Consider the following 71,980-nt stretch of genomic DNA (forward strand, 5'->3'; position numbering starts at 1 on the left):
TGGGTTCCCTCTTATCTAACAACCTTGAGATGATCTTCAAAGCGTTATTGCAGCCGAGCATGTGAGGTCACACTGTCTCCAGTCTCTCTTCTCCTCTTTTCTCATCTACCTGCGCCTCTCGTTCCACTCCTCTCTCCTCTCGTCTCCACTTCACTTCTCTTATTTTTTTGCTCTTCTTCTATCTAATCTTCCCTCCTCCTCCTCCTCCTCCTCCTCCTCCTCCTCCTCCTCCTCCTCCACACTTTCTCTCTCTCTGCATCTTTTCTCTTTGTTTCATCTCACACTCTATTTCTCTCCTGTTCTCTTAACATCTATACCTCATCTGGTGTCTCCTCTCCTCTCCTCTCCATTTTCCTCTAGCCTTTTTCTCTCTTTCCCATCCCCCTCCTACTCCCACTGCTGTCTCCCCCTCTTTTTGCCCAACTGATTTACTTCCCTCCTTGCTCTTTTCATCCCCGTTTCTTCACCCTCTCCTGATCTAAAAAGCTGTGAAAAGAGTTGATACAAGGTTCCTTTGCTGTGTGTGCGTACATGCCTGTTTCCGCACGTGTCTGGGTTTTTGAGTGTGGGTGTGTTGTTGTGGGGATGTTACACGCATAACTGTCTTCCAAGCAGCCGAGAGCCCCGCAGTGTTTTCGCTCTCTAATTAATTAAGCGTGGGATGCTTTAGTCTGTTTATTGCTTGTCTGTCTGGCTTGCATTATGTCTGTTGACCATCTCTCACCTCTCCATTGCAATGTTTATACGTCTGTTACATCTGTCCCCTGTCTACCTCCCCTTTTATCTTTCCCTCTCAGTCTCTGATTGTATGCTCTGTCAGACTTCTCTCTGTTGGAGAATTGCTACATAATTCAGTCTGCTCTGATGCCCGCTGCTTTTCATAAAGGAGCGTAAACAACAGCAGTAACACACTTGGTCCAGCTGAGGTCAGCATTGTTCCTGATAAATTAACTGCAGGAAAGGATGCCTTATTAACAAAATCTAGGGCAGATATTCACCCTAATGTGCTGTTGTTGTTTTTTTTCAAAGGGGTGAAAAAAATATTATTTTTATGTGAGCTGCTTCATTACAGCTTGCTTACTCTTACAGGAGAATCATACCACACATATTGGGCCAGATGTGCATTTGAGTGAGCCATGACTTCCTCTGCTTTGTGTCATTTTTACAGAATAGCACAATGTGTCACATGTTTAGTGAAGCAGTCTCATCTGCTGGTAAAAATAGTGAGATAGAATACTGTAATAGGAATACTACTAAAAACATAATCAACTTAAAAACATACAATTATAGGAGACAGGAGAATCAAAAACATTATCATTTTTAGCATATGCTGTTCTGCACAGAGGGTTAATGGTTAAAGAATGTTGTCCATGTTTCATGTTTACAGACTCTCTGCTGAGATATAAAATATTTCTACTGTCATTTGCTATTCTTTCTTTTCTTAAGGAAGGATGGAGGAGAGTGTGTGTACCATTCCCAGGCTGTCCTGCTGCTAGACAGGATTGTGTGTGTGTGTGTGTGTGTGTGTGTGTGTGTGTGTGTGTATACCATTCACATGGACCATCCCTGTCTGCTCTGTGTGCACTGCCCTCAGGTAGAGAGAGAGAGAGATGAAAATACAGTGTGTGTGCATATATGTGTGTGTGTTGTTGTTGGCCTGTGATATCGCTCAGACAGGAAGGAAGTTTGGCTTTCAGCATGGACTTAACTCACTGCAAAAACGTACCAAACACACACACACACACACACACACACACACACACACACACACACACACACACACACACACACACACACACACACACACACACACACACACAGGCTGTAAACTGTCTGTGACTCTATGAAGATAGAATCCGATCATCTCACACCCTGCAGGCTACAGCCTTTCCTTTGCATGCAGAAAATAACTAACGTTATTTTGTTTACTTTCTGCTAGTTAAATCCCTCACAAGTTCTCATGCTGCTGCTTTAAGCCATGATGTCGCCCCAAAATAGCCTAGAAAGCAACCTAATTGGTTTTGTAATGTGACCTCCTGTGTCACACTGAAGCCCACTGTGCTCTAAGTTTGGCTGCTTGTGTTTGTTTAAGAATGCAGCGCTCTCTGTATTCCCACTGGGTCTCATTTATAAATTTTTCAGTGTGTTTGCTATATTAAAATGAGCAGAATTACTGGGTGTAGAAAATTAATGCAGAGAACACCTCATTGTTTTTGCTCATTGCCACGTTTTGCTGCCTCAGCCATGGGATGTGTGACTACCTCTATTCAAGGTTCCTGCATTTTTTATCTGCTGTGTTCTTCCTTGTCATCTCAGCTACACTGGTGGTGTTTGGGTTATGCTTAGTTGGTCTGTTATGTCTTGTTTGCTTAGCTTAAATAACTTTTCTGATTTAGGGGATACATACGTAAGTTTTACTTGACTTTGCTGACCACCATGCAGCCTGATATATTTTTAAAGACTACTGTGCAGTATTACACCTCACCTTGGTACTTATTTGTTCCTCCATAGCACGGTAACCACACTTAACTGAGGTGGCATGAAACACATTCACAGCACACAGTAAAACGTGTAGGTTGTTATATTGACTTTACTGCCAGTTATTGTCTAGGTAGCTACCAGCATTTTCTATGTGATTGTTTACTAAATTAAAGCTCAAACCATCAAATCGACGTCTGTAGGCTTAGTATCATTGTTTCATCGTTGTTTCTTCCACAATTAGATGCAGCTACAGAGCACCTGTAGCCTTGTGCTCATACCCTGACATACTGTACTTCACAGAGAAATGCTTGCCAACTGCCTGTGTACGCCCCATCAGTCCTTACCTTAGAAAAATAAGAGATTTCAAAAGCGTTCCAGCCTAAACTGACGTAATGCTTTGCTTTGGATGATTTTTTTAGTTTGATCAAATTCACTATTCTTGATTGAAGCTTTGATGCCTTCATGGAAATGCATTACATATATGTCTAACTATCTAGCTCACACTAGGGAGATTTTAATTTTATAGTATGAGTATTACATTGCTTTCAGCAAGCTAGTATTTTTACTACCAGGAACTAAATGTTGTTAACCAGCAACGCTAACCATTTTCTTACTTTTGCAGTACTGATACTTACATACTCGCTGGAGCTTTTTTTGTAACCTAACAGCATTCGCTCATTATCCATCCAGGATGTGAAGCTGCTCTGGCCTCAGTGGTTTCACTGACAGGTCTCTTTTAGACAAATGGCTCTGCTTATCCAGTCTGGTCATGTAGAGACAGATGAGACAAACAGAATCACTTAGCCGGCCAGCCAGGTACCGTACTGTCTGAGTGCTGATTCACTCGACAGATGCACAGCCACAGTCCACAGAGACTCATGTATTCCTAATTTTATCTAGCCTGCTCCAGACCTGCACACAGCCATCTACATTGTTGTGTATGGTATGTGCATGGAGCTGTGTGCACACAATTCTTTAGTTTTTGTGTGCATATGCCTGTGCACGCTTGTGTGTGTTTCTCTTTTTTGATTGTGTGTTTGTATGTGTGTTATGTAAAGTACACCCAGGTGTCTCTCTGAGCTGTGATGTAACTCAGGTTGGTAGGCTCACAGCTGGGAGGTATAGATAACTACAGTACTGTGTGTGTTTGTGTGTGTGTGTTTGTGTTTGTGTGTATAATTTATCTAAATATTCTCTGCACTCTTGATTTGTTCTTAGATAGCTGATTATAACTGGACAGGATTCTCATTTGACCTTGTGATGATGCAAAGTTTTCTCAGGGAAACTGGCCAAATAGCCCTCAGCTGCTAGAGGCCTTGAGTATACTTGACAGTGTTCACATCTTTAGCTGTCTGATCACAGGCATGTCTACAAAATGCTCCAGAACCAAAGCTAAACTGGCTTCAGTATATCCAGCTATAAATTATATAGCATTTCCAAGGAGCAGAACACCACAAAGTGCTTCACAGTTAAAATAAACAAGGCTACAAACTAAAACTGTTGTAGAGACAGTGAATATGGTCAAAAAGCCTTGACTTTTTGTGTTAGGAGGGTTCCTGACTGAACGAATTGAAGTATATATGTTGCAATCATGATAACAACTGATAAATTCTTACTCTTAATAATAATAAACCTCTCCAATCCCACTCCCACTGGTACCACAGTCAGTACAAACTCATGCTGTGCACCCAAACATTTTTCAAACCCCCATAGGTTTGTTTTAAATTCTACTGGAGATCACAGCATATCAGAATATTGAATTTTGGTGGTGGAAGTGCGTATGAAGTGATGCACAAGACATCCAGAATATTAACATTTTCAGATAGTGGTGCAGCCATAAAAACATTGAATCTAAGATTTTAATATTTCATACTGTGCAAACATCATACAACTTCAATGAACAACAGGAACAAGCTAATAAAAAGGAAAGGAACCTGGATATTAAGGGGTTAAATGTGTACCATTGCTTCCTTTCATATCTCATATCTTCACATCATATGCTGAGGTATATTATTCACTTACAAATTCCCTTTTTATGTTTGCGTGACCTCATGATGTTTTCAATTGAGGTCAAGTTGGTTAGAAAAGGAAAAAAAATGTTTAGACTAATAAGATACAGCCAGTGTTTCTTGATGCAATGTTTTATGTTTGTGGCAGCTCCAAAAAGCAGCAATGGTTTGAATCTGGTCAACTCGATTTTCAGAAATTGTAAAACACCATGTCAGTATGCTGTTCACTTCTCAGACTTTAATATCTCCTTTCTTGGTGGCTGCAGGAAATGAGAAATGTTTTTCCAATAGCTTCAGCCACTGTTAGTGAATACAGCTTTGTTGATCCTGTTAGGAGCAATTTTGTATTCTGCTCTTCAGTTTTGATGGTTATGCTGATATGACTTCCTACCACAGTGCACGTGTTCGGCACCAGAATACTAATAATCTGAACAAACAGGGTGAATCTGCGGTTTCTCAATTAGAGAGAAGGTGACACTTGTCTCTAGTGTAGCTCCGCTCTGTGATTTCGGCTGATGAGCCAAGTGTGTAGTGCGTAGAAGAGTTGTTCTAAAGCTCTACAATATTTAAATCTTATTCGTAGCACACCCACGCTTATCTGTGACTTTGTGGGTGTGTGTGTGTGTGTGTGTGTGTATGTGTGTATCAGGGTGAAAAAGCTTTTATTGTATTTACTCTATTGGCATTTGGGTCAGACATAAGAGAGATAAAGATACAAAGTAAGCCATGCAGAACAGAAAGAAAAGAGGCAGAGAAGTGAAAATGGCAGATAATGACTATGTTTGTTCCACTAGGTACAGTTTGCAAGTGTGTGTGTGTGCGTTTATTAGAGCTGTTTCAGGGAGTAACTGTATCTTTACAATAGTCAGGGGTCAAACTCATATTCTTCTTTGATGTTAGGGTACCCTCCACCCCCTCCTTCACCTCCTGTTACCTCTGCCGCAGCACACATAAGAGCACAGCAATCTTTCATCTGCCATCTTGCTGCCTTTCCTCACTCCCTGTGACTGTTTTCTTTCTTCTCCATTCTCTCTGTCTGGCTTGCTTGCTTTATTGCCTCCCCCTCCTCTCTCTTTAACCAGGCAGTTTCACAGACGCAATATTTCAGCTTCGACTGTGCATCTGCCCTAGTCCAGGTTTGCTCATAAAGGAATGTCGGTCTGTTTCTCCGTCTCCCTGCCTCTCTGTCTGTCTCTCTGAGTATTGAATGGAGCTAATAGCTACTTTTGTACAACTTGTAGAAAACTCAGATCTTTGCTGTACAGTATACACAGTTTGCTGGAGTTCAATATCTGCTGGCTGCCCAACAACAAATCCACTTGTCTGTTTCTCTCAGAAGACGCAGATTGTTTCACCATTGCACAGCAGAGGTCATTTCCCCATAGCCAATTGTTTTACAAATTCACAGACTCAAATTCACTTCAAACAACTTCCTTGCTGCTCTCTTATCTTCTTTCATCTCTCTCTCTCTTTCTCTCTCTCTCTCGCTCTCTCTCACACACACACACACACACACACGCACACACACACACACACACACACACACACACACACACACACACACACACACACACACACACACACACACACACACACACACACACACAAACACACATGGACCCATGCTGCCAAACCTGATGGATTCCCACTTAAAGTTCTTTCTTAGCAGACAGATACAGGTGTGTCAAGGCGTCAAACAAGTGTGTGTTTTCAAGAAAGTGTGTTTGTAAGAGCGTAACTCTGGGTGCATATATATATGTGTGTGTGTGTGTGTGTGTGTGTGTGTGTGTGTGTGTGTGTGCGCGTGTGTGTTTTACAGGCAGTCTAGGGGCGTGTTTCACTAGAGGCTGTGTTTTAGTTTTAGCTCTGACATTAGTGACTCTCAAATTGCCTCTCAAAGTACAAACCACTATCTCTATTCCCAATAAATCCCTGACTATGCTTCTGTGTGTGCAGCTTGTGCGTCCCTGCATGCATGAGGCTTTTGTCATGGTTTTGGTTTTGAGTTTCTGTTCTTGTTTCTGTTTTGTTGTGTATTTGTTCTGTTTTCTGTTGTAGCCCATGTTTCCTCCCTTGTCTTGTCTTATTGTAGTTCCTGTCTTGTTTTCCCGTGTGTGCCTGTATGTTCTGTTTCCTGTTTTATTTTGATAGTCTGGTTTTCTGTCTTGTCTATTTTACTTCCTGTGTTTCCCTCCCTGGTGATTACCCTTATGTGTTTCACCTGTTTGCCCAGCCTAGTGTCACCTGTCCCTTGTTAGTCCTCGTTACCTGGTTTATTTAGTCTCTGTGTTTTCTTTGTCTGTTGTCGGATCATTGTTTTTCTGTTGCTGTGTGTTCGTGTCTGGAGTTACCGGTCGTCTCTGATTTCCTGTTTTGCTATCCCGTTCTGTGTTTCTGGAATTTGTTTTTGCCTGTTAATTTCTGGAATTTTGGTATGTACTTCATTTTCATTTATTAAACCTTCTAAACTGCACTTGGGTCCAAACCTTTCCTGACCAATCGTGACAGCTTTGTGTAACAGTATACATGTGTGTGTTTTGCATGAAAGATTGTCTTGCAGCGTGTTTCACTTTAGCGTTACCAGTGATACTTTCTATCTAAACTAATACAAAAAGATGTTTAATTTGTATGTGTGTGTATGTGTGCGTGCAATGGAATAGCCATGAGTCTGGGAATGTAGCTCTTCCTTCAGCCAAAGAACTTCATCGGTATTCTACTTTTCAGACAGACAGTTTATGTTGTATGTAACTCTGCATTCAGACTCATGGGTGGTTTGATATCCTCTGGCTGGAGAAACACTTAGACAAACAACACTCTGCAGGGAAGGTTTGTCTCTTACTGGAATCAATGGCCTGCTTAGAATAACCATCTGTCATCTGAGTTTCATCCTCACCGTTGCAGCATTTAAACCCAAGTTGCAATCTGCTCTGTCAGGAGAAATGTAACTGCAATATTATAGCTCAAATACAAATTGCTTTTGCACACACACACACACACACACGATCAAAATGAAACACTTTGTTACATAGTATGCACTTCTGCAGACAGGCTTCTCTTCCTCCTCCATAAGCTGCACTCAGCACCACAGGTATAAATTATGGAAGGGATCAATAACTTTTAGTAATATTAAAGATCAAGCAATGGGGGGGGGGGGTGGCGCAGTGGATATGACACATGCCTTTGGTGCGGGAGATCCAGGTTCAATTCCCACTGCGACACATCAACCAATGTGTACCTGAGCAAGACACTTAACCCCTAGTTGCTCCAGAGGCGTGTGACCTCTGACATATATAGCAATTGTAAGTCGCTTTGGATAAAAGCATCAGCTAAATGACATGTAATGTATTGATGTAGAATTATGTCTGTAAACATTGTTGACATCAGTTTAAAGTCATTACAATTAGATAAGATGCATTACTGTAACATCATACCCCAGAATCTCTTGCTAAAAAAGGCTTGCCAAAAAATTATTATATATTATTTCCACTCTTAGGGCAGAACTCTCTGACTTATGATTTATGGATTCATGATGACTGTAACCTTGGCCTGGTTTATTCTACATCAACTTTTCTTTCAGATGGCTTCCTCCACCATCCAGTCCTTCAGGAACATAGAAAACCTATAAAACCTTACAGGTTGTAGCCCTCGGTTTGGAGTTTTCAGAAACAACCATTGTCTCTGTTACTTCTGGTTCACAGTGGAATTGCAGCCAGATAACGGCCCTTTGGAGGCACGCAGGTAGTTTGGTTTAGTGTGTTTGGTTCTGCTAGCTTTTGCCATGATGGACCTTTTGCTTCAGAAACACTGTACACCTGTAGGGAAACAAAATCACTTTTGAAATACTTCAAATAAATAGTTTTATGCAATTAATTTAATTTTATGTTGCTGTTCCATCTATTTTATTGGTTTTATTAGGTGGTATGTACGGTGGCCGACAGGGGCAAACGCCCTGCTACTTAAGAAAACACACGCAAATAGACAAAACACAAGCAAATTAAGAAAACAACTTCATTAATTTGACAACACATGCGCAGCATTCAGCAAACGCGCTGCAAATACACACAACACAACCAAATACACAAACGCACTGCAAATACACACAACACAACCAAATACATAAACGCAGTGCAAATACACACAACACAACCAAATACATAAACGCACTGCAAATACACACAACACAACCAAATAGATAAACGCGCTGCAAATATGAAACGATGCAAAAATAAAGGCACACAAACCCAGAAAACAAATGCAACAAAAAAACGCTGCATCCAGATTACACGACGGAAGTTCTCCAGACCTCTAGAGGGAGCAGCTAAGTGGAACAGCTTGATTTTCGACCCCACGGGGATAGAGCGCTCTGCCTTTTTATTAGAGTCAGGTATGGCTGCAGCCTGGAGAACTCCATAGACTATATTAAATTCATATTATTATTATTAATAACATATTAATAATATACAGTCTATGCTCCCGTCTCATGCCCTCCCGGCTGGTGCTATCCCCGAGTTTCGGCTTTTCAAAATAAAAGCTGGCGTCTGGTCCACTATGTCTTCGTACTTTGGTGTTTTGGATGTTTTTGAACTAAACAGTACGGCAATCATGCTAATGAATACAATAACTTTTTCAGCAGATGTCTTACTTACAACACGATGGAGTTAGAAAAGCAGTTTTGTGTTTATATGTGCGGGCGGGATTTATTCAGTTTGATAAATCCCACGGTAAATTGGCTGGTTTACTAACAGGGAGGGACTATGAATCCTGTCTGTTTTTTGTATTTCAAGAGTGAATTGCTCCACAGTATGAATACAGATTGATCACTTATTTTGTTGGTAACCACTGTTGTATAATCACAATATTACACTTGAGGAGGCCTACACTTCAGTGATGCGCCTTTCGGACCTCGAAATTAAACCCTCTCATGTAATATGGCTTAAACAAACGTCAACGTTAAACGCTGATGTAGTTTTAAATGTTTTATCACCATGAGTTTACAGACGTCTCTGCTGATTGAGTATCACCTGTGACCTGAGCCGAGACACACCCACCAAACAAGAGAGAACCTATCTCAAACATAGACTTAATACATTACATTTACAGTCTATGATCTCACCGTTCTGAGCTCTCTCTCTCTCTCTCTCTCTCTCTCTCTCTCTCTCTCTCTCTCTCTCTCTCTCTCTCCCCGTGGGGTCGAAAATCAAGCTGTTCCACTTAGCTGCTCCCTCTAGAGGTCTGGAAAACTTCCGTTGTGTAATCTGGATGCTGCGTTTTTTTTGTTGCATTTTTCTCTGGGTTTGTGTGCTTTTCTTTTTGCATCGTTTCATATTTGCAGTGCGTTTATATTTTTGCATAGAAGTGTTGGCTTTTCAAAAACAAATTGCATGTAAAGGTGCTGTAGGTAGGATTGCGAAGATCCAGGACTTGGCCAAAGAATTTGAACATCGACAACTTCTCAGTCCCTTCCCCCTTTCTGCTAAAGCCCAAAACGATCTCCTAAGCCCCTCCCCCCACAAGGGAGAATGAATGCGTGTGCATGAGCAATGATTGACACGCAGTTAGACAACCAGGGGGCCCTGATTGGTGCATCTGATTTTTGCAAATCGCACTACAGGCTGCCAGATTTTTTTTTTAATTACCTGCTTCATGTAGTTCTACCCGAACATATGGTCAGTTTCAGCATAAATGACAGAAAGTTAGTTTTATAAGGCTTACCTACTGCACCTTTAATACAAGTAATGTTTTTGGAGGTGCACCAGATAAACAGTAGATGGTTCAGACTCAAACATCATAGCTTTTTACCTGCTGTCCACTGAAATGTGAATTACCTAAGGTGTGATGGACCGCCTCTATGTCAGTTGCTGTGGATCAGAGGTAGAGAGGGTTGGCCCTCAACCACAAGATTGGTGGGTTGATCCCGGCCTCCTCCGGCTACATGTCAGTGTCCTTGAGCAAGACACTGAACCCCAAGTGGCTCCCTGGATGCTATGTGGCAGTCCACTGTTCCTAATGCTTAGGATGGGTTAAATGGAGACATCGTACTGTACGATTGTATGTTTCTTCTTCTTCAGTGTACGGCTGCTTTAGGTCAAGGTTCAGATGTAAGAGTGAAAGGTGATGCCAAAGGAAAGGCTGACTGTGGAAGTGAACTCTCTTTCCTTGACCTTCTATCAATCAATCTACTCTCCACCTGATTGATTCCATGTCTCTGCAGTGTAGTGTGTATGCAAGTGTGTGAATGTGAGGCTGTGTGTGTATGCACCACAGGCCATGTCTGTTGAAGTGGGCCTCCAGCAAAACTGATGGGTGGTATCATAATTCACCCATATTTTGTTGAGTGTTACTGATAATTCAAAATAAATTGGCCAGTTTGCTCTGGCCCTGGATTTAGTGTGACAAGGAAGTGTGCATTGGATCAGATTTGGCTTTAGACAGTAGTCCCTCATGAGATGTTTTTTCTTTAATTATTTTCACACATTACAATGCATGAAACCTTTAAACTTCATCACAAATTAAAGAAAGCAACATAGAGGAGAAATAATTACATTTGAATTTGGTATCAGTTTCTGGACGCACCCTGCGCCCGGGTGTTAATGTGAACTGGATACTTGGCTCTGTCTCTCCCTGCAGCTCAGGCTACAATCCAAAACAACGTGGAGTCCAAAATACACACAAATCTGTGCTGAGATTTTATTCACCAACACATGGCACTGGGTGTGTCTGGTATTCTCCATTGTGAGACGCAAACAGTGACATTTGATCTAATTTTTCTTTATTTATTTTTTTTATGTAAAATAAATATCCACAACGGCAGTATTATTTGGAATATATACTCAATCAGCTCGTAACATTTAATCAATAATTATACTATAGTATAGTATTTTGATAACACAAATGTCAATGAAATAGTGCATAGTTTCTGTCGCCCCCCATGAGGAATTCAACACCACTGTTGTTGCATCCACATGATATAAGCCTTCCGTAATCGCGCATGTGCCCCCACCCTTCCTCCACACAGTTGCTAGTAGCCAAGGAGGACACGGAGGATTTAAAAAACATGGACTCTTTAGAAGAGGTAATTATAGTCACTCGAGTTTCTGGGCGTGAAAGTCGCCGGACGACACCAGTTTCTGAACATAGCCATACTGAGAAATACAGAGAGAATTGTGTGAAACTGATAGTCTTAATTCGCTTTGTAGGAACTAATTTGGCAATGGCTTGAATGTAACGGATGTTCATTAATATAAAAAAGTTACGCACTAAAGCTTTAATTACAGGAATATAGTTGGTGAGCCTCAACTAGATTAATCATTTTTCATGGTACTTAATTCAATAGATCAGGTTGAAGAAAAAAAGAAAAGGAATATTTTTCTCTCGACTGCATGCAAAGACACAACCAAACCAAATATGATATAAGCCAGTCCACACCAGGAGAAAGCAAACATACTGGATTAAGCAGTACAGTTGGTTTGTGGGGCAATGTGTCTGTGTGTGTTTGTGTGTGTGTTTGTATGTGCATCTATGTGTGCAGAAATTGCTTAAAGATTAGTATGTGTGACGAGTCTCTTTGTACACAAAAGTGTTTGCATATGTATTGTTTTATGCATTTGCCCTGTCAGTATACATGGTAGTGTGTGTGTGTGTGTGTGTGTGTGTGCGCATTAGTACCTGGCTCTTTCAGTCTGAAAGTGTTTCCGTGTGTCAGTAATTATTATTCTGTAGGTGCTCACACAGAGGCCAAAATGGATGTTTAAAGTAATACCTGTACGACTGTCTGTGTGTGTGTGTGTGTGTGTATGTATGTGTTGGAATGGGGGATGTGGGGTCAGTTGGTCGTGGTTGTGTGTGTTCGGTGTTACTTGATTATAGTTTTGTATTTCTCTTGAGTGTGTGCTTCAATATTAGTCAGCTTTGTGTTTGTGTATGAGTTTATATAGTGTGTGTGTTTCCAGGGCAGGGAATGTACTATTGGTACCTGGGGATCAGTGATCAGTGTTATTGCTACCAGCAGCTTTGGACAAACAGCTGAAACACTGGATCTATTCATACTGAACAAGAGCTGCATGCGTAAATGAGGTGTGATTTCACATACTAACATGCAGCATTCCTGCATATGCAATAATGCAGACACTGGACACACATCAAGATCACTAAAGCATTTTATTTTAACAGCTTTTGGATTAGGGCGCTTTTTGGAATTGGGCTGTTGTCTGTTATTAAACTAATTTTTTTGTCCTCACCTAAAGTTTCCCTATTTTATGCTCTCCTTTTTGTTTTGCTCTCTTTTCTCCCCACAGGCCCAGCAACAGACCTCATGTCCGTTTTAGGACTCGAGCAGCACAGATCTGATTCTATATTTAGCAGTCTACATAGGCACAAAGTGGTTTCTTCCACTTCAAAAAGCCAAAAGATTATCAGATCTGTGTCACATCTTAACTTTGAGTTGATCCAGGCGAAACAGAAGTGCTGCTTTTATCAGCTGATCCTTTCATGGTGGTAAATGAAAGCTGGTCAGACCCTGAATACGTTGAGTGACTGATGTTAGTTACATCACCTCGGCCAAAGTCAAGTGTTTTTACACATCCTCTCCTTGGTGGTCGTCATATTAACATGGATTTAGATAGTGAGAAGCCCTTACATTTTCAATGATTTTACCATCCTGGGACCTCGATGCAAGTGTGTGTGTGAGTTTGTGAGTGTGTGCGTGTGTCAGTAGGATTGATGATCCCCTGGTTTTCTTTCATGCGGAAAGCAGCTTAAACTCACTCTACAGCTGGAAATCTCCACTCTTCACTTGTTGATGAATGTTTCATGTGTATTTAATGTTTATTTAATCAACGAGAAGCTGTCATGTATTTCTGTTTACCATTTTTCTTTCTTTTTCCCAATGTGTTAGTGGTATTTAGTCACCAAAACAGCTACATAATTCACATTTACCATTGGTGTTCATCGTAGCAACCTTTAAGGGTTTCTGAAACCAAGTGTTTTGCGGCATTACAAAAGGAACGCTGATTTTTCATGACTGTTATAAAAAACAGAACATTTTGAAAGAACCAGTCCTAAATCTGCTCTAAAAGTAATCCCAGTTTTTGATGGTGTGGTCATTAATCTGCTGCTTGTTTGTCAGAGTGGACGTTCCTATCAGAGGCATTAGTGAGATCTAAACATGCTCTCGCCACAGGGAGTTTTCCACTGCTTTCTGAAAGGTCATTCTTTGAGAACAGATTGGAGGGAAGTGTGCTCTTTATCAGAGGGGCAGGAGACTGTGACTCAGTGGACGCAAAACTTTGATGATCTCATAAAACCGAGAGCAAAATCTGTTAAAGATTACTCAGATGGATTAGGTTTAATTAATCTCTTTGGGTCACGTCTGAGAGTTGGCACAAACACATTGCTAAGGCTAAGGGTCCAAAATCCACCGGCCACCTACAGTGAATGACTGCACCATTAGCGACAAATGTATCACCTATCACTATAGCATTTAGAGTGTCGCATTAGAGATCAGAAGAAATGTGTTTTTGCATCTGTCTTACAATGTAGTAATATGTTGAGCTAATGCAGGAAATGGACAACTTTTCTAGAGGTTTCAGGAGTATGTGGTCCTGCCCTAACATTTTAGCGTGTACTTGCTAGTGCTAAGAATGATAAAAAAAAAATGGAGCGATGGATCCTCTTTCCTGTTTTTTAGAACCGGTCAATCTTCTCATCTAATCCTGGGCAAGAAAGCCAATAAGTGTATTTCCCAAAATGTCAAACTATTCTTCTTGCTATAATTCTCTTAATAATCTAGCCTCTCTCTGTGTTTTATCACCAAGCTTGCCATGATGTTTACCGTGCTATTCAGCCGGATAGTCCTGGATTCCTCCGCTCTGTCCTGGAAGCCACAGTTCAGTTTTAAAGTGCTCATATTATGCTTTTTGGCTTTTCCCTTTCCTTCATTGTGTTATATATCTTTTTGCGCATGTTATAGGTTTAAAAAGTGAAAAAGCCCAAAGTCCACCCCAAAGGGAGTTACCATCTTCCAGAGAAAACACTGTTCACAAACTGCTCCAAACAGCTCTATTGTAGTTCAGCTTTTACTTCCGTGACGAACGTGCGTCACTTTGTAACACACGTTATAATGCTTGCCTAGCTGCTAGCGTGGCACTCCCTCATACTCTGCAACTGATTAGCTAGCAGCGCTTGCCTAGGTACTGCGCATTTACGACGCGTTATTATGGATCCCACGTAACTTCTAGGCTCGATTGGTTGGGGTTAGGCATTGACCTTGAGTGGTTAAGGTTAGGATAGCCGATTGGTCAGGGGATAGGACCTGAACAAATCGGGTTACGTTACCTTGCGTAAGCATGAAAAATATGGTGTTTTTTGAAACACCTCTAAATACAATTATGAACCTGAAAATTAGCATAATATGAGCACTTAAAACTAGCTATTTCAACAACTTTTTAAATAGCTTCAACTTCCTCAATTATCTTGTCAATCTTAAATTCAAGGTTACAATTCAGTTTACGGATGTAGCACAGGTATCCTCATCTCTGTAGCTGCTCAGGTCCATCATAGCATGGTTAGTAGTGTTCTTTGCACAGAGTCCAGCTTTTGTCTTGCCACAGGAAGTTTTAAAGAATGCAAGTCATCTACTTAACCCTCCTGTTGTCCTCGGGTCAAATTTGACCCATTTTCAAAAGGTTTCTATATCAGAAATTTGGGTTTCTTTCAACCAAATTTTCAAAATAAATAACGTGGATGGCTCCCTACAACGCTCTTCACAAGTTTTATTCAATTTCATAGCATTTTAATTTTTTTTTATAAAAGAACGTTGAAAAATGTGACAAAGATGTCCGATCCAGATCCTGTAGTCCTCCAACAAAACAGCTTCTCTCTGTCTATTTACGTTTTTGCGGTCAAGCCTGTGCTACCAGCTTTCCACCACATAAAGAGAGAGGGCATCTGTGGGAAATCCTGGAGAATTTCCTGTTTGTGGCATTTCCTTTGCATTACCAACACATCAGCAGCCCGGGCGTCTGTCTTGTGAAATCCATTCAGCGTGGGCTTGATGTGTGTCTTACATGTGCACACTCTCTTTGTATGTATTTGCATGCTTGTGGATATGTGAGTGCTTGTGTGTATTTTATGGAGGTTTCTGGGTTTACTCTGCCTTTCATTTAGTGTTTGGCCTAGTTATCTCCTGTTGTAAAATCTATACAGTAACTGGATACACATGTTCTCGCAACTTTCTATAGAGAATAGGAGAGAGGGTGGCACCCAGCCCCAGCACAGCCTTTACACAATCTAGACCAATCCAATTACAGCCAAAGAAAAATAAAAGTACACTAATCATTGGACATCTAGGCCTACAACAAAAACATTTAAAAATTGTCACTGCCAAGTCTCAGATTATAGGGCAGAGCAACCCTTTCTGCCACACTGCTGGCTGTCTGAAGACATTTCAATCAGGAGAAACTTAATTTTAAGAGTGAAATAAGTTTAATGAACATAATAGGTTGATATGTTAGAGTCTTTGGCGATTAGACTCCATCACAATAAGAGGTATAGAGGCCATGGATATATAGGAATATCCCCCCCAATGGAGTCTAGACACTGGTGGACGTGATGAAGGGATAAAGGAAGCCTGAAGATCTGGATGGATGTGATGTGAAGCGGGGCTTTGGAGGGAGGAACCTTGGGTGCTGGGAATGATGAGAACTGGAGGTGAATGGGGTGGAGGAGGGTTGCATTGATTTTGCCTGAAATGACAACTGACAGCAGCAAAGTGTAGAACAGAGTTAAAGTTTGAATGCAATAACTCGATAGCTCACAGATATTGGTAAGAAAAATCTGGTTGGTTTAAGTGAAAAAGTAAACGCCCACATTCAGCTGATGATAATGCAGCTGATTAGGTCGGGAGAGAGGGAAATGTGAAGCATAGTAGTCTTCCTGAATGAACTTAAGCTGAGCTTCATACAAACCAATTTTTTTGCCAAAATAAATCAAGGAATTTAACTCTTAGACCAAAACTAAATTCCATATTTACTTAGGGGAAAATTGATATTGTAATAGAAGCAGCAAAATATCAGAGCATGTCACAGCCTGAGAGAAAACCACCGGAACAACACATGAAATTGTATTCAGGTCTATCAAAATCTGACCCCTCTTTCTGTTTTTGGTTTTTAAAATGTCACTATTGCCATTATGATTACATTCAACTGTTAAACAATACCATCTTATATCGTTTATGTCAGTCAGAGACTTCTACAGTACATCAAGAAATTCATGAATAGCATATGGTTATAAAGTAAGATTTTAAATCATCTGTTTGTAACAACTTGTTTTCCAACTAGTATTATAATATACGTTGTATAGTGTTTAGTGTATATAGTATGATATTCTAAAAAAAAAGAAATGGTTTTCTTTTTCTCATTCTGAATTATTGTACTGTAAACCTTATACAACATGATACATATGGACAAAGATAGATACAAAATAGATATTAAAATTAGAGTCGAGATATAACCTGGGAGTGACATTTTTTTTCTTGCTAAATCTCCTCTCTTTGTTCTTAATCTCTTCATCTCTGTCCCTTAATCTACCCATTTGTTTCTACATTTCCTCAACTCCCTCTTACTAGACTAGAGGAGCATTACATTGTCCTTTAATGACATGAAAAAGAGAGAGGGGTGAAAGGATGAAAGAGAGGTGTTCCATTCCTTTAGGATTAGGCTGCTTTATTTTACAGCACACACGCATGCATGTACGCACGCACGCACCCCCACACACACACACACACACACACACACACACACACACACACACACACACACACACAGACAGGGTCAGCCAGTATGCATGTTGTCAGAAGTCATGAACAGAGCATCAAATGTGACATGATTATTACTGGATAAGGATAATCCTGCGTATGTGTGCGTGCATGCTGATACGTATTTATAAGTCTGTGTGTGTGTGTGCTAAACCATGTGTAAATGTCCAAAACCCTCTGGAAGATAGCGCTATAATCCCTCTAAAGAATTACATCAACCTTACTTTTCATCCTTCTTTTCAAGCTCCTCATCCTTTCAACTCTAGTATGCTGTCTTTCTTCACTAAACCTCTTTCGTGTCTTCCTTCATGTTCTTGGTCATTCTCTTGCATGTCATCCAAATCCACTTCCCTTCCCTCTCCATGGCTTGCCAGCATCAGACGATCTCAGGATCGCTGTGGGCTCTGCCTGCAAAGTCTCCTGTCACATTTGATGATTTCAAACAGTATATCACCCTCTCCAGAATACCACAGAGCAACAGAAGCCCCTCCAAAATGGTTCCAAGACACTCATGTGAACTCTGACTTGGATATATCTATGTATTACAGTAATGGATGCTATCTATCTCTGTTCTTCTCTCGCTGGTTGGTTGTCCGATTGTTGTCTGAAGCACCCTGCCTAGATGTCGGTTATTATCTTTAGCCCAAAGAAGTATAATAATGTTTAACTTTACTCAAATTGAATTTAATTTGTTTCTCTACAGCAGTGATTCACTGTTGTCGTGCCAGTTGTACATGCTCAGCTGTCCCTTGGGATTTTAGCTAAAATAAATATCTAACAAAATGTTTGCACTCACTTGAACAGGATTTAATGGCAACATTTTCAGTGTTTCTTCTCCCAGTTAGGCCAAGTACACTGAATTAGCTGGTTCGCGTTCATGAAAACATTTATTTGTGCCTTTAGCTGTGGAATTTTGTTCTTTTGCCAAAAATGTGCCTCAGCACCAAAACACAATTTGAACCACTGGTTTGGATAGTTTTGTTTTTGTATGGTTTGCATTTAAATTTCTCATCAACACCTCATCAATCTCTATATTTACTTTGTGGGTCTGTTTGCTTCCTGTTTTGGCGAGTTGGTCATACAGAGACTGTTCAGCGTAAATTATTGTATGTGTGTATATGTGTGTGTGTGTGTGTGTGTGTATTTGTTGTCACACCATAATGCTGAAACACTCTTCACTACAGCTGGTCAAAGGATACAGAACATGCCCTCCACCAAAACACGCACACACACACACACACACACACACACACACACACACACACACACACACACACTGTGCCCACTGACATTGGACACACACACTCACTTCACACTTTTCTTTAGAATGCAGCATGTTGAGTGAAGTCTTTATAATTTAGCTTGCAGGAAAGAGCTGAGGACAGAAAGGTAGAAACAATCAGCGATGATCAAAGATTATGGGACTGCAGGCAGGATGTTTATACAGAGCCAATGAATAATTCATTTTTGCAAGGTTGAACTACAAAGCAATGATTCTCCCTCTCGACTTCTTCAGATATGCTCTTTGTTATATTACTACCATGATATATGTCTGACTAAAATACTGTCAGCCAGACCATCCACATGCTGCGGAGCGGAGGAGGGTCTGGCTACTCGACACAGCATTCCGGGATGGGAGAAAAACGTGCTCTGGTTTATTGGCATTTCTTTAAACCAATCAGAATCGTCATGGCCGTCGCAAAGCTCCGCACGGAGCCACTGTAAAATAGTCGTGCGAGAGAAAACTCAGATTTGACAGATAGTCTAGCAAGCTGTCTCAATTACACTGCAGAGATCTGAGGAGTAGTTAACCATATTAATCCACCGGAGTTTAAAATTCCAACACAAAGAAAGCAGAAGGAAACGGACATACATGCATCTGACGAAATTTCCTGCGGCTCTGGAGCAATCCCGAAAGTGGAACGTCAAGGATATAGACTAGGTAGAGAATAATGTCCACACGTGATCGGATCACCCAGGACGCATGATAATACCAGGTCTGAATGGGGCCTATAAGGTTACTTCGGAGAGGCTGTGGGGCAGGATACTGAGTAAGACCACGTACACATAAATATGGATAAATCTAGAAGTGCTGTTTAGGTGTTGAGAAAACCCCAACATTTTTCTCCAGATCTTTCTTTAAATTTTGCCACCCATACTGACAATGATTAGAGAGAGCTCAAGGCATTGCAACTTACGCAAAGGTTACGCTTAAAAAGAACAAGTTTGTATTACACACTGTCCGACCACGTCAAGACACGGAAATTCGCGATGTTGCGATCACGACAATTCACGCAAATTCAACCAATCACTGTGAATTTGGCCAATAACCGCAACTTTACTGCAAATTTGACCAATATCCGGAGTTTCCCGTGACTTCAACCAATCACAGCAGTCCCACGTGCCAGACTTTGCGTCAGTATGTGACTCTGAGAGCCACTGACCAAGAGGGAGTGAGAACGGGTTGATTTTAATTTGCTGCTGTTTCAATACTGTCAGGCTCTCTGCAGCGGGTGGGGCCGCTCGTTATTGTAAGTGCAATGATAAGTTAAAGTCCAATAAGACTACTTTATCAAACCGTATGAATGTGACAGGATAGGAAATTATCTAACAATGTAAAGATCAACAAGCCACTGACAGATATGTTTAAATTTAATTCATTCAATAAATTATTATTTTTTGTCTTAAATCCACGAGCCATTTTCATATCATACCAATGTTTGCAGCATCCTGAGCCTTTTTGGTAAGGTTACGAGGAAAACTCAGCCCAGAGTAGTTTTATTCTCCCCGAAACAAGTTTCCTTTTTAGTTTTAAAGAATACCACAAGTTTCACAGTTGCTCGCAACAAAAATACAAAAGACATCGCAATTTTTTACAAAAGCTCCCGCAAAATCAGGCATTTTTGGCAGCAACAGGTATTCAACACAGTGTTGCGCTCTGTGTACACAGAAAAGTGACAGAAATAGTTGCAGAAAGAATTTAAAAAATAAGGGCTTGAGAGAGATGTTTAAACTCTGCTTACTTTCTCATTACCGCATAGCTGGCCAATTGTGGCATGAAGTATGGCCGTTTTTTAAAGTTACAGAAATTTAACATCAGAAAGATGACCATCTGACATACTGGTCCTATTAGAGCCTACAGCTATGCTAGCAGCTCTGTTAGGCGGTACTTAGTCACAGCGGTGCTTTGAGCAAGATGGTAAAATCAGCATGCTAACAGTGACAATGCTAACATTCTGAATTACCACCACTGAGGTGCCCTTGAGCAAGGCCCTTAACCTCCAACCGCTCCAGTGGAGCTGCTCAGTGGCCAGCAGATCAGACTGTGGTTGTACTGGGCAGCTTCCAGGTATGAATGTATAACTGTGTGAATGTGATCAGGGCATTCCTGCAAAAGAGAGGCTGCCTCTCACTGAACCTTCCCTGAATAAATAAAGGTTAAATAAAAAAGAAAAAAAAAAATGTTTAGCAGGTATGTTTTTCTTACCATATTCAAGTACAGCTGAGGCTGATGGGAATGTCATAAGTACATGCATCAGATTTTTTTTAAATGCAACAAAGGAATGAAACACAAGGAAATTAAAAAAACACATTCGCCAATTTGATACCTCATATGCAGCATAAAGAAACATGCTGCAAATACAGAAACACAACACCATTCAGAACAGTAGAAAAACACTTGAAATCCACCACCTTCACATCATTTGTCTTCATTTCCAGCCAGTGGCATCTTTTTGTCCACTTTGAGAACAGTGTTTTCAAATGTATCTCCTCAGGAGGCTATTTTCAAAAATATAACGTTACAGTTAAAATAGATTGTTCTCAATCAAAATCAAACACCCCACTGGGTCCAAGTGCGGTAAATAACTGCAGTAAGCCAAACCAACAGCACTTTGAAATGTAACCTCTTCTTTATTTGTGACGTTTCATCCAGGCAGCAGGCTTTGGGAAGTGCATGAATGCTTTCTATGCCATTGCTTTGTCATGTTTTGTTTGTATGCTGGTTCTCATTTTACAATTTTGTCTTGCTACTCTGTTGTGAGTATTGAAGTGTGTTAACAATACAGCCTGCCTGTGTTGTTGGCCTGTTGATAAGCTAAGCTATAGGTTAACAGCTTTTCCTGTGGTTTTATCATGGTTTTTAAGATGTGTGTGTGTGTGCGTGTGTGTGTGTGTGTGTGTGTGTGTGTGTGTGTGTGTGTGTATGTGTGTGTGCATTTGTATGTATGTCTGGAGCCAAAGAAAGTTTCCCCAGGGCGTCAGACTCCTCATTAACCTTCTATTCATCTTTCCATTCCTCTCTTTCCTCTTTCTGCCCAATCCAATATTCCTTAGTGCCTCCTCCTCTCCAAATGGCAACATTCACATCAAAGACGGTAATTTACTTATTCAAGAAAGCTTTCTGTGTGTTATAGTGTGTCTGTGCTGAAGGACATTTCTCCCATTTGAAAAAAAGCATATGCAGATATTCATGTTCATCCCTTACACCTACCTGTAGATAGCATGAGCATTCATAGAAAGATAGATAGATACATACATATTTTTATGTGCAAATATCATTGTCCTTGGGAAAAAAAATCAACATTACCCTGATCTAATTTTTTCTTTTCACAGGGAAAAATAAATACTTTTTAGGTCATACAGGGTTAAGAATCAGATTTTCTGTTTCTGAATCCAGCTTAAGAATCCCTTTTGATGGCCTGCCATCTTTAGAATGAAAAGTCAAATACCACATACTCACTGTGTGAAAAAAATTTACATCTGTCGAATACTTTTACTTTGCATGTAGGCTTACCAATTATTTTTTCCAAAGGTATCATCTTGAAAAGTGCAAAATAAGTGCAAATGTTAAAAATAATTAACATGTGGCTTCAGTAGAAATAAGAATGTAAGTTCTGCTCGTGAGAAAAGCAGCATTAAAAGTGTAAAGAACAACTTTCTGATGTTTTCACTCCATCAGTTTCCTTGTACAGAACCTCCCCTCAAGCAGAGTGGAATGTTTGCAATATTGCCACTGTTGGGACAAGAGAGCCTATTTACTGTCTTTTCTCTCTCTCTCTCTCTCTCTCTCTCTCTCTCTCTCTCTCTCTCTCTCTCTCTCTCTCTCTCTCTCTCTCTCTCTCTCTCTCTCTCTCTCTCTCTCTGCTTCTCTCTCAATCTCTCTCTTCCTGACTCGCTGTCAGAGGGGAATGACGACCATCTGCAGCCCTTCTGCCCCCTGACATCTGGAGGCGGGCTGAGACACAACGACAAGAGCACACACACACACACACACACACACACAGTCTTTACTGTAGTAAAATATGTGCAGCAGAAAGGAGAAAAGACAAGGAACGAGGTACTGGGTAAAGTCAAAGGGGCTCAGGGATATAGGCAAGGTCTAATGGCAGTAACACATCATGCTACTGTTGGACTGTCATCATTCAGAATACATAATATTCTCCCCAGGACAGAGAATAATGTGAGCTATTACTGTAAGGCAGAGGTAGCTGTTTTACAGTAATGAGATGAGGACTCTATGGTGCTCAGGATCTTATTTGCAGAGCTACCTGTACATCTGTCAAAGAAGCTATACATTTGTTTTCAATAATTACATTTTGTACTGTATATTAAATAATCTCTCCTTATTTATTTACAGTATTGGCTAATGAAACAGGGAGCATAGTAGTTAAATGTGCCAAATGGCTATTTTCCATCTGGACAGATGTTACACAGTCACCCTATGATCTAAAATTAAAATGGTTGTCAAAAGCAATAAGGATGCAGAGCAAAGGAGGTCTTAGTTGAACACTGTGTTCTGAAGCCAAATTGTATGTTGTAGTCTTATCCGAATCATGTTCTCTGCTGCTGCAGAGATGTTAGATATTTTATTTTGCTACTGGGGTCATTACAGTTGCATCTATTTAAAATCTATTTTGACATGTTAACCTTTAACTTTAAAGGTGCTTTTCAGAAGTGTGTGTGAACTCTTTTCTGTAAAAAGTTAAACCTTTGTTTCTTTTTCAGGGATGACGTCATGTTTAAAACCTTATTCACATAATCACGTGTGTCACTGAATCCTTCCAGGATACTCCAACAGTGTGTATCTATTTACCAGAGCTGGTCTTTTGGCTCTGCTGTTAAAGGGATACTTCACAGATTTAGCACAAGCTCTGTATCAGCAGAAACACGGTAGTAGTTTTGAATGACCGTGCTTTCCTCCCTCATGTCCCCCTGAGATATTGAGTTTTGAGTTGATATTGTGAGTCTGGAAAAAATCTTCCGATGACGTAAAACGACGATTTTTGCGTCATCGGAAGATTTTTTGCCCAGAGGCAATGGACTACAGCCAGTAGTAGGAGCTACTTCCGCCTGTTTTCAACCAGCCCACAGGGGGTTGGACTGTCTTCTTTCTCCGAAGATTGCCGAGGCAAAACGAACGTCAGCCATCTTGAATCCTCGCTTACTGGCTTCTCAGCAGAAAACTTTTAGATAGATAAATAGATAGATTTATTCATCCCAAAGGAAATTTTAGAACAATTATGTGCATTCAAACTACCGCACACGTGTACCACTGGGATACATTGGTACAGATCGGAGAATATGCAGGACACTTTATTACAGATGGAATACTCAACACACTACGCGAGTTTCGCCCATCAGCTATGGAGACCTGCGGTGTTGCTCGATGCATCTGGCCGGTAAAGGGACATCATCAGCGGGGAACATTGAATGAGTGTGCCGATGGAAAGCTAACGCTAGCCAGCCACCTTGCAAGTGTCCGCTCATTAGACAACAAACTGGACTACATCCAACTTCAACGAAACTCCCAACACGAGTTCAGAGACTGCTGTGTTTTTGTTGTTGTGGAAACATTGCTGTATCGGACTATCCAGCTACCAGGCTGGCTGCTGTGTCGCCGGGTAAGACTAGCTAGTCGAGGTGGGCTGTGCTAACACAGACTGCCTGGTGCAGAAATGGGGTGCTTGTATCCAACTGCTGGTGGACTTTGTGACTGTAAAATGCTGACCATTCTGCATTCCACGCAAATTTACGGCTGTGTTTATACTCGGTGTTTACAGCCCACAAGCGCTAATGCTAGTATACGTGTTAGCTGAACTTTACGGAGCATATAAAGTATGTGTGGTGCACTAAATGTAGCCTGTTTCGTATGTCGTTTTTATATAATGTCGTTTTTATTTATTTTTAATTGTGTAACCACTTGAGCCACGGTGAAACGTTGTTTCGTGTATATGGTTGAAATGACAATAAAACACACTTAAGTTGAGTTGACTGTCTCACTGTCTGTCTGTCTGTAAACGGTAGGCGTGGCTTGGGACACTAAAGCAGCGAAGCAAGTGCATTCTGGGATTTGGTGTCTTTCATCCACATGAGCCAAAAACACATTTTCTGGCTTTTCTCGGCATAGAAGCCATCAATATTCTAAAGAAATTTCACATTTCTACTACATAAGTGACCCAATTTAAAGATACATTCATCTTTCCAACGGTGAAATATCCCTTTAACTGTGTGGCTGCAAAGAAGTGTGCATAGTAACTATTGTTGTGGACAGCTACAGACTGCGTTTATTGTGTTGCCTGAGACAGCTGAGACAGCAGGATTACTAGTGTCTTACATATACAGGCTCAAATGGTGTATTTTGTATTTGAGGAACATAGGTAATTTTATTTGATCAGTGGCAATCAAGTTAACAGGCTCAACTCATTGCTCCATTGCCTCTGACACAGACGGTACTATCAATCAAGCTGTCCGATGAGAAGTATAAGAGTGAAACCTGCCTTTTCTATCCAGGACCCGTGTGTGAAATATAAGCTCTTGTTTTGCAAAACTAAGACTCCAGAAAGCTTTTTCTACCTTTTCATGCATGAAACCACCACCAGAACACTACCACTTTAATTCACTGTAGCTCCTTGTCTGCAAACCTGGCCCCTTTCGGGGCAGCAGCAACAATGTGAACACAACAGTGACACATAATCACCTTTTAAAAAGTACTTATTTACACATCCTACAAATACAGATGAACATCATAATCTCTTTCTAGCCACCTGTTATTCACTCTATTAGCTCTGTTTTTGGTCTCCAACTATTGAGGAGAATATCTGGCTCATAAGCTGTGAACTGATCCACTATGTTAATTAGCTTGTTAACTATGTCTGTCTGACCTTTGGTGCTGAGCAGCAGGTAGCGTACCGCTGCCTGCTGGAAACAACACCGATGAGAGCGCTGAGATTGAACCAAACAGTAAAGCTACAGGCCAAAAAATGCTCTGTAGAGCTGAGGGGAACGCAGAGTCAGGCGATAACTTTCTGTGGGTTCATCAGAACGAGGGACACGTTTCACATACAGGTAGTATGTTTGATCCATTGTTAGTATAAAAAATATTGGTTATAGCAGCTTTAATCCCCCACAATTGGGTCTAAACTAACTAACAAGAAGAGCATTAGACAAACCTATAATCTTTTTTATATTTGTTTGTGTATTTAGAAACAATTATTTAGTAATTAAGTTACTGGTTGTAACTTACTCAAAGCATGAGTCACTTTCCTGCCTTGAACTTAGCCCAAGTGCAGTGCCCGCCAGAATGATAGATGACAAACTTATCGTCTGAACTAATTAGAAATACAAGTTCTTGAAGTGTATGAAGGATAGTATTTCCACCAGAGTGGTTTTAATCAGCTTCCTTCATCTCAGTCACACTTAGAGCTAATTCAAAGGACAAGCTCTTGTAGGAGATGAAGGATCATATTTTAACCAGAACAGAATTAAGTCGACTTTGTCAGCTCCCTAATGGCAGAAACGCCCTAGCAGCATTTCAAACAAATGATTTGTTTACAAACCCTCAATGTGCAAGAGAAGAACAAAGTCAAACCACCTTGATGTGTCTCCTAAAAACTTAGTTAGTTACATTTAGATGATCAATGGAGAAATGAAAAACATGATATTTTTAGCTATGCTAGTGCGTGGCTTGTGTCGGTTGACCGGTTCACCACTTTGGTTCACCAGTTTGGTCCACACTGAAATACTGTATCGCAACGTTATTCGATTTCCAAAAAAATGTGTGCAGACACAACACGATGCCCAGAGGATGGATCCTACTTACGTTTCCCTTAGCGCCACCATGAGGTCAACATTTGTGGTTTTGAATGAAATGTCTCAGCAACTATTTGATGGGTTGCGATGGAATTTGGTACACATATTGCCCCCCTCAGGATTGTTATATTGTAATAGCTTTGGGGATCCACTTCATGAGAGGCCAGAGACCGGCAACTACTTGTATCTGTGTTATTCTTGTTATGATTCAAAGTCTGTGAATGAACTAAGCAGTTGTTCTCAATTCTTTGCCTAAACGCTGCTCTAATCCTGGTTATAGTAGTTACAGTACAACAAGTGCAAATATCAACAAGTCATCAAAACCATCCAACCATATAGGTAGTTTTGAAAAAGATCCTGGTTTGAGTTAAAATCATCACATTTGTTACATTATTTCACTTCCAGTTACGCACGTGACACAATTCCGTTTGTTCCGTAAAGTTGTAAAAACCTCTGCGTTTACTTTTATTTCGAAACACAAACCCTGGTCTCCTGGGTGAAAGTAGCCATTTACATAGCATATAATTGTCTTGATGTTTGAAAAAATATGAGCACTACATGATGCAGATGGTGAGCTGTAACATTTTCAAAAGATGACAGAACGAAGACCAACCCACGGAGCAGAATACATGTTGTAACACAGCGTGGCATTGCATTTGCCTCTTTACAGGATATACTGTACAGAATACTGTAGTGTGATTGCAATGCCAGCCGTGTATTATAGAGCAATAAACCTCGTCAGGAGACTTAGAAGTGAGCTATACATCTGTCTGACACTCAGAAATTAGTTTAATTAGCGTTTCCAACACATTTCTGAGCAAGGCTAGCCATTATATAAGATGGTGTAGATTCTTGTATGAAGGTTCAATGTAAAAGTCAGAGTATTCCACTGAGAATTACAGATTCTCTGTCTGTCTGACCTGCAGGGCAGCAACTGTGTGTGCTCCGGTGCCTTTGTGCACGTGAGTCCATTTCTAAGAAAAAACTGTGTCCCAAAAGGAAAAGTGTGTGTCTCAGTTCTAGCTGGTGTTGTGTGTATTTGTGTGTAAATGTGAACTTGTGGCAACCAGTTACTTTCATAAAACCATTTGTGACACTGAAAAACCACTCCTTTGGTAGATGGTCTGCCTATGGTCTGGGTCCAAATTAGAGTCCCTGTCATTCTCCAGAGGACATGTTTTGTCATCCTGCAGTCCTTAGTCCTACAGTATACTTTTCCTGATTAATCTAGTATTCAATTATTATGCTATTTGTGATGTTATCTTTCTATTCCAACTGTATGTGTCTGGGACAATGGGACAGCTCTGAGATACTGTACTCATATGTAACATAGCTGAGCCTAAATCTAAATCCTTTCTGTGAGCTGGTCGGCTGGCTGCCACTTTTAGCACTCTTAAGTAAACCAGCTAAATTACTGTGGCAAGCTGTGAAATGCCACTTCTTTTCTATTTAAGAGAGGTGGCAGCTCAGCCTTAAATTGTGTTTGTGTTTCAAGGCAGAATCAGTTTATTGGACAAGCTGTGACCTATAACTTATATTCTCATATTCTTACAACTATATAAGAATTTAGAGTCTGGTTAGAGAACTGTTTAAGAAGACTGCACTGAAACCAGATGACCTAGGTTTATTCCCCATGTTAGCAAACACCCACCCTGGTGTTAATATTCAGCACTGCACTGAACACTCCACTGGCTGCACTTGAAAGATTGCAGTACAGAAAACATTTCCTCCGAGCATCAATAAAGTAGAACATTTCTCCTTTTTTAGCAATTAAAAATGAGATGTTTTACTTTTATGGAGCAAAAATAATTGGACAGCAAAACAGACAACACACGTCTGCACGTTTATATTTTTATTTTAACCAGATTAGGGCCAATAATGCCATGCCAGTGCCAATCACAGTCAAAGTAACATTTCTGCATTATAGTTTTTCCCCAGATGTTTTTCCTGAATCTTAAATGTCAAAAATGGCAACTTTGTTGCTAAATAGTTCAGAGAATTTTACATTTCCAGTTTAGCTTCAGGCTATGAGTACTGTGGGAAACAAGACCAGAGGGAATCAAGGGAGCCGAGAAAGCCTCTTAAATGCCTCAAGTGTTTGAGCTAGTTAGCCCGACAGCTTACTCACACCTCCATGTGAATGGACTTTATGGACCCAAACGCTGAACTGCACCAGTTGGAGTAATTGACTGTCTAAATGACTGCAGCTATAGAGCCACTACAAAGTATTAGATAATTAAAAATACTTACTTTTCTTGTTTAGACTGGGGGTTCCTCAACTGTTTCAAGGCAAACTGGGACGATTTGTAGTCTTACCCTGGCATCCAGATTCAATGAATCCTAAAAACTGAGATGGGCAACATAATTGGTTGATGCTTTTTGTATGTCATATTATATGACAATAAATACAAAGACAATTCTGCTCTCTATGTATGGAAACTACAGCGTGGAATTAAATCCTCTTTCATAAGTAATTCATGGGCCTAATTAGAGCAAGTTAACACAGTATTGAGTCATTTATATTGTTTGTGTCACACACAGTAAAATGGAATCATGTATAACCCTGCTAATAAGCTGTCGTTACAGAAACAGTAATGGAGGACAAGCAAGAGGAGCAGAGCAACAGAAAACCAGAGAAAGGGGTGAAAGAGAGGTGTGATGGAAAAGAGAAAAGGAATGTCCCACCTGAGCCTTTGGTTATTGACATTTGCTATGTGGCACTTTGTGTGTTGGTGTTTCATGCTGATTTAAAGCCCCTGTTATGAGGCGCATATGTAAAGGACCACAGGCCACCAGACGTCATGCCTCCAGGATCACCACACATCAGCCCCCACCTCTCTTGACCACACTTCCTTATTAACTTCTTTAGCCCTTGTCAACCCCCTCTGACCCCCTCTGTCTCTGCTCTTCATCAGCTCTCTCCTTCCTTTACTCGAACCCAGGGGGGAACCGACCCTCCAGGCCTGGATCCCCTTTTTAACCCCCTTGCCATTTCCATATTTCTACCAATGTCCATATCTCTCTTTTTACCCCATTTACTCTCTCATCTTCTTAATTTTCTCTCAATCAATGAGCCCTCTATTCTCCCTGAAGTCAGAGCCTATCTCCAAGGACATGAAGACATGACCGCAAACCATAAAGCCCGTAAAGAGTCTCAATTTATAACATTTGAAGGACATTCTTTGCTTATCTGCATCATAAGTGCTGTGATTGATTTTTTTTCCAGTATGGGTGGTCTATTGGGAAATCAAACCCTTTTATTTATACTTGCACAAATTGCAAGGGCAAGTGTAACAAAAACCTGAAAACAACTGGTTGCCAGTTCTGTCCTCATGTTAAATGTCAATATAATGGCTACATGTGTAGATAATAGACCCCCAACTGAATGATGGACCATTCTTAACCTTCTACCCTCCATTTTCTCAAACCGCTCAATCTTTTTTCCTCCTCTCTCTCCTCTGGCCCGGGGGTCAAAAGCTCAGGGGCTTTCTCTGCTGTGCATGTGTGAGATTTACTCTTACATGCTCTGCACAGTATATCATTCAAGAAAACACAAGGGGAGCTTGTTGGCTGTTCGTACATCTCTTGAGGGAACACTTTCTCTTTCAAGCTCTCAGATCAAATTTTCACTGCTGCTTCCTTTTTTAGTGATGACATGAATAACTGCCCTGTATACCATAGTAATGATTCCTGCTTCCAGTCTTACATATACTAAATCTCTGGCAGAGATCCATGCTAACTGGCAATTCTGTAGGATGTATTTTTGCACTCTTTAATCTTCTAGATTGTCTCTGTAACTGCTAAGCCACCCTGCCAGCTAGCATGTACACAGCAGCTCAGGATGGTTCATTGCATTAGTTACGGGTAATAACACTATCATTTTTAATTAAGCTGTTTTATGTTTCTCCAGAAAATAAATCACCTGCTGTTGTTTGTGAATGCCCTCTACATGCTTAGCTTCTACTGGAGTCAGCACTGCAAGCTATATCTTAAGTCATTTAGTCTCATATATTTAGATTATCTTAATATTGTTATCTTAATAAAATGTGTATTCAATGAAAGCATATCTTGCTACATATACTGTACACAAGATGACTATACAGTACAGTGAGGATCAAACCTCTCGCTGTTTACTGATTACAAAATGACTTCAACTATTCCATCTCAAAAAAATTTACTCAATATAGGGCCAGTATCCTGTATGCAACACAATATAACATAACAGATCATAACATATAGTACACATTTTTCCACATGTATCTATCCAAATCTCATCTTTTTTTCCCCTGAGAATTGTTCACCACAGATTCCCCCAAGTGACCCCCAGACCATGACCAGTGACCACAGATGTATCTCCTTGTATGGCTGCAGTGCAGTATGAAGACTGCACACTGCTTACAAGTGTACAGACACAACTGAGAACCCAATACTCAAATGAAAACTGAATTCACTGTGTAGTGAATTTTGACCTACTGACAGTTGTTTTACCCTCATATATGTTCTGTTTATGGTCTTGCATTTTAATCATGTTTTCTTATTTTTTTATAGCCACAAAAAATATCTTAGAACGTACTAATCAAGCATAAATAACTTTATTATTTTATTTACAATTTTATCATTTATCATCACAGAGCTGGGCAGAGGTAAGGCCAAAAGTGAGGTTCTGTTTGCTTAGCATAATTGCTACAATGACGCTTTGACCACATAGCACTCCTCTAGATAGTCATCTCAAATAACTAGTTTCCAACTGAGAGTAAAGCTAACACATTGTTAAAAAAATGTCCTTGTGACCGTCCAACCATCAGCCCAGTGGATCCCTGCAGTGGCTGCCTATTCGGCTGCTATGCTCCAGGCTCTCACTCGGCCAGAAAAGCGTTGAACTCATGGTGTGCTGGAGCCTCAAATCAATAATAGCCCACAAGGTCCTGGGCCTGGTGCCCTCGGGAGACTTCAAGAAGGTTAGCAGTCATGAAAACCATGAATCGAGCAGATCATGAACAGAGTTAGCCCGATTTCAATTATGCAATATAATCAACATTTAAAACCATTCATTGAAGCATAATTATTGCCTGGTAATATACAATGTGTAGAGAAAGATTGTGGTAAAAGCTAATAAAGTAAACATGCTGCCAGTCACTGTTGACTTTTTAAATATTTGAATGCCATGAGCTTTCCCTAACCTGCCCAAGTGCCTAAACATGACAATAAACTTGCTTCAGTTACCATCAGCTATTGCAAGAGTGGACATTGAACATTTGAACATTTTTTCAAAATAATACACAATAATGTACCATAACTTTCACAAAGAGTTTAGCATACAGTAAATGAACTGCATTTATATAGCAATTTTCTAGTCTTAGCAACCCCTCAAAGCACTGTACAGGCATCATGCACCCCGTTAATACAATGGTGGCCGAGGCTACCATACAAGGTGCCTTACAAGGGACCTGCTCAACAGATTAACATTCTGGTGACCTCAGATAATTACGTTTTTAATGACCTGAGGTCATTAAAAACGTAATTAAAAGTCTTGGTTTTTCTAAGAACAGCTCTTGGCTTCCTGCCCTTTCTTATCCCTTTATTCCTGTTTTGACTTTTTGGTATAACCTTGACAGAGAGGGGGGGCATTTGTAAGGTTTACCATGTGAACTCCAACTAAGTAAGACATTGATGACAAAATGATTGTTTTAATGCAGTTAAATGTACCCAGAGATTATGTAGCACCTCTGTAAAAACCCCTCTGTACCTTTCTTGTTCTCTCTCCACTACTTGGTATTGCTCTTAGCTTTTCTGACACAATGAGAACAAATACAAAATGTTCAATAAGTTCAATAAAGCAAATATCAGAACTTGTAGATGACCATAACTTAATAGAATGCAATGCTTTTTTTAGCCAGGACTTTAGGGAAAGAGTTTATTCACACATCAAAGCCAGATCAAAAAGAATACATAATGCGCATGATTTGAAATTACATATCATCAAGATGGTCTCATCTCGGCACTGTGTTGTTTGTCCTGAAATCATGACTCAGCACTTCATTGGTTGACCTAGATAGCTCCAAACCCCAGGGACAAAAAGATAGAGAGCACTGATGACCAGTGTACTTTTTAAAGTCTCAGTGGGAGAGGCTGGCTGGCGGGCATAAAGAACCAGACTGGTACTTTACTTGTTGTGGACTGTAGGTTGTACAGTAAGTCACAAGTGTAAGTGAGACTAAGTGGCAGTAAGCCATCAACTCGACTTATTGATTCATTGATTGACCGATTCATTCAATGTTCATTTAGCTAGTCTATCCATAAGTCAACAACATGCAGTAATGTCTTTATTCACTTTCCTTTCTCCCTTCATTCATTAGTTCAGTCGTTCACCTCCCCCAAAGTGCCATTGATATTACATTATGTCTTGATTTGTTCCTTCCTTCCAGTCAGACAGACACTGATTAATTTATTATGGTCCAACACATTCCAATACAGTGATGAGTATTTGAATGAAGTGAGTTGGGATTGAGCCTAATGCTTTTCACAGCCATATCACAGCTACAGGGAATCAGTGCAGCATGAGAACTGTTAAGCCCTCATACACCAACATTGCCTGCAGTGACAAGGGTTATAAGGTGCTGGAGATTGGGTCATCTGTTGAAAATCATCAGAGAGGAATTTGCTGGTGAATGTGAGGCATCAAATCACATTTTCAAATAAAGTTATGGATGTTCGCTTGTCGACTGTCAAGCTGAGGGGATAAACAGTCATTCAAGATTAATTTAACAATCCATTATTCAGGCAGCTGATGTGAGAATTCAGTGGTGACCCTGACACACACACACACACACACACACACACACACACACACACACACACACACACACACACACACACACACACACACACATAAAGGATGGTGTTGGGGGTTACTGTGCTTACAGGAGACAACAGCTGAGGAGCATCAGTCTATTTTTGTTCTTCCTTCATTGAAGTCTCTCAGAAGGAGGTGTGATCATTATGGGGTGCCTGAGAACCTGAGACAATCCCTTATTTAGTTCCTATTACCCACATTTCTGGAGAACTGACTAGAACTATATTTTATTACCTGGGATATAGCTACCATTGATGACACAGAGGTCATGTACTCTGTTATTTCAGGGGATTTGAGGGTTTTAACAATCTGGGGAAGATAATATAAAGCTATTTCTGATATTTTTTAAACTAAACATCAAGGATGTATTTTAATCTGACAGGGTGAAATATTCACTGAAATGTTAATGACATTACAGTAATGTAGGGACATACACTTTACAGAAAATATATAATGGAACAGTTACATGAATTAATACATGAGAAAAACTTCATTACAAAGTTTCATTAGCTTTTTAATTTCAAAGCTAGTCAAAAGAAATTCTGTTTTTGAAAAGAAAACGTTTAATTAGCTACAGTTAGTGTGAGGTGAATCTAGCTAGAAGCCATAACAATTCCCCTAATTAAATCACAAACTATATAAAGATAGAGTGAGCAGATGATAATGATATGTAATGATATAATGGTGATGTAAAATGAGCTGCAGGTCTTCGGGAAGATGTCCTCTTCTATGGCCTATACATGCAGAGTGTAAAGATTTGAGAAAAGCAGCTGAAGCGCAGTTACTTGTTACCTCTGTGTTCTCAGAAAGCCCCTCCTTGGACAAACCCCTCTGCCTGAGCGTCACTCAAAGTTCACTTCAGTCCTTTCCTAAACTCAAATACATCACACACATTCACTGTCATCTACACAAACGCACACACACGCAGCGCCAGACGCCTTTGTGTAGTCCGCCTACCGCTTCCAGCGCTACTTTGCTTTTCAGGAGGCGCGCAAGAAGACCTGTTGGATGTTATTAAAAGCATTTGGTTGACGTGCGGAGTTGACAAAAGTGTGGCTACTTTTCACGTTTTTCCTCGCTCTCTTCAGTGACATTTTACGTGACAAGTTTTTTTGGGACCTTCTTCTCAGTTCAACAATCTCGGAGTTTATTAGTGAATAAACTGGTTAATTGCAAATCAAATTTCCGAACCGTGCAGCTGGATAAAAGTCAGTATTTGATGGACAAAATGAATAATTCTGTGAAATAACTCCAAAGGATTTCAAGGTATGCTCTTATCAACCATGACTATTACAGTAATCTATTAATCTTGGATGCTTCTTGCTACAGCGCGTAATTTACTTTAATTTCAGCGTCAAGTTGAAATAAAAGCCTCTCGCAGCTATTGCACTACAGTTGGTTGTGCGGCTGTGTGAGATCAGATAAGAGAGAGAGAGAGCGAGAGAGAGAGAGAGAGAGAGAGAGAGAGAGAGAGAGTTTAATAATTCGAAGTTTATCCTTCCTTCTTCCTTTTAAATTCCTCCAGTGTTTTTATTCATTTATATGGTGATATGTCATTCAATTAACCTACTGGGCATGGACATTAAGAAAGCCCAAAGGTCTGTTTTGTTTCAGACAGGTGCAATGTGTCAGAGTGGCTATGGGTCTGAGGATAGAGTGTGTCATGTGTTGTACAGATTGCAAATCCTCTTGAGTCAAATTTGTGTTTTTGGGCTGCATGAATAAAATTGACTTGTGTATGTGTGTGTGTGTGTGTGTGTGTGTGTGTGTGTGTTTACGTGCGCGAGAGAGAGAGAGAGAGAGAGAGAGAGAGAGAGAGAGAGGCTCTCATCTGGATTTTGAGACATGTCACAGCGGTGCACTTTGCTGCTCTCCATAAGTCTTGACTTCCGTTTTCTCTTTGGCAGTGATAATCCCAGTGTGGCTTGTCCTCTTGCGGAGCGAAGATGTACCGGAGTGTGTGTGTGCTGGTGGCACTGCTGACTCTCCTGGTGCTGACACTTGTAGTGCCCATGGGCCAGGGCTGTCCAAGGAGCTGTAACTGCTACCAGGCCAGCGAAGTGCACTGTACTTTTCGTTCCCTGCTCACTGTGCCTTCTGGCCTCCCTCTACACACACGCCGCATAAACTTAGGGTAAGGGAATAAATGGAAGCATATACACAAATAACATAAAATATAGTGCTTTTATTTACCTAATATGGAACTATAATAATTTGTTGATTTATTGACATCTCAGGTTGATGATGTTGTTTCTGTGCCTTCCTTAGGTTCAACAGCATCAGCAGTATCTATGACAGTTCTCTGGCTGGGCTAAAGAAGGTGGAGCTTCTGATGCTCCACAGCAATGACCTCCACCATCTCCCAGATGCAGCGTTCAAAGATATGAAATCACTACAGGTAAACAACAGAAGAGCAACAACAACATGTATTGGACACATCCATATAGGACTGAAAAGAGAAGGAATTCCATTCAGAACCAAACTAGCGGACGATTAACGGGTAGAATAGTTAAAGGTGCAATATGTAATACTGACAGCTAGTGTTTAAAATAGTTACTGCAGTACAAATTCAAAATACTGGAGAGAGTCGTCTCCACTGCCCCCTCCTCCCCAGACTTGAAGTTCACGTAGGTTGCCAGGCTGAGACCGGAGCATCCAACAATGTTGCTAGACGGTTGTCTCACATAGCCAGACATTCCTCCACAGCACAGCGGAGCAGCTAACGTTAGATGCTGGCTATGTTGACAGTCATCAAAGCCCGTGCTCACGCGGAGCTCTGTACCCAACTGACAGACAATTTTTTGGCTTAGAATTACAGTAGGACCGCTTAAAACCCCACAACCTCACTGTCCTCTCCACACGCCAGACACACTTCCTCGGTTTAGAATTACGATAGGAACTGCTAAAAATACCACTACCTTGCCGTCCTTTCCCACCCGACTGAAATACATGCTTTATTGGCTTAGAATTATGGCAACAATTGCTAAACACACTGCAAACTCAAGGTCCTCTCTTTCCGATTAACAGTCCCCCCCTCTTGGCTTCAAATAACTCATCGTTGTCGGCTACGGCCGCTGAACAGGCTACACGTTGTAAACAGCCGTGGACCGCTTGCCTGGTCCTCCGGTAACGTTAGCAGTTAGCAGGGTTAGCATGGCGGCGTTAGCCAGGACCAGTCGGGATCACTTTACTGGCTGTGTCTCAATTGTTTTTGCGAGTAACCAACTCGGGTACTCTAGCTATATAATTCAATGTGAGTAGCTACACAAATGTTGAAATGACATCAAATGCCTGTCCCTAGTAGCTGTGATAAATTAGCCTGAAGCTAATGCTTACCTTTTCAGGAGGAAATTAGCCAACTCTGTGTCCTTTTGGGCTCTAAGCTAGGGTGACCAGTCCCCGGTTTCGGTGACCTGTCCCCGGCTGGAGCTGTCCCCGGAAATGTCCCCGGTTTTCACTGTGACTGACAGACCCGAAATTGCAATGAAAGAAAGAAAACATTGACCAAACGTATAGTCATGCACCCTACACACGCAGGCTCAAGACAGCCAGAGCAAGCGCTGCTCAGAGCTCAGAGATGTAGAATGCCAATATTTTACGATGCTAAAATTACTGTTTATTTACATAGTAGTACATAGTCTGGTGGGTTTAGCGAACGCAATTTCGCGGACTTTTTATGTTTAAAAAAAGTATCTTACTCTTTAACAGAAAGGCCGACCTACTTAGAAATCCTTTCCATAATGTTTGTCAGACACTTAGGACGTTTTCACACATACCTCATTTGGTCCAGACTTTCGGACTTTTCGGTTTGATCCGAACCAAAATTACAGGTGTGAAACCTCCCCCGGACCACAGTCCGGATCAAAAGAACAAATTTTGGTCAGATAAAAAGAGGTGGACTCGTCCATGGTCCGGTTCGTTTATAGTGTGAAAGCATTTTTTGGATGGTTCGGACTTTCGGACCAAATACAAGAAGCTCTGGCAGGCTCTCCTTGTGTTACAAGACCGGGGAATAGCTCCTTTAAGGAATAGCTCGGTGCTTAGTGTGTAGTCTACATGAGAGAGTGTGTGACGGTGAATGCGCTCAGAGCAGACAGCTGTCAGCTATCAGAGCAGAGAATACATCAGCAGTTTATTTGTTAAGTGGTAGTAAATGTACAGTGTAGGTTTCCGTTTGTCTCTGAATAAATGCTCCAGAAAGAAAGTTCCTGTGTCTTGCTTCTCAACATCACAACAAAACAAAAAGAGCCACGGAAGTTGGGGAGAGCAGCAGTCAGTAGGGGAGAGCAGCAGGCAGTTGAAAAAACTCCGACCCAGAGAGAGGATAAGAGAGGACGGGGAAGCCCGTCTACAAACCAATCAATTATCAGTATCTTGAGATGCAGCTCACGTATGTGATGACGGCAGGACGTAGTTTTGTCATGTATAGCTCTTTAGTGCACTTGCATAACTGCAGTGTGAAACCAAAACTTAAAGGATCAAAAGTTACAATGTAACAAAAACATGAACCTTGGTCCGGACCTTGGTTCGGACTTTCAGGTGTGAAAACGCCCTTAGAATATTAATCTGAGCCTGTCAGTGTCAAAACGAGTGCTTTTATGAACGTGAATACAAGCTGGACAATTGTGCTATTAACTTACTGTACATTGTAGCTTGTTTCGCCATTGCCGACTGCAGCAATCTCGTTTAATACTGGACCAATGTCAAAGGAAAATATTTGATAACACTTACCAAAGAAGAAGTGTTCTTCTTCTTCTGAAGAAGAAGGGTAGTTCTGCAACAGCTCATTGAGTAAAAAAATTAAAATTAAAACTATTGAGGAAATATTTGGTAACACTTTAAAATAAGGTACACAAAAAAATAGGTAGTTACTGTTTTTGAAAGGGTAGTTACTGTTTTTCAGAAGGGTAACAAATCATTAGTTACCCTTTTTCAGAAGGGTAGTTACCCTTTTTCAGAAGGGTAACGAATGATTAGTTACCCTTTTTCAAAAGGGTAGTTACCCTTTTTCAGGAAGGTAACGAATGATTAGTTACCCTTTTTCAAAAGGGTAGTTACCCTTTTTGAGAAGGGTAACGAATGATTAGTTACCCTTTTTCAGAAGGGTAGTTACCCTTTTTCAAAAGGGTAGTTGCCCTTTTTCAGAAGGGTAACGAATGATTAGTTACCCTTTTTCAGAAGGGTAGTTACCCTTTTTCATAAGGATAACGAATGATTAGTTACCCTTTTTCAAAAGGGTAACGAATGATTAGTTACTTTTGAAAAAGGGTAACTAATCATTCGTTACCCTTCTGAAAAGGGGTAACTACCCTTCTGAAAAAGTTACGAATGATTAGTTACCCTTTTTCAGAATCATTCGTTACCCTTCTGAAAAAGGGTAACTACCCTTCTGAAAAAGTTACGAATGATTAGTTACCCTTTTTCAGAATCATTCGTTACCCTTCTGAAAAAGGGTAACTAATCATTCGTTACCCTTCTGAAAAAGGTTAACTACCCTTCTGAAAAAGGGTAACTAATCATTCGTTACCCTCCTGAAAAAGGGTAACTACCCTTTTGAAAAAGGGTAACTAATGATTTGTTACCCTTCTGAAAAACAGTAACTACCCTTTCAAAAACAGTAACTACCTATTTTTTTGTGTACCTTATTTTAAAGTGTTACCAAATATTTCCTCAATAGTTTTAATTTTATCCGATACTCAATGAGCTGTTGCAGAAACAAGCCCAGCCTAAAGCAATAAAGCAAAAGCTGTCAGATAAATGTAGTGCAGTAAACATTACAACATTTCCCTCTGAGGTGTAGTGGAGTACAAGTATGAAGTAGCAGCAGGGACGATTCTAGGATCAGACCTTTAGGGGGGCTCAGCCCCTATGAGAATGTGACACAGATATAGTGCATGCAAAAGTGTTAACCCCCTTGCTGTGAAAAATGGTTTGCGAGAAAATTAACATTGAACTTACATGAAATGTTATCATATTTGCATTCTGCATAAATCTCTGCACACCCATTACTCTCTGTGAAATATCTCACAAACTCTTTACTCAACACATGCATCAGTACAACAAGCGGTTCCCGGGTAATCCGGTTTTGAAATTGCAACAAAATTTCTACATGGTCTCCAACTTTGGGTACAAATTATAATGTATTCTCATGTAAACTATTTATGTCAGCACAGACATTTTTGTAAATTGCTTAGCCATTGTATCCCACCATAATGGTTATTATATTGCCAGATTCCAGACAATCCCACTTACTTATATACATCCCACTTACAAATATGAATATATATTTCTACTGGTATGCTTCCTAGTGACATTAATGCAAAAATATGAAGAAAAAACTATTCCACCTGTGTATGCATGGTTAAAATTCTGAAGTGCAAAATAGTTCAGGCTACAGCACAAATATTTCCATCCATAGATAAGAATAATCAAGTCTAACCTCTGAATTTCTTTTCAAAGTGCACCAGATTGATGCAAAACGTTAAAATAGACATTTTCTTACAGGGGAGCCTGCCCATGGACCCCCCCTAGGGAGGCTTGTGCCCCAGTGCAGCTATAGGTCTAGTGAGGGGCAGTGTCCCCGTTTTAAGTTTTACAAAGATAAAAACTAGGGCTGTCAAAATAACGCGTTAATTTCGATTAATTAATCTGAGAAAAAACAACGCGTTAAAAAAAATAACGCAGATTAATCCATTCCATATTGACGTTTGACCCGGAGCCGTTCTAGCCACCACTGGACTGTAAAATGAAGGAGGGAGACGAGAATGTGCTGCCTGGATCATTAACTGGAACATTTACTTGTAAAAATCTTCTTCCTGCCAACCCTGGCTACTGAAATCTGGTGCCACTGATATGTCTGCACTTCTCTCTGATGCTCTGAAACAGACGGCAACACAAACACCGCTGCATGTGACGCTAGTTAACACTATACTCGACAGCAGCTAACGTTAGCCTACCGCTAGCTAGTAGCTGGATTAAACACGGTTAAAATGCTGACAGCTAACGATAAACGGTGTGACTGTGTTTTACTGTAGAGGATTCAACACCGGTATGTAACAATCTGTAGCTGCCGTCGGAAAAACAACACAGACGGTGCGTTCAATGAAACTGGTAAACTACAGCCTCATGGTGCATTTGAAGTTATTGTAAATGTCCTTTTCCCATCTGGTTGTTGTTTTTGTCGTTCAACAGCAATTTACTAGTGAAATAAGTTATTGTTATTGTTATACATTATTATTAAATCATTTAATTTTGACCATATGGCCTTAGCAATAAACAAGCCATTCTTTAATGTCACCGACTGTTGTTTAGGAGGAGGCAACCAACATTTTGAGGCAGTGGAGATGATTCTACAGAGGCCTCTTCTCCCACTTGTTTCACAGTTCTTCTTCATAGAACAACAGTAGACCTGTATCACACGCAGCTAACAGCAGCCAACATTGAGAGTGTCCTGAATTGTCCTCTGCCAAACCAAACTATTGATGGTGGATTATAAAATATTACAGCTTTTAATGGGGAAAATAAAACATTGTCTCGTCACATATTTAACCTTTGACTCTTAGGAGATAAATGTTTTTGCAGGACACAGTCGTGAAAATCAAACTTGGACCAAGTCTCCACAAAATGTACTTTAATCCCTCTCCAGCCTTAGGTAGGGAGGACCATACATGAGCTTTGATGCAGAAAGCTCAGCTCTTACACCTTCTACACTTACAGTTTACAGTCTGTATAGCTCCCTATGACAAATTAATATACTTAAACTGTGACAGAGCTGATTTCAGAACAGATTTTTAAGTAAAGCAGGGAATATCAAGGTAGCATTTGTCAAGAGTTTGGTACGATTTAGAGAGGGTGCTACATTGATAAATATTCCTAATTTTTTTTATTTATTTTATTTATTTTACATTTCTTCTGTAAAGCCATGATGCAAAATTAATATAACGGTTTACATGATTCTGTTCACAATTTTTAGCACATTTGTACGGTGGCCGACAGGGGCAAATGCCCTGCAATTTAAGAAAACACATGCAAATAGACGAAACACAAGCAAATTAAGAAAACATCTTCATTAATTTGACAACACGTGCAGCATTCAGCAAACGCTCTGCAAATGCACACAACACAACCAAATACATAAAAGCACTGCAAATAAAAAACGATGCAAAAAGAAACGCACACAAACCCCGAAAACAAATGCAACAAAAAAAACACTGCATCGAGATTACACAACGGAAGTTCTCCAGACCTCTAGAGGGAGCAGCTAAGTGGAACAGCTTTATTTTCGACCCCACGGGGAGAGAGAGAGAGAGAGAGAGAGAGAGAGAGAGAGAGAGCATGCTGACGAGACATGTTCAATCTCAGAACGGTGTGCACCGTTGTGAAACGGTGTGCAACTGCTTTGAGATCATAGTCTGTAAATATTAAGTCTATGTTTGAGATATGTTTTCTCTTGTTTGGTGGGTGTGTCTCGGCTCAGGTCACAGGTGATACTCAATCAGCAGAGACGTCTGTAAACTCGTGGTGATAAAACATTTAAAACTACATCAGCGTTTAACGTTGACGTTTGTTTAAGCCATATTACATGAGAGGGTTTAATTTCGAGGTCCGAAAGGCGCATCACTGAAGTGTAGGCCTCCTCAAGTGTAATATTGTGATTACACAACAACGGTTACCAACAAAATAAGTGCTCAATCTGTATTCATACTGTGGAGCAATTCACTCTTGAAATACAAAAAAACAAAAAACAGACAGGATTCATAGTCCCTCCCTGTTAGTAAACCAGCCAATTTACCGTGGGATTTATCAAACTGAATAAATCCCGCCCGCACATATAAACACAAAACTGCTTTTCTAACTCCATCGTGTTGTAAGTAAGACATCTACTGAAAAAGTTATTGTATTCATTAGCATGATTGCCGTACTGTTTAGTTCAAAAACATCCAAAACACCAAAATACGAAGACATAGCAGACCAGACCTATATTAATTTAATGGACGGGGGGCATTAGACGGGAGGTCTCCAGGGGCAGCCATACCCGACTCTAATAAAAAGGCAGAGCGCTCTCTCCCCGTGGGGTCAAAAATCAAGCTGTTCCACTTATCTGCTCCCTCTAGAGGTCTGGAGAACTTCCGTTGTGTAATCTGGATGCAGCGTTTTTTTGTTGCATTTGTTTTCGGGGTTTGTGTGCTTTTCTTTTTGCATCGTTTTTTATTTGCAGCGCGTTTATGTGTTTGGTTGTGTTGTGTGTATTTGCAGAGCATTTGCTGAATGCTGTGCATGTGTTGTCAAATTAATGAAGATGTTTTCTTAAGTTGCAGGGCATTTGCCCCTGTCAGCCACCGTACAACTAATGCATACTTTATGTGCCATCATTCTTTTCACTGCTCAGTGACAGGAAACACACTGGACATTTTAGCAGCAACTTAGGGCAGATATAGCAGTCTGTGGGGAAGTGATATTACTCAACAAGCAATTGTTCCCTTCATCTCCCAGGCAGATACTGATATATTTGCCATTGTGCGTTAATAGGATCCATATTTCCATGTGCTGACATCTTCACATGCTAGATCTGTCTGCAGCTGGAACTCTCTCAGCTAAATAGCCTTCCTGCAGAGCAGATTTATCATAAGCCCAACAGAAACACAATTCCACAACATGGTTTTCATGATGTAACTTCTTAAAATTTGGTGGGTTCTCCACACATGACTAGAATATCAATAGATCCCCTGGAGTCTTCTACTGAGGATAAAGGGCTAAATTTCATATTTGAAAAGTTGAAGACCCCCAGTGCTAGGATAGCCTTTTAGTCTTCCCTGCTTTGAATCAATAAACTCACAGCATACTGTATATCGTCTGGTTATATGCTGTGGGCTATTTCTCAGTTTCTCAGTTTTTCAGCAACTATATGAGGTTGTGTGCTGCTGGATGTATTTTCCCATATTTTAAAATTTTACACAGACGCATTCAGTTATTCTTGCTTACAAAGATTTTTTCACCCAACTCTTCATCCTCATTCCAATTCCCCTCACATCATTGGTCATAAATTCAATTTACAAGCATGTGGTGTCCACTGACAGGCGTATGACCAGAGCAGATACTTGGTTTCTTCATCAGCTTTGATGCCTATTACTGTATTTGATTGCTCTTGTAATTGCTTTCGCTCACTCCATTTCCTCCCCCTTTTACTTACAGATACTAAAGCTGAGCTATAACAAGCTGAGAGAGATCTCTTCATCTCTGACCTTCTCTGGCCTGACCTCACTGCTGCGTCTATACTTGGATCACAACCTCCTCCAACACATTCACCCCCGGGCGCTGCTCCAGCTGCCTAGCCTCAGGCTGCTGCGTCTGCAAGGGAACAGGCTGCATCAGCTGCACCCTCACACTCTGTGCACACTGTCCCTGCTGAATACATATTACTTCTCTACACTCAGGTGAGCTTTAAAGCACATAATGCAATAATCATTGTTGGGGAAGTTACAATATTTGATCAGAAAAAGGTAACATCCATTGGTGGTTAGACAAATACACTTCTCAAGATATAGCATTGTCTTTTTACCCTTTTTCTGATACACCTGTATTACTACAGCAGAGGAAAAACGTGGGTATGAATATGAAGATCATAATGGAAATGATAATAAATAATACATTTTCTTGCCCCTAACCTGTTACCTCTCACTGCCCACTTCCGCTCCCACCCCCACTCTTTAATCCATTCCTCTATGACTTTGATTCAACCTTGGTGTCCCCCCTTCCCCTCTTCATCCAATCTTTTCTTTGCTCTGTTTTCCCCACCTGTAGACACCTAGACCTGTCCAACAACAGTATAACCACTCTGCCCAGAGAGACCTTAGCGACAGCACCTCTGCTGGAGACTCTTGTGCTGCAGGCTAATCCGTGGAGTTGTGACTGTAGGATGAACTGGTTTCTCACTTGGAGTCTGGCTCATCCAGGTGACTGTCGCATCGGAAATATGATTTGTTTTCACTTTTTGTTTTGTTTCCAATGAGCACACGCGGTTTATGCTGGTCACTGGTTGTGTCTCTGAGACAGTTTAATTCAGTCAGAGATGCACAAATGCAGTAGTTAATGCAGCATGTAGGTTGCTTGAGTGAGAAGAAATAGATATGGAGATAAGGTGTGAAGGAACATGGGAAATTGATTGAGAAACAGAAGACTAATTTGTTGAATATTCCAGTCTATAAATTTTAATACATGTCAAATCCAGCCAGATGAAAGAATGATGGTATTATTGTACTGTACTTTCTAATACATCTGGTTTTGTTAACCTCGATATCTCTTCACCTGCTTTTCATCACACATTCTTCTCTGGTTTTCTTCATTTTCTGTATCTCTTCCAGTGTGTCTTGTGGCTGTTATTGAGATGTGAGTGAGGGCTGGACCGTGAAATGTGTCTCATTGATATGCCAGACTTAACCTGCCATGACTAATCCATGATGACAGCATTGATGTGTGCAGGCAGCTGGAATATAGGTTAATGATTGCTGTGTAATAATGAAGTGATGCATTTTTCTGATTTATGAGTAGATAAAGTAACCATAACAAATTAGTAAGAGATATAAAGGATAATAGATGCCAAAGAAGAGCTGGCATGACTAATATATCACACCACTAATATGTGCAGATAGCTGAAATGTGCACAAATATGTTTGTATAGTTGCTATGCTGTTATCCACAGTTGATAAGCCAGAGGTGGTAAGGCAGCCTTTTATGACATAATTTTCTCTGCCTCTCATTTTCAATTAGGCTTAATGAAATGTCCCAGCGGCCCTCAGTGTCCAATCTGCTCCTCGCCCAATTCCCTTCATGGTCAGGGCTTGCTTGACCAGACTGACCTATCATGCAGCTTGCCTGTCATCCCCTCCCCAGGAAGAGACACACCTTTGGAGACAGAACCCAGTGAAATCCAATCAAGTAAATCCTTTAGAGAGCCTTTAGGCACTGCCTCTCTGAGTCTGTCTGACCAACAGGGGGGCAGTGTCAACCTGGGTTGCAACATTACTTACTCTTCTGAGTTCCAGGATATTGCTCCTCCTCCAGATCTCTCCCTTTCTTCGTCTTCTCCTCTTCCCCTTGCTCTGTCACTCTCCTTGGAGTGCCCTGTGGACAGACAGAGCTATGAGAAACTTTGGAGGATCCTAGCTTACTACAGTGAAACTGCAGTTCACCTGGAGAGGGAGATCATGCTGAGTAAAGCCCCGGCATTGGCATACCGCTACAGACAGGCAGCAGAGACAGACGGATACTATCACACTGGAGTCAAAGTTTCTGTTAAAGCTAGACCACAATGGTTGCTACAGCCAGCCATTAGCCTACAGCTAAACAGAGCGCAGTCTAACGGAGACAGAGTTCAACTTATATACTCAACAAGAGTTTCTGCTCATCCGGACCCTGCTTCTCATCCCTCAACATCCTCCCCTGCCTCCCACCCATGGGTGCTAATTTCAACTAATCATACCACCACAGCACTGGCGACAATAGCAGGAAGTAAGGTGGAGCTATCATGCCCTCTTTTAAGTTCTGGTAACCCCAGAGTACAGTGGATTCTCCCAGATGGATCCAAGCTCATCTCCCCTTCAAGCAGCCTAGATGGTAGGCTCCAGGCATCAGCCTTTGGTTTACTTCTACACAAGGTACAGCTCTCAGATGCAGGGATCTACTACTGCATAGCCCGGGCAGGCAGGGATGTAAATGTTCTCCCGCTGCGCCTGGCAGTCGAGGAGTCCTCTGTTCCGCTTTCAGGAGAGCAGGTGGGACCTCCTGTCACTGGAAACATTGGGGAGCCCGTCAGTCTCTACTGCAAGGCATCAGGTTCACCAGTGCCTCATATAAGTTGGTTGTTACCAGATGGAAACATAGTACGGCGGGGATTAGCTGTATCAGGTGGGCTCACAATACAATCAAATGGGAGTCTCTCTCTGCCTAATCCTTCTCTGAGGGATGCTGGTTATTACCGCTGCATTGCCATCAACCAGTACGGCAGTGACTCTCTGTCCATGCAGTTAGAGTTAAACTCACAACATCCCCCTCCATTTAGGACTTCATTTCCTAGAGGGCCACAGTCAGCCGCTGGCCGGTCAACCAAGATACGAGCTCCATTACTATTGGAAGAAGGATCAGGTAATGAGGAGGAAGAAGAGAGAAGTTTTGTTGGCAATAGGAAGCGTCCAAGACCTCTCCAACCTCCCCCAAACAGACGTTATCCAATCCAAAAACCCAGAAGACGTGGACCTATAAGAGAAGGCTCCCTAAGAAGAGGAGGAGGACCTGTATCATCCACTGACCAGAGAAGAAACCGCTTTGAGAACAGACATAGAGTTACCACAAACAAACAAAGGATAGACCCTCAGAAATGGGCTGACCTCCTGGCTAAGATACGACAAAAGACTGTTCACACTAATAACAGCCAGACCAACGCAGTGGGGAAGCCCACAGCTGAACCAGTAGGAGGAGTCAAAGGTAGAGACACAGGAGGACATGAGGGAAATGATGATACAAAGAGAGGTGGAGCTGAGCGAGCAGGGGTAGAAGCAGAAACTGAAGGGTCATCTGTTGATGACACTGATCTACAAGAGGAAGGCCTACAGCCCATTCACGCTGTTCACACAGAAATGCAAACACACACAAAGATGAAAACAGACATTGAAGCAGACACAGAGATAAAGACAGAGACGTCCACAGAAACTCAGACAGTTATAGAGAACGAGACAGAGATACATATACAGACAGAGAAAGCATCTCCACAGATAGAGACAGTGACAAACCCAGAGACACAGAAAGAACCAGTCACATCTAGGCCAATCTCTGGAACAAATGAAATTGTCCTAGAACCAGGGGAAGGAGATGAGCCAGAAGCAAACACCAACTCATCTAGAACCAGGCCTCAGAACACTCGGCAGGGACTCTTCCCTAATTTTGTTCCAAACTCCCAGCCTCAAAGCCCTTGGAACTCTCGCAGGAGGATCGGACAGCGAAGACGAATCATCAACAGGCCCAGGGGACGACCTTTGACCCCACCTCAACCTCTCCCTGATCCTATGAACCCAAGATTACAAACTGTGACACCTGACACTACCACAGATCAAATTAATATGTTGTTCCTGTCGTCAACAACCACATCTCCAGCTATTTTGTTGATACGGACTGACCATATTACTTCTTCGAGTGATGTCGCACTGAATCTTCTTTCTCCTGCTGTTTCTAACGCTCATGGTATCTCTTCTTCAAAATCTGCCCCCCCCTCATTGACTCCCTCTTCCTCCTCTCTCACCTCATTATCCCCCTCTCACACAAAGATACATATAGACATGGTGACTCAGTCAGCCACTATCCCAGAGACTGCAGAGTCCACTCTCTTCAAAACACCGACACCAGCACCCACTCACTCGGATACTGCGATCGCACAGACACATGTGCCACACACTGATGCCAGGACACATACACACAGCATACAGACACACACGAAAACACATACAGCCTTAGGCAAACACAATGATATACCCCCAAGCAAACACAGTGAAGAGCTAGAGAGGAATTTGTCGGGTGTACCATATGTGTCCCACTCCTCCACCTCTCTTTTGCCCACTCCTTCCTCGATTGTTTCCTCCACAGTCACCAGTGTGGCTACAACTACTACTGCAAAAATCACAACTCCTTCCACTACTCTCAAGAGCATATGTTCTAGTCCTGCTGGAAGCACGAGTATGTATACTACTACAGCTAGTGAGGACACACTTCCGACAACAACTACAAGTACTCCTATGAATACAAGTCCCATCATGACTACTGCAACTACCATTATTATCCCAACATCTAGCACTACCAGAAGTACAACTACTCTCACCTCTACTACTACAACAACTCCGATTCTTAAATCTACTACTCCCACTATTACTTATTCAATTAGCTCTTCTCCTACTACTACTACTACCACTACTAGTACTACAATCTCATTAAAATCTATTCCCACAACTCCTAACCCCACTACTACTACTACTACTACTACTACTATGGCTACTAAAACTACTACTCCTACTAGTAGTACTAGAATTGCCATCTCAGCCAAAACGTCTACATCTTCTACTACTACCACAACAATGACATCAACAAGTACCACAACATCATCCAGAGAGAGGCCGAGTGTTGTCCAAGTTGATCCCAGAGGGAGGCCTGTTTCTGGGGGTCCAAACCAGAGTCGATCTACTGACTGGAAGAACCCTGGAACTAATTCTATTCCTGATTCACACAGCAGAAGGCCAAACTGGCCCCCCTCTCCTTTGCTCCCTGCTGCCCCTGGGGTGAGTTCAAATCGATTCAAATAACATAGTATTGCTATTTTGTGGATTCTTTTACCCAACATGCATTACAACAAGAGTAAGAGCCAAGCTAGCCACGTTTTGTTCTTTATTTGTTAATTTAATTGCTAATTTATGTAAGGTTTTCCTATTTTCAGTCATTCATTCAATTAGTCATTTCTTAAAGTGCCCTCTTAAATGTAGTTTGCAGTCCATATATATTAAGCTATTTTTGTTGTTGTCAGCAAAGTGAAACTCAAATTAACATTTCTTTTCTAAGTGAGTGCTGGCCCAGAAAATACACACACATAAACGCACGCACGCACGCACGCACGCACGCACGCACACACACACACACACACACACACACACACACACACACACACTGCACTCGACTTTACAAGCCCTTGGGCAAAAGCTTAGCAGAAATGCACAAAAGATCTGAACATAGTCTAATCTGTATCCACATGACCTGCTTTTAAACCTCAGGGATGTTTATGACAATTCTTTAATTTCACGGATTTTCCCGAGCTTTGCCAGATTCCCTGCCAGATCTAAAGAAGATATGAAAAACACATGTTCCATAATCACTAACATTATGTGTTTTGAGACCCTAATCCCAAGGGATTTATGATAATCAATTGTTAATTAATTTCCAGAGCTCTGTTTGCAAACCTCTGCAGACCAAACCACTGGGTCCACAAGCAATGATTCTAAATCTGGGATTAAAGTAATGCTATACTGAATTTGTGAACCTGAACAATGCTTAAAAATCAACAACAAACAAACTGTTTACAATTTTTTTTACTAAATAGTTTATATATTAATGTCAGCTTGTAGCTTGTAGCTTTTGGTACAGATGTTAAATGGTATTTATCCTTACCTCCACAACTAAGTTTTGATTCATCCATCCACAACTAAGTTTTGATTCATCTATCGTTTTGGTTAGGTGTTGTTCCTAGAAAATCTTTAAACAGATAGCACTTGGCCAAATTATCTGTTGATAACATTTTGCTATTACAGTAAACGATTTTTTGTATCCATTGCTGTACTGAAGTTGTTGTTCACTTGCAAATCCTCCAACCACATGCTATTTAAAAATTGAAAAATTACTGTAAAACTCCAAGACCAACGTAACAAAAGTTGAGAATCTTTCATTAGTGGAGCCATGCTTTCATTGCCTTTAGTTATAATCATCAGTGGTTCATTACGTTGCCGCTATAATCTCTTTGCTAAAACTTTTTCATAGGCACCAGTTGCGAGATCCAGACCGAGGATTGCAGACCCACACATCAGGACAGTGTCGTTCCCAGCAGAGAGCACTGCCAGGCTGGCTTGTGAGTCTCAAGGAGAGCCGAAGCCCACCATCACATGGACCAAGGTCGCCACAGGTACACACAGTGCAGCAGATATACACATTTATTTCAGCATACACACACATATTCAAAAACACCCCTAAATGCACGAATAGATAAATCAGGGTTCAGTTGTATCTACACTTTACATTTACATTCAAAATCCACTTGGAGGCCAGCCAAATCTGATTCATGGACTGATGTAAAAGTTTTTCAGATGCTCTCTGAAACAGGCTTCAGGCCTATACTTTTATTTATACTTTAATATATTTTTATTACGTTGGGAAACTTAGAAATACTTATTTTTTTTCCAGAAGTCAATTATATATGTGAATATACATATAATTCATCTCTCTAATAAATCGGTGAACCTCTGTATGTATGCATATGTGTGTGTGTGTGTGTGTGTGTGTGTGTGTGTGTGTGTGTGTGTGTGCATCTGTCTTTGAAATATCTCATGAACTGTTCATCCAATCAAGCTTGAGTTAAATGTTGAGAATAAAAAGGGCTGCTATAACGCTAGTTCTTCTGTGTCTACCCTTCACAATAAAAGCCCAGCTTAAATTCACTCAGAGCATTTTGTTAAAAGGAAACTCAATAAAAAGGCATTCTTGCCAACACTAGATATCAAACAAAAGCCGGACACTATCGATATCCCTGCAAATCAAATCAATACTTAACATTAAACATTATTTAAACATTAAACACTGACTGTCTACATGCAATATCGTAAAAAAAAAAGACAACACTAAAATGTAAAAACTCTCTTTATTTGCATTGCCTTCCACTTTTTCTTTCCCGCCTCTCTCTCAAGCAGCACACACACACACACACTCACATTCCGGAGCTGTCTGACTCCATCTTTGTGAGTCAGTCTCTCTACTCGGTCCAGCTCTGGTGGTTGATTAACACAGATTTTTGCTGACTGGCTCTCATAATGGGCCCGGATTGGGTGGCGAATGGCGCAGCACCATGAGTCCATGAGGCAAATGTCGCTGATTACTCCACATTTTAAGTGTGACATTTTGTTAGTAAAATCTGAATCTGCATCGTTCTCTGTCAGGTAAATGTAAGTACAATGTTTTCCTCTCAATTCGAAGTACACAGTAGGGCAGTAATAGACTATACAGTGTGCTTTGGGATCCTTCTGTAAGTAATTTTGTGCTACAAGGGTTCTGGAGAATGCTACAAGCAGCAATAGCACAGGCCAAGCAATTAGCCCATTCCAAATAGGCACATTTTGAACGGGCGCTGTACTAGTTTAAAAAAAACAACTACAGACTGTACCTTTGAATCAGAATAAGCAAAGGTTTGTATTTACATCCTAAGGTCATAGATTTGAAAGGGAAAATCAGTCTCAGTTTTAGTATGTACTATAACTAGATGAATATGAACACATTTTACACTGATGAAATAACCCATTAACACCCAGCATTACACACTGGCATGCACACAAAAGGCTTTTCTCTCACTTGCCATGTGGGAAAGACATATTGCAAAAAAGTAATGGAACATTTTGTGCACTGCATCACTGCTGCTTACTTCACACTGTCTCTTACTCACTCTCTAACTTTCTTTCCAAATTTGTCTCTGTTTTCCCACTCTGTCTCCTCACTGCTGCTCTCTTTCATTGTGTCTCAGGAGCAGTGATGTCAGTCCAGTCCAGGGCTCAGCGTTTTGAGGTCTTGCCAAATGGCACCCTTGTTATCCAGAATGTTAAGCTGCAGGACAGGGGCACATACATCTGCAGTGCACACAACTTTCTGGGTCGCGACAGGTGAGACTACTGGTACCAGTTAGGAATATTAATAATGAAACGTACACCATTCAGTTATAATGACCATGGGACAAAATATTTTCAGCATTAAAGAAGAATTCCGGGCAATTTTTACGTTAATCTTGATCGCTATAAGTATGTGAGTACTGTCGATAGCAAAAAAAACAAGCTGAATCGGTCATCAAGCAGCAGTTCTGTGTGTATTTGTAGCATATATATCCATTTTGTGTGCGATCCATCTGGCGTTGGTGAATAGTAGTCTCTGCAGTGGCGAACTGTGTGTTAGTTGCCTTAGCCAGGCTAGCAGGCCCGACCGGCATCCTTCTACTTCCTCCCCGCCTTCCCCGCCTGCCACGGCCGACAACAATCCACGGGCGCCCGTTAGTCTGGTGGATGTCCTCCAGAGGACAGTTCATGCTTTCGCAGCGACATTTTTGCGGCAAATTTATTTCCCCCTCAAAAATAGGTAATTGAGCACTGTAGTGGTTATGATCATATCAGTGACTATGTAACTACATGGAAACGGGCCAAATGATGCCTGTTTCTTGTACAGTAATAGCGTTACTGAAGGCTAGCTCTAGCTCCATAGTTGCGTTACTCCAAGCTTCTGCCCTTGTGAACACCTCCGCTCTTCACTCTTCACACACTACGCTCCGATCTGCACCCTGCTGTTTACCTTTTCCTGCTACAACTGAATTCCCACTTCGGCGCAAGACTACAGCCAGCCTTCTGTAACGCTGTTACTTTACAAGAAAAAAATAATTTGGCCCGTTTCCATGTAGTTACATAGTCACTGATATGATCATAACCACTACAGTGCTGAATTACCTATTTTTGAGGGGGAAATAAACTTTTTTCGCCTCCAAAATTTCGCCGCGAAAGCATGAACTGTCCTCTGGAGGACATCCACCAGACCAGCGGGCGCCCGTGGATTGTTGTCGGCCGCGGCAGGCGGGGAAGGCGGGGAGGAAGTAGAAGGATGCCGGTCGGGCCTGCTAGCCTGGCTAAGGCAACTAACACACAGTTCGCCACTGCAGAGACTACTATTCACCAACGCCAGATGGATCGCACACAAAATGGATATATATGCTACAAATACACACAGAACTGCTGCTTGATGATTATTACCGAAGCCTGGCTGAACACACTCACTCATCCCAGACGGCAGCTAGCAGCTAACAGGGTAGGTGAATTTAAACAATGTCTGAGTTGAAAACGCATCTTGTTGTCATGTAAGGGCCCTGTTCATGTTGCACAGACATTTTAATTGCATTTTGTGTCTGTTAAGAGGCACAAAAGCACTCTTTATCTTATGCCCCCAAAACTGCCGTTTTAGCTAAGTGGGAGCTCTCGGCATTAGCTGCAGCAGCTCCATGTTGCTAGCACCGATTTTTTTTTGCTTTCAACAGTACTCACATACGTATAGCGATCAAGATTAACGTAAAAATTGCCCGGAGTTCTCCTTTAATTGCAAAGGCCTAATGCAAACTGCAATTTAATTATTAAGTACTATGTATGCTGTGTTGGTATTTTACCCACTTTTCAGGTGAAAATACAGTTACAGACAAACTTGATTTAACATCTTTAAGCAGCCTAAAGTCAAATGCAAATCTCTCTTTATGAAGTCTGTATCTGTGTGATCAGGATTCCTGTTTTGATTGTGTATGCATGCCTTGGTGGTGGTTGTTTCCTAAATGTGTCATATGCTATTTATAATTTGTTTCATTTGAAATGTATATCGTAAATTCGTTTATGTGTTTCTGTATTGAGCATTTGTGTGCTTTATTGTTCTATGATAGATTGCTAACCACCCTGGAAGTGTGGACCCGCCCCCCTCGGATGCAGCTGGCCAGCTACAGAGAAGCTACCATTCATCAGGGTGGAGATGTGCACTTGGAGTGCCTGGCGGATGGCGTTCCCAGCCCTCTGCTCTCTTGGGTTCTGCCTGACCGTTCTGTCCTGACCTCCACTGCTCCCTCAATCAGACACATTACTATGGACACAAATGGAACCCTTCATATGTCAGTAACATTACCTAGTGACAGAGGAGTGTATCGCTGCGTGGCCTCCAACTCAGCAGGTGCTGCCAGTGCCTCTGTGCGTGTACACGTGTCCTCATTGCCCCCGGTGATACATCAACCCAGAGAGGAACACCTGCTCTTGTCTCCAGGGAGGCCTGTTTATGCTCACTGCTCTGCCCGAGGTGCCCCGCCACCAAGTCTGCGCTGGCGAATCCCAGATGGGACTCTAGTTCGGCCATCCCAGTTTCTCCATGGCAACCTTTTTGTCTTGCCCAATGGGACACTGCATATTCGAGGAGTTGGACCTAAGGATTTAGGGAATTACGAGTGCACAGCAAGTAATGCTGTTGGAGCCGATAAGAGAACAGTCAGGGTAGAAATTAAAGGGGGAGCAGAAGGAGCGAGGCGACAGGGAGGAGCAAAAAATGAAGAAGCAAAAGCAGTTGCTACTGAAAAAACTCCATCTTCACTTCATAAAGACATAAGTTTGTCCATCCCCAGGCACCCCTCAAATCCATTCAACTCCACTAGACTCTCCCCTTCATCACCATTTGATAGAGCCAGGATGTTGCCGCTGCCCCCTAGTTCTTCTCGCTCATCATCTTACCCTCACCAACCCAATTCCACTTTCTCACCTCCTAAAATCAATAAATCAGTCACTGCCTCTCCCACACACTTGACCAACATCAACAAAACAAAACTCTCCTCTCTCTTCCCACCCTCCACAGTGCCTACAAATAATACCAAAGTCTCGCCCGGCATTTTAAACAACACAAGAGTTACTTCTTCTTCCCCCTCTGATAAAAGCAGAGCCTCAGCTGCTTTGCATCCCCTGCCTGTCTCCCCTTTTAATAAAGCCCGTATTGTCTCTGTGTCACCCTCCATCACTACTGTCCAATATGGGGGGGGTTTGCAGCTCCACTGCTCTGTAACTGGCAACCCATCACCCATCATCATTTGGAGGACCCCGCACAGGAAACTGGTGGACATGCACTTCAGGTACGAGGGTTGTGGGTTTGTGTGAAGGTTGCATTATCTAACTCTATATGTGTATTGTTTTTGTGATTTGTGTATATGTTTGTCCACATTTGAATTTCAGTTTTGACCGACGTCTGAAGGTGCACCCGAATGGCACCCTGTCAGTTCAGGCAGTAACAGAGAAGGATGCCGGAGACTACCTCTGTATTGCACGCAACAAGGTCTCAGATGATTATCGCCTCCTGCGTGTCTCTGTAGCTACCAAGCCTGCCAAGATCGAGCCCAAGCAGCCACTCAATCAGATGGTGTCATTTGGCAAACCACTGAAGGTGAGCTAAATGTAAAAAGCAGAATCATAGTTCATCTCTGCCTTGCTCCAAGTAACAATGTTTACTCAATAAACAAATAACAGCAATTCATTTTATATCACACACCCCACACTGTTGAAATCAACCCGGCTTAAACCTAAAACATACCATCTCCCACACCTCCCCTGTTGAGCTTTCAGGGCCTTTTTTGTTGTGGCAATGATGTGTGTTGGGTGTCTTCTATCACTGGGCGTGGTGCCAAACATTTCTACAGCTTCAAGCTGTGTCTTTGTTTAGTTTTTTATCAAAAAGGGCTTGATATTTTTTGACTAAAAAGAAAGGAACGACCTGTCAAGTCATAGCCTGTTATGAATCATCAACAGCGGCCTTCAGGGGAAAGTATTTCATGCATGAATATTTAACAGCTCAGTGAAAAACAATGTCAGGCGGGGGGAAATGCAAGAAAGAGGACACTGTATTGTGGGATTTTGTTGGCCTTCATTTTTAATTTCATTTAAACATTATTAGCAGTGATTCTACTGTGAGTTTTATGTTTAAGGGACTACAGTGGCACTCATAAGTTTATGAACCCATGCTAAAGTTGATTAAAAGGAGGAATAAAAAATCATCTTTTGGAAATTGATCTCAATGCCTTAATTAAAAAAATGAGGAAAAATCCAACCTTTAAGGACACCAATTTTCTTTGTGAATGAATAATGTATCGTACATAAATAAATGTTCTTCCTTAAAATACAAGGGGCATGAGTAAGTACACCCCTATGTTAAATTCCCATAGAGGCAGGCAGGTTTTTATTTTTAAAGGCCAGTTATTTCATGGATCCAGGATACTATGCATCCTGATAAAGTTCCCTTGGCCTTTGGAATTAAAATATCCCCACATCATCACATACCCTTCACCATACCTAGAGATTGGCATGGGGTACTTTCCATAAAATCATCTCTCAATGCAAATCAAACCAGCTATTAGGCTAACTGAAATAAAACCATGGTTCATAAACTTATGAGTGCCACTGTTAATACAGCCTTAACAAAGCCTATATGTAAAGTACAGTATGCATCACTCACCAGCTCCCAGAAGTTCAGTTTTCATCAAAATAAAAGCCACCAACACTTTTAAATGATAGTAATGACAATCCTGTTGCCTTCAGGTGGACTGCCTAGCATCAGGACTGCCTGACCCAGCTGTCCGTTGGAGCCTACCAGATGGAACCATGGTGAACAGCGTGTTGCAGGGGGAAGACAGAGGAGGGCGAACACGGAGGTTAACTGTGTTTGACAATGGGACATTACTGGTTCCAGCAGTGGGTATGGGAGAAGAGGGAGAGTACACGTGTTATGCTGAGAATCAAGGAGGTCAAGACACTATGAAGGTAAGACAAATATTTTCTCCTGCAGAAGAATATTCATTTACTTGTATTAATAAAGTTTTTCATTTATACTTGAAAATCAAATTAAAATGTTTTTATATTACTCTATTAATTAATTATGCTTTCATTTTCTCATTCACAATACACATAGAATAAATGAAAATACAAATTAATTTGGTCGTAACTTAAATCCTTCATTAAAATGTAATCTTTTAAGGTCAAAGTAAAGGTCATGATGACATCTCCACCAACCTTCACTGATAACAGAAGCCACCACGTCATCAAAGTACATCATGGAGCAACCGCCACAATTCGCTGCCAGGCTGCAGGAGTTCCCGCCCCGACGGTGACATGGCTTTCCCCGTCACGACGTGTCATTCCACAAAGTTTGGGATCTGGTTTTTATTCTGAGAGGGTTGTGGTGGTTTCAGATGGAACTCTGGAGGTTCGTCTGGCTCAAAAGATCGACACAGGAAACTATACATGCCGAGCAAGCAACCCAGCCGGGGAGAGGAGCATGGTGGTGGGCCTGGAGGTGGTGGCTCCCACCCATGGATTGAGTGGCCATGTGGGAGGAAGAGGTTGGAGTACTAGCAATGGGCCTGGCAGTGATCATAACAGTCGATCAGGGGACAGCATTAATAATGCAGGGATAAACCAGTATGGATTTACCAATAGAGACACAAGCAAGCTTGGTAGTAATAACAGCAGTAATAATGGATACAGTGATCATAATGGCAGGATAAGAAACATTGTACCAAACGTTGGAGCTAACATAGCAACCAGTAGCTTTAATCCTGCCATTCGGAGTGATAGTCGAGATGGATTGAACAGGCCTTTTAGTGGAATTACAACACAACTTGGTAGCAGTGCAATCGGTGTCGGGGCGAGCGTGGCTAGGAATATAGGCATTAAAGCAGGTAACATTGGAATAAATCTAAATGGACCTGGCATTATGAGTAATAGTAACAATCACAGCGCAGTTAGAAAAGAAGGTGTAGAAAGGAATCCTGGGACTAACAATAATGAAGTCATTGTACGAAAGACTGGTAATGATGCTAACACCAGTAGAGACAATGGCAGGAGAAGTGGTACTTCCAGAAATGTTGGAGTTTTTAGCAGCAGTGTGTCTAATAATGGAGCTGGTACTGGCACACTCAGAGGAAATGCATTTAGTAGTAGTAGTAGTAGTGGTAGTAGTAGTATTAGTAGTAGTAGAAGTAGTACTGGTATAGCTGCTAGTAACACAGGTACTAAAAACTCTACTAACACAGTTGTGGGTGTGGTAACTACAGTGAAGCAGCAGGCAGTGAAAGGCCAAACCGTTGTTTTGCCATGCCCCTCCCAAGGCTCCCCTCCCCCTCGTCTGGCCTGGCTTCTGCCTGGCAATAGTGTGTTGCCAGCTCCTTACTATGGCAGCCGACTTACTGTGCACCGAAACGGCTCCTTGGAGCTGCGAGGAGTGCGGGCCAGTGATGGCGGGACCTTGGTATGTGTGGTTAGAGGTGAGAGAGGACAGACAAGGATACAGGTGGAGCTGGAGGTCTCTGAGTCACAGGAGGAGGCCAGATCTCCACAAAGGGGAATGCCTGTGCAGAAAAGTGCTGGTTTAATAGAGGTCCCTCACTCAGGAGTTTCATTGGATTCAGCTCAATCCTTAAGCTCAAGGCCAGTGTTGCCAGAGACGCTACATCCAAGAATACCAGTTACTCAAAAGCCCCTAAACAGAGCCCAGTCTTTACTTGCTGCACCTCGTCCAATTGGTCCTCCACCCCACTCAACTAGCCGCGTCTCAGAGCCAGCAGTGAGCACTAGAACAGCTCCCTTAGTGAGCATCATTAACGGAGAGACCCTTCGCCTGCTTTGCCCTGCTTCTCACACCCATGGCTCTCTCTCATGGACCATGCCCAGTGGCAAGGTACTGTCCCAGGGTGAGAGTGGGGACTCAGGCCGATATCTAGTCCAAGAGGATGGAACACTAACAGTACAACAGGCCTCCGTGTTCGACCGTGGCACCTACACCTGCAGATCCACCACTGAAGACTTCTCCTTAGTTTCAGTCGTCACGGTTCCCGTCATTGTCATCGCCTACCCCCCACGCATCACAACAGGCCCCTCCCCTGCGACCTACACACGATCCGGGGTTGCGGTGGAGCTGCCGTGCCTGACTATAGCAACACCCCGGGCGACAATCACCTGGGAAACACCAGACCTGACACAGCTGAGGGTGATGGGTCAAGCTCGTATCTACGGCAACCGCTACCTTAGCCCCCAGGGTTCCTTGGTGATACAACACCCGACAAGTAGGGATACAGGATTTTACAGATGCACCGCCAAAAATGTAATAGGAGTGGACACCAAAGCGACTTACCTGCATGTTATATAACTGAGTGAAGCAAACGCACAAACACACACATGCAAGCACACACACACACACACGCGCGCATACATGCAGCTGTTAACACTGTATGTGTTCCACATGCCCAAAGGAACTGCAAGGCTCTGTGCAGGAGATACTGTTAAATCTCAGAAATGACACTACTAATTTACAGGTGTATGTCTCATGCATGTATTTTTAATGTATGAGTTGTTTTTTCAATACAGTATTTTTTTACATCAGGACTTACGAGATTCTCTGCAGATACAGTGTCAGGCATTTTTCTCTGCATAGACAAGTAGATTGGTTGAGGGTTGTTTTATGTAGCTGGCAGTACACCACTAACCTGTTGTGCTGAATTGTCTGTCTCAGCGGCCCATTTTGAAGTAATGATCGAAGAAGTCAATTAAAATGCACCGCATATTTGGTTTCTGGTTTCCCTGCCTTGTGTTAAAATGTAGTTCTAGACAATATGGACAAAACTGTAAATCTCACTGTAAAAATGTCTTCTATCTCTGCGCATGTAAAATAATTATTTCATTACTTTATGCATTCATACACTAACACAACACACAACACATAATCACACAAGGCTGTTTGTCAACAACTGTCTACAGGCACATTAATATTCAATGTGATGACATAATTGAATCCTGTTTGATCTTGGTTTATATTTATAATATAAAATAAATGTTGCAAATTGGAACTTCATTCCCCAAAATACTTCCTCTACCTTATTACTGTAACTATTGACACTATACTGATACTTTTTGAATTTGTTTTATTTATTTATAAGCTACATATTAGCAAAAGGGTTGGATTTTGTTGTTGTAATGAATATATAGCAAATAGTAACTTAAACTGGCAGCCTTATTAATTCCATTATACTGCCTACACATTACATTGAATGTGTAACAGACATGAGGATAAAGGGCCTCCAGTTTCAGGACTTTTTGAACTTTTAACTCTTGTCGGGACTTATTTGTGGGTTTCAAATCTTGACAAATATTGTTGTACCACCGAGTGCTACATTCTCATAGCATTACTAGGGCATAATGAGAAACTGTTCAAAGCATTCATGTAAACACAATACTCAGCTCTTTGAAGAGTCATCTTCTGATTATTTTAATATTAAAGATTGTATAAATGTATGTGTGGTTGAAGAGCCTGCCCTAAGCTTGTGCACAAAGCCAGCAGCTCATAGTTTTCATGTTCCCTCTCTTCTTTGATGTTTTCATTTTGTCCTAAATTATTTGTCTTGTAAAGACTAGAAAGACGCCAGCGTTTTGTTACAAAGGGAGAAATTATGAAATATTAAGTATGTTTAGTATGTTTAGTCACAATGAATGTGTGCTATATTTTTAACAGCTTCATTTTATAAATAAAAAATGGAAAAAGAACTGAAAGTGTTTACTCCATGAAATGTCAAGCTGAAACTAAAGCAGTTTTGTTCAGAAATATGGTACAGGCACAGAGTGTGTGCTGGTGTGGGTAGAGTCAGAGTAAGAAAACATAGTTGAAGTGCAAGAGTGAGGAAGGAAACTTTTCCTTGAGTTTATTATGAGAACAGAAACCCCTTATCCCCTAGCTCAGCTGTCAAACCAGGAAATGGGATCTTAACTGCAGATGAGACACATGTTGATGACATCATATTGCTCTCCCTGGGAAATGCAATAAAACTCACAGCAGCCTGCCGAGCAACTCCATGCACCACCCTGCGCTCACACCTGCCAAGTGCTGTTATAGTGTATATTCTGATTCCACTAAACACTAATACTAATTGTACATTACTGTATATGTATGAGCAGTGTATGAGCAGTGCACTGTGATGGTCATTAGTATAGTTTTAGTCATTAGTATGAAAGAAAACTAGACCATCTTGTGATGGTCTCACACCATCCACGATGCTGGAGCGTAAAGTGGGGTGGCCCCTTCTCTACTTCCTATCCCCTTATTCTAGCGTCATTGCTCGGACCACACCCATCTTCAGACTCGGCCTTCATTTTGATATCAACTACGCACCTGGAAAGTTTCGTGACTGCATCTATCACGGTTGTGACGTTATCGCAGTGACAAAATCTGTTCGCAGACAGACAAACAAAAATATTAACAGCTGGCACAGTACTCAAATCGGCTTCCCTTGGTAGTTTCTGCTACAGTCCGGTAGGTGTCAAGCAAAATATCGGCGCGGAACAGTCAATTCCAAATGAGCTGAAATAGCTGGTAAAAATGCTGCATCGAGGATTTATTGCTGAATGTTTTCTGAGCTGTCAGCAGAGACGTCACACCATGCAAACTGTAAACCACAACTTTTAGACTTTTCCCAACTGTGAACTGCTTCTATAGTATATTTTATTTTGTTTTGCGGCTTGAACATCAGCTCTTGAAGCTAAGACCAGTGACTTGGCTGATTTAGCACTTCCCCAAATTAATCCAATCAGTGTGAACGAGCTGATGTCATTAGTCAAACCACCTTGTAGAAAATTAGTTATTGAACTAGAAAATGCATTTCCTGCAGAAAAAGCATGTGAATGCTGAAAAGCTAAATTGCTAAAGCTAAACTGGATTGCTAGCGTTAGAAGAAGGTGAATAACACCACTTAAAAAGATGTGGAATATTTAAAGTTTTTTTAAAAGACTAACACAAAATGTAATTATTGGTATTACTATACTGTATATTTTTTCAACATACTATACTATGACTTTTTTGATATAGTAAACTATGACTTTTTAATTACTTTTTCCAACATAGTATAGGCTACCATGACTTTTCTTTTATAATTTTTTGATGACTTTTTGATAACTTACTTTCTTTTCACTTTTTCAACAAACTATACTATTACTTTTTTAACCCTTTTTGTGACATACTATACTCTGACTTTTTATAACTTTTTTTCGACATACTATACTATGACTTTTTTTGACATACTATACTATGACTCTTGTTGACATACTGTACTATGACTTTTAATGACATTTTTTATGAATTACTATACTTAATATCACTGAGTCTTAAGTGAAGAAGTCAAATAGCAAAGTCATGTGTGTTGGGTCAGATAGCTCAGGGTGAAAGGAGAATGCTCGGAAGACTGAAGGTTGTTGTTCAAACCTTATGTGTTGCAGTGAGTTTTGAGGTCCAATATCCAAAGTGAAAAAGATAAATATGCCCAAAACATAAACCTGTGTGTCCAGTCAGATAGCTTAGAGTGATGAGAGAATGTTTATAAAACAGAAGCTTGTTTGTTAATATTCATGATGTTTTTTGGACTTTTTTCAACATATACTATATTTTTTTTCGACATATTTGACATACTATAATATGACTTTTTTATCGCTTTTTTTCCGACATACTATACTGATACTTTTTTCAACTTTTCAACATACTATAATATGAATTTTTTCAACATACCATACAGTTACTTTTTATGACTTTTTTTTGTTGATAAATATAGTATACTATGACTTTTTTACAGTTTTTTTCTACATATTATACTTTGATCATTTTCAACATACTATACAGATTTTTTATCACTTTTTTTGAAATACCAAATATTATGACTTTTTTCGATAAACTATAATATGAATTTTTTATCACTTTTTTCGAAAAACTATACTATGACTTCTTTATCACTTTTTGACATAGTATACTGTGACTTTTTATCACTTTTTTTCGACATACTATACTATGACTTTTTCATGTCTTTTTTCAACATGCTATACTATAACATTTTATTAAATTTTTCTATGACTTACTATATTAAATATGAGTGAGTCTTAAGTGTAAGTGTCATTGTATAGTATGTCGCAAAAAGTCATAAAAATGTATAGTATATGTCGAAAAACATCAAGAATATTAACAAACAACCTTCTGCTTTTCAATGTTTTAGGTATATTTATCTTTTTCACATATTTTATTTCACAATTACTGCAACACATGAGGTTTGAACACAGAATCTGCGGTCTTCTAAGCATTTTCCTATCATCCTGAGGTATCTGACCCATCTCCTATTGCTTAAATGACACATTGGCTGAAAGTAGACAAGTATAACTACATTTTGACGTATACATGGTGTATGAGAAGGAAGAATTGTGGCCGTGGCAGCAAGTTAAAGAAAACGTTTTAGGACGATGTTCTCTCTCCTCTGCACTGTAGCTGTGACATCATCCACACTGAGCAGCCCCTAAAAACGCAGAAAAAGCCTAAAGAAGCACTAAACTTAAACAGTGATAACATAAAAACTGTAATAGATATCATGATGCTGAATCAGCATTCACACACTTACTGAAATGTTAAAAAAAAAAAACTTGCAAAAAATGTAGAGTTTATTTATGTGAAGTTGCTCACAGATCAAAGGCAGTGCTGATTAAAATTATTGCAATGCACCACCCATTAATTTTGGCAGTTTAGTTTGGTTTGAGTATATAGTGGGAAAAAAACATTAGAGTTCTGTTTAGTGCTCGATGAGGCCAATTGTTTTCTGCAAAGGCTTTTCATGTTTTGAATTATCTTTTTTATAGTGTTGGAGCATTTCCATCCATTGTGGCACACCGATTTTATGGTTCCATGTCTGTGATCCCTTTCAGAAAATACATTATTGCTAATCCTCTTTTGTGCAATTGCAAACTTACAAGCATATAACTAACTAATAAAGAGCATCACATGGGCATTTTATTTGGCATCTATTTCACTTTCACTTCAGCCATTGGCATGAAGAGATTGCAGAATGGCTTAAATGGCTGAATTGGATTGGCTGCAAATATGTAGCAATGACCGACTAAAGCTCATAAATCAAACCTTTTCATTTACACTAATGATCTACAATACAGCAATAGTGCATCAGTTCTGTTCCTGTTAGGATTAATGGTAATGACATTGTTTATAGTGAAACGTTTTATAATACATTGAAACATTGGAAAAGCAAAATAATACAATAAAGTACTCCAGCAACACTCTTCAGAGACATATTGATAAATCACTACAGTACTCTACCTGGAAACTCAACTGTGTACTTTGTAATACAAAACACACATTGCTGCTACATCTGCTCACATTATGCACATCAATGGTGTCATCACAGTTTAGTCATGCCAGCTAAATCTGGCATATCAACAAGACACGTCACAGTCCACCCAGCTTTCATGTTTGTATCAGAGTGAAAAGACAGAACAGCTAGTCGTCTGGTTTAGTGTGCGCTGATTCTTCTGCGTACTTAAACGAAAAACAGGCAGTGCAAAGTTTTTTTTTTTGTTTTACTGGGTAAAACTGTTTTATAGTAGGCCTTTTAAAAAAAAAAAACAGGGACTTGTTTATACTTTGCAGTATACCACATGCATTCAGGTGAAGGATTTCTTTTAAAATGTACTCTGCTACTGATTATCTGCTAAAGTTATCATCAGTAATGTAATCATTGTATTACTCAAGTTCAGTGAGCCCGAAAATGACAGTATGGGTCGATGATGCAAGCAGCACATAACAACCTACAATTATGTAATTTTGTTAGGTGGCAACGTCTCGTGGCTGTAGTAATTATCACGATCACAATTTGTTTTTTAACAATTTCGTTGTTGATTTTTTGCACTCACAGGTTGTACATTACAACTTTTGTTTAAAAGAGAACGCCAAATTTCACATAAGGAGGCAGTGGTGGATGGGTGAAACCATAAGCCATTTGTTATTTTGAAATTAACTGAGTTTTATGAGCCTTAGTTTGTGAAGCAATAATGTCCGTGACGTCAAGTTACGTCGTCATTTGAGTAGTTTTACGCCACATTAAAATACATACATTTAAAGCCAATCCCTGATGATTTACTAACCCTAACAAATTTTTTTCAGGTAACCTGAACTAGTTCCTTTCCGTTTTGTGTCCGTTGCGTTAAATAGAATGGTCACATGATTAAACAAGTATGTGTCGTTTTGGTAGTCTTTGACCACCGTGCGGCAGTAAATAGAACAGTTCTAAGAGTCGTTTTGGAATTCTTTGGAAATCGACCTATAATGTTGTTTAGGTGTGAGATGTGTTGTGTAATTTATACCCTGAAAGTATTCCACCGCCCACTGAGAGGCCTCAGACAGTTTCATTACTGTCATATCTTTAATGTTGCTTTAAAACAACAATACACTTTGGGGTGAAAAATACCTTTTGCTTTGATGCCTCATTAGGTTCGTCCATCATGAATGTGTTTTTCCAATGTATTTGTTTTCAATTTTGCTTCTCTAATGGAAATATTAATGATATGAAAACATGAAAAGGGTGTGAAGTCTTTCATTTCACAGTAATAATGATTTTATAACCGGAAATAATTGGAAATTTATTCCTGCATGGAAGAGCACTTGGGAAAAGCATCGCTTTGCACATGACAACTTCACCCTATGGTTTCAGATACATGATTTTTTTTTTATTCTTAAATTACATAAAATCTAATACATCACCTCTAACTAATGTAATGTTAAAAGGGCAGATTGTTCAAACACATTTCATTCTATCTACACCTACAATCTGTTATTTCCCTTGTGTAAAAAGTGCCTGTCTGCGCATAATAACATTAAAATATAGCACATTTAATTATAACACATTTAAATATAGGTTTACCCTTATACTAGGTAATTTTTTCTTGCATTTATCAAGACAGTGGGATGACTATTTCCCTCAGATGCATATTACCAAAGATCAACCTGCAGTAATGAGCAGATGGAAAAAGAGAAATTAAGCTGGAGTGTGTGGGAGGAGGTATACTGTAGCAATTATTTGGATCTCGACATCTATGTCGTAACCAAGGCTTCAGTCAGCTGTTGTCATATAGATTTCATAGACATGACTTAATGGGAACACAGATGGTGACAAGAGACAAGATGCAACATGAGCCACATGTGCACACACATTAAGTACACAGACTAATAAACGTGGGCCTACCCAAGACAAGTTATACACACAGACACACACATACACACACACACACACACACACACACACACACACACACACACACACACACACACACACCAGCTGTTCAAATGTGTTTTAAAGAAGAAAAAGCAAAGAAAGACTCAACACAAACCATCTCTGTCAGCAGCATGCATTCAAAACACATCTCATCTCACATACCTCACGCAGGGATATCACCTCTCACAACAGGCTGTGTTTACATTAGCGCTTCAACCCATTAGCAGCTCATGTGAGTGTTAAAAAAAGACTTTCATCAAGCAAAAAACAAAATGCTCCTCATCCACTGGAAAAACAAAGAAGTCCATACTACAAAGATGTGGCTTAGTGACCTTACAAACACACTGCATTTAGAAAAAATAAGGCACACTCTTACTGACAAGTGTTCATATTTTGACAAGGTTTGGTCACCTCTCACTCATTATCTTACACCTCTGAATTCAAATGAGCATTCTTCTCTTTACACCAACAGAGAAGAGAACTGATGGAAGGGTAGGGGGGTTAAGGATACTGTTAAGGAAATAGATATGATATGTTAGGAGATGGTGTTTTATTCACTTTCTTTTTCTTTTTTAATGTATTTTGTTCAAATGAAAGTGTTATGTTCAAAGAAAACGAGAAAGAGCATATTATGATCTAATTGCGTATGTTTATGCATACACAGTATTTATACATGTATATGCATATATATATCAACATACTGAAATAAAAAGAAAATAAGACTAGTCAAAATAAAAACCCTCAAGAAAATTGAAGTGATTGAAGTGAGAAAAGATGGGCTGTGTCTTCATTGCATACTTGACCTATAACTTTTGTTGCAATGTTGACTTTAAAAAAATGCTTCGTAATAAAGCAGAAAACTATGATTGAGAATGTTATGATAGTGACTTTGTTGCAATGTTTCTGATTTATCTGAAATAATAATTCATCCAGCCTGGCCCATAAATGGTTTACAACAACAGCTTAGCAAGAACAGAGGCCACTTATCCTGAGTGTTGCTCAGCTCAACCCCATTTAATTCACACAAAGGCAAAATAGTGGTTGAATACATTTTAAAAACTCACTGAAGAATGTTAAATGTTTAATAAGATCGTCTCTGTGATCGTCTCTCTTATATACGCTATCTTGATTCTGCTATTATAAAACAGGGACATCTGTATTGATTCAATGTCCCAGTTTCTCTATCGGTTATGCCTAAATTGCATCTTATCATTCAGAGTGAATGATTTGGTCAGTCAAGTCTGCAAGATGTCCATGTGAAATTAAATAAAAAAGGAAATAAAGCAAATATTAAAGTAATTCTATCATGGTCACATGGTGAATTTTATGGTAAAGAGTGACCACTAGCTTGCTATATAAGGAAGTTAAAACTACCTCCACTGGCCGCTACTTGTGCATTGATTTATCAGTATTAATAATCCAATAACGTAAATTGTAGTGATATATTATTTGCAGAAAAAGTACTTTCACTTTGGGTACCTTAACTACATTTTGATTATACACTTAAGTACGATTTTAAATGAATGAGTTTTACTTGTAGTAGTTGTACTTTGTATCATGGTATTGATAATTTTACCTAAGTAAAAGATCTGAGCACTTCTCTTACCACAAACAAACCAATCAAAACCAGAGCTAAACTCAGTTCAGTATCACTGAGTTCAACACGGCTCATGTCAGCATTAATCTGAATTCAATTGAGAGTCAGTGACCTCAGCGTCACGGTATTACACCAGGGGAGACAAACAGTTATAGTATCCATCACAAAATACTGCTGAGAGTGGACTTTGGGTGTGTTACAGCACACACAGCAGATCGGCTGTGTGTTGTGTGGTTTTATACTGTATGTGTTTGTGTCCATTTACTACATATGTGATGCAGTGCGTCCATGTGTTAGTTAATGCAAAAATATGTGTGTGTGTGTGTGTGTGTGTGTGTGTGTGTGTGTGGGTGTGAGTGTCCGCCTGGTAGGGTGTGTCGGTCAGCTGTTAATGATGCTGTCATGTCAGGGAGTCTCCTTTCTCAGGAGAAAAGGTTGATTCATGGGCTAACTGGCTGCCTGACCTACTTTCACTGGGACTGGAAACTGGATCACTGCAGAACACACACACACACACACACACACACACACACACACACATACACTAGACATACAATAGACTTGCAAACCTTGCTCAGATGCAAAGAACAAAAGTCACAGTTAAACCATGGATGACAGATGAATATTCTTTATGGAGAGTCACACAGCTGGATTGAACAAAGCCTAAGCTGTAGGTTTTGTCAGCACCCCAGTAGAGAACATGCTGTGTTTGTTTTACTTTATTGAGATGCACACAGTTTCAAATGAGTCTTTTCAGCTGTTACAGCTTTGATCTCAGTCTATGTTTTGACCAAGACATCCCAAGGTAGCGACAGCTCAGCTTCACTCAATCACCAAACTTAAAATGGCTTGCCTAATTTATTATTTTTTAGTAATTATTGCTTTATTGCTTTGCTTACGCATCCCCAAAGAGCTCAGCGAGATAGTGGATAATGATGCATCTGCTCAACAGAGGGCTGCAGACTGTTTTCAGTCCTCAAAGCTAATTCTGCGATATGAGCACAAGTGTTATGTTTTGGCCCCAAGGACAACTCAGAATTACCTGTCTAACTTTAAAGTCTGCTCAAATCTACAAAGTCTACAAAAATAAAAAGACATAAACATGCAAAAATATTTTCCTCCAAAGGAAACAAGGGAAACTCAGGGAACATTTCTTTTATTTTTTTATCAAAAAACTTTTATTAAACCGTGTATCACACCCTCCCACTTGCATTGTGTTTTAATGCATTATTATAACTCATGGACACATTTGTGATATAATTAACTGTTTAAAGTGTGTTTGAACTTAAGTCCTAAAGCTGCACTTTTCAAGACTTATTATTGTAAAATGTATGCTCTCAGCATGCAACATGGAAAACAAAACACCGTATTCTCCATTTTTGGAGTTATGCATGGTTACTGGTAGGATATAATGACTTCATATGGCTATACAACCTCCACTACTGAAGAACAGAGGTTTAGCTAGAGTGTTCTTTTGGATACATTCAAGTACAAACTGTGTGTGAAAAACTACCTATAACATTGTTATATACTATATGCGGTGTGTTTGCTGAATTTTAAACCATATAAGCTATGTTGTATTATTATTAATTAATTCACTACAATAGGCCAAAACAACATATTGTAAAGTTAGATAAACACATTCAAAACACAGATCTAATAAAGAAAATGCAGGACCAACTCAAGAAGCATTTTTTGGCTGTTAAGCATCCATTTTTCTGTTAAATGATGATGAAGACAATCTGGTAACCAGGTGTGAATCAATGAGGGAAATTACTGTTGAGTCATGTCATGTCCTGTGAAAGACCTCAACAAAGTTCCACTGAAACAAACAACCAAATAAGGCAGATAGGAAGTTTGGGATTTATGGAGGGAAGGGTGCCTGGGAATATTGCTTTGTTTCTATGTTTCTATCAGTGTCACACTGGGACCCAGGCCCATTAAAACAAACTAATACGCTTGTGTTGTGGGAGAACCCTCAAAAACAAGCCTGCAAAGCAATTCTCTGTTGATTCATGGCAACAGAACCACTAATGAAAGTGTCATATTCTGAAAATGTGTCTAACACTAATACATCAGCAGCCAACCAGCCACACACACACACACACACACACACACACACACACACACACACACACACACACACACACACACACACACACATGTGCACGCAATGCATACAAAGCACTCTCCCTTCACCAAAAACCCTACACCAGCAAATACAGCCACAAAACTGCTCATGCACACTGACACACACTCATCAGGTGGCAGAGATAATGAGACTCTCTCTACTATGCAGCATGTGAGCCTGCCTTAGGTAATCTGGGATGGAAAAGATTAGTGGAGGATAACAGGGTCCAAAAAAGGGAGTAAAGGATCGCATGAATAAACAAACAAATATGAAGAAGTTTAACAAAGCAATAAATAGGCAGATGAAAGTTTGCTGTACAAGGAATAAACAGCTGATTTATGGCACTCTTAAGAGGGTGGTCAGAGGATTGTTGTAATGTTGGAACAATCTGAATGGAAAGATGGTGGATGCGGACAGATAGTTGTTTGATAAATAGACATTGTCATGAGCTGATGTATGTGCTTGTCTCTCTACAGCAAAGAACAGAAAGATAAAGTAACATATTCTATATTGTTAAGTAAATATCTGATCAATCAATGTTTGAATGAATGAAAAACAAACTTAGGGAGAAAGAGTAAAGGGAGAACGATCAGGGCAAATAAAGACTAAGTGTAAAACCTAAGTTAAAACAGCTTCTTTAAGTGGCAAACTAACTACATTGATTTATGAGAGTGTTTGTTTGTTTGTTCATGAATGGCGTTGCTGACAAAGAGAGTCAGACAATGCTCGCCCCCAGCACTGGGACCTCTGGAAATCATTACACTGCTATGTTATCCCATTGAACGGAGAAAGAGAAAAATGTGAGAATGTGGACTACGAGACATAAAGGACAGAAAAGAAGAAGCAAAGGGCAGAGGCAGAAAATATAGTGCTGAGAACTGAAGGTAGGTGAAGACGAAATGACAGAGAGGCGGAGGAGCAGGAAGAGATAGAGGGAGGAAGGAGGGGATGGAGAGACATCTGTTTTGTGTCAGGGACAGGTTACAGGCTGATAGCAGGGCTTCGAGAGAGAAGGAATGAATGAGAGAGACAAGAGGGGAAAAAGGGACAGACTGAAAAGGGAAAAGAGTGCAAGAAATGTGGAAAACATTACAGAGATAGAAGTGCCTAATTGGAAGAGACAGCCATTATCATAAGCTGCAGAACTGAGGGAATGTCTCATACTCTCATACGCGTGTGTGTGTGTGTGTGTGTGTGTGTGTGTGTGTGTGTGTGTGTGTGTGTGTGTGTGTGTGTGTGTGTGTGCACATGCGTGTGTATGGGTGTGTCTGTGTTGTAAGTGTTGGTGTTAGTGTATTTGGGTGTTTTCATGTGTGCGAGCTTATTCTAGATATTGTTGTATCTCATTAGGAAGGATATTTCAGCACCCAATTTGTTATATGTGCATGTTTGTATGTGTGTGTGTGTGTGTGTGTGTGTGTGTGTGTGTGTTTGTGTTTGTGTGTATGTGCGTGCGTACGTGTGTGAGTATGTGTGTGTTGTATGAGGCCGAGATGGAAAGAGCCAGAGATAAAAACAGACAGATAAGAGAAAGTCTAAGACAAGAATATCTAGGCAGAGAAGAAACCATAATAAAAGATGAAAGAGAAAGCTCGATGTGGAAGCAATAAAAAACACTATGACACAGAGAGAGCTGGTTAGTATCAGGAAGCCATAATAATAGTCTCAGGGAGCAGAAGGCTTGTTTCAGAGATTGTGTTTGCAGTTTACTGTCCCATTTCCCTGCAGATACCTTTTGTCTCTAGATTTGTGCTTTGCACTTAGAAGAAACACCCGACTGCTGAAAATTGGAAAAAAATACATTGAGCTGTCCTGAAATCAAAGACATCTTGACAGTTTTTTAAAAAGGGTAAAATATGTTTTTTTTTCTTCTAAGGGCTCATGTAACCATTTGTCCTTTATGTTCAGGACACTCACTCAGAAAGCTTTACCTTTTAAAAAAGATGGCCTCTTTATATACCCCTGCTGTTATAACATGTCAAACCCTTACCCTATAATCCATCCATCCATCTTCATCCGCTTATCCGGTGTCGGGTCGCGGGGGGAGCAGCTCCAGCAGGGGACCCCACACTTCCCTTTCCCGAGCCACATTAACCAGCTCCGACTGGGGGATCCCGAGGCGTTCCCAGGCCAGGTTGGAGATATAATCCCTCCACCTAGTCCTGGGTCTTCCCCGAGGCCTCCTCCCAGCTGGACGTACCTGGAAAACCTCCCTAGGGAGGCGCCCAGGGGGCATCCTTACCAGATGCCCGAACCACCTCAACTGGCTCCTTTCGACGCGAAGGAGCAGCGGCTCTACTCCGAGCTCCTCACGGATGACTGAGCTTCTTACCCTATCTCTAAGGGAGACGCCAGCCACCCTCCTGAGGAAACCCATTTCGGCCGCTTGTACCCTGGATCTCATTCTTTTGGTCATGACCCAGCCTTCATGACCATAGGTGAGGGTAGGAACGAAAACTGACCGGTAGATCGAGAGCTTTGCCTTCTGGCTCAGCTCTCTTTTCATCACAACGGTGCGATAAATTGAATGTAATACCGCACCTGCTGCAC

At 40.7% G+C, this 71,980-nt stretch overlaps 1 protein-coding gene across 2 annotated transcripts; it reads left to right on the forward strand.

Moving 5' to 3' along the window:
- The first annotated feature begins 34,134 nt into the window (after nt 1–34,134).
- On the forward strand, nt 34,135–60,162 carry LOC116049867 (matrix-remodeling-associated protein 5-like). Of its 2 annotated transcripts, XM_036004461.1 has the most exons (13): nt 34,135–34,510; nt 35,152–35,378; nt 35,513–35,642; nt 43,436–43,677; nt 44,045–44,196; nt 45,011–48,561; nt 49,808–49,949; nt 51,555–51,690; nt 53,490–54,710; nt 54,811–55,018; nt 56,167–56,388; nt 56,603–58,795; nt 58,828–60,162. In XM_036004461.1, exons 2-12 carry the CDS (start codon nt 35,191–35,193, stop codon nt 58,769–58,771), a joined length of 8,361 nt encoding a protein of 2,786 aa, XP_035860354.1. In that variant the 5' UTR covers nt 34,135–34,510; nt 35,152–35,190; the 3' UTR covers nt 58,772–58,795; nt 58,828–60,162. The 2 variants fall into 2 exon arrangements, with proteins under 2 accessions (XP_035860354.1, XP_035860355.1); XM_036004462.1 differs by lacking the exons at nt 34,135–34,510; nt 35,152–35,378; nt 35,513–35,642; nt 43,436–43,677; nt 44,045–44,196 and adding an exon at nt 44,211–44,737.
- The last annotated feature ends 11,818 nt before the right edge of the window (nt 60,163–71,980 follow it).

Source organism: Sander lucioperca, chromosome 8 (genome assembly GCF_008315115.2).
Source record: "Sander lucioperca isolate FBNREF2018 chromosome 8, SLUC_FBN_1.2, whole genome shotgun sequence".
In the NCBI taxonomy this organism is placed as follows: Eukaryota; Metazoa; Chordata; class Actinopteri; order Perciformes; family Percidae; genus Sander; species Sander lucioperca.

Bases quoted from the DNA above. Each gene is read 5' to 3' on its own strand.
- LOC116049867 (XM_036004461.1), top strand. From the start codon at position 35,191: ATGTACCGGAGTGTGTGTGTGCTGGTGGCACTGCTGACTCTCCTGGTG. The intron at 35,643-43,435 runs GTAAACAACAGA...TTTTACTTACAG, and splicing joins AAGATATGAAATCACTACAG to ATACTAAAGCTGAGCTATAA. The intron at 55,019-56,166 runs GTGAGCTAAATG...TGTTGCCTTCAG, and splicing joins CATTTGGCAAACCACTGAAG to GTGGACTGCCTAGCATCAGG.